Source organism: Camponotus vicinus, unplaced genomic scaffold (assembly GCF_025532165.1).
Source record: "Camponotus vicinus isolate PSW18456_S1 unplaced genomic scaffold, iyCamVici1.0 SCAF_10, whole genome shotgun sequence".
Lineage (NCBI taxonomy): Eukaryota > Metazoa > Arthropoda > Insecta > Hymenoptera > Formicidae > Camponotus > Camponotus vicinus.
The window spans coordinates 14,714,179-14,786,267 of record NW_028141946.1 but is presented as its reverse complement, the minus strand read 5'-3'; the positions used below and the strand labels follow the sequence as shown (position 1 = coordinate 14,786,267).

Sequence of the window (72,089 nt, the reverse complement as noted above, 5' to 3'; positions counted from 1 at the left end):
TTCAGTAAGAAATATAATATAATAAAATCAGCGAATGAAATTTCAGTAAGAAATATAATATAATAAAATCAGCGAATACATTGGCAAGGTGGAGAATCTACTAAATGATAGCAATACATACTCCATTATCAAAAAAAATCCATCCTTAAAGATAGAAAGGGAGTTAAATAACACTCTTAAGAGGTGGTTAAAAAAGGATTACATCTCTAAAAAAGATTACTACTTTTTAAGATCCAGCGATTCTCTCCTCCCTAAAGCGTATGGCCTTCCGAAAATTCATACCGTGACATTGCCCTTGTCAGCCCTTGTGAAAAGGATATTTGGATTGTCCTGACAAAACTTAGTTGTGAATTTATGCAATTTAAAAAGTTCATCCTGTGTCCGGTCCATTTTCTTTCTATTATGTAGAAAACGGGAAAATTGAGGGACTATAATGTTGCGCACTGTCATTAAATTCTTAATATTCGACCGTTTCGAGTTACCTTCTAAGTCCTTGATAAATTCGTGAATGGCCAACTTTTTATTATTATTAATAGGAAGGCTAAATTTGCTCCCTAGTTGTAATAAATTAGATACCTTAGTTGGTATCTCAGTGTTAGTTAGATTAATGAACCATTTGTTATTTGTGCAGTTTAACGGATTAGATGGATTTGTCTGAATATGATTGGGAAATATTAAATTGTTAGTGTTAGTGCTATTTAAATCTGTGAAATGTTTGTTATTCGTGGATATCAAGACTTGTGGCATGTTATTGTCCTTAATAGGATGACGAAGCTTAATCGGCTCAATATTATTCATGTAGTCATCTTCCTTTTTTTGAAGTAACCATAAAAATTTGTTTTTATGGGTATAATATAGCTTTTTTTGAAAATTCTTAAAAGAGATAAAATGATGTTTCCAAATTTCTCTCCATATGTAATTAGGAAGGCTACAGGATACGATTCTTGTGTTATCTAAGAGTTTTCTTTGTAAGGAATCAATTAGTCTGTATAAGTCCCCAATTTCAATATTTAAGATTCCATTTCTGAATTTATATAGCAAACCTTCTAGTTTTTTCTCTGATTTGAAATGATGCAAAATAAACTTGGTAGTACAAACACCATAAATGTGATTAGGAAACACGCCATAAAATTTACATTGTTTTAAAAAATTCAACTTAGATCTCGCTCTAACAATTCTGTAATTCGTATCTATCCATTGTTTTAATTGACCTGTTGTTTGATCTCCAAATGAGTGATAAATAAATTTAAAATTAAACCGATGATATTTGAACGGAAGGTTATTGTAACGCATTCTCAGGCCAGTGTATAAACATAAAACGAAAATTAAACAATAATAATATTAATACTGCTCGTGTGTTGCAAAGCAATAATAAAAATTAAAAATTCTAGGGCCAATAATACGAGCTAATTACTAAGGTCTAAATAAAATAAATACATATAATAATAAATTCGTTTAATAAAAACAAAAACGTTTCGACTTTACTTAGTCTTCTTCAGTAAGAAATATAATATAATAAAATCAGCGAATGAAATTTCAGTAAGAAATATAATATAATAAAATCAGCGAATACATTGGCAAGGTGGAGAATCTACTAAATGATAGCAATACATACTCCATTATCAAAAAAAATCCATCCTTAAAGATAGAAAGGGAGTTAAATAACACTCTTAAGAGGTGGTTAAAAAAGGATTACATCTCTAAAAAAGATTACTACTTTTTAAGATCCAGCGATTCTCTCCTCCCTAAAGCGTATGGCCTTCCGAAAATTCATAAAGAAAATATTCCTTTCAGAATCATCGTTTCCTCTGTTAACACCGCATTATATTCCATTGCTACTTATCTACACAAAACTCTATCAATTAGTATTCCTCAAGCCAAAAGTAATGTAAATAATAGTTTTGAATTATATGGCACACTTTCTGGTAAAACAATAGATGCGTCGAATATATTGATATCTTTAGATGTCGTATCGCTATTTACTAACATTCCTGCAAATCTTGCAATTGACAGTATTAATAACAGGTGGAATTTTATTGAAATGCACACGACAATTCCAAAAAGTGAGTTTATCTCGATGGTTACGTTCATATTGTCTTCCACATATTTTACTTTTAATGACAATATTTATAAACAATCTCATGGGACTCCTATGGGCTCGCCATTATCTCCTATTATAGCGAATATTGTAATGCAAGATTTGGAGGAATCGATACTCAACACTTTGGATTTGGGTATTTCAATTTACCACCGCTATGTTGATGACATCATTTTAGTTGCACCCGTTAGTGAAGTCACCAACATTTTGAACAAATTTAACGGTTATCACGAAAGATTACAATTTACAGTGGAGTATGAGGTGGATCGTAGCATTAGTTTTCTAGATTTAAATATTAAGATTATCAACAACACTATTTACATTGACTGGTTCCACAAAAAAACTTTTTCAGGGAGATTATTATCTTTCTTTTCCAACCATCCTAATTGCCATAAAATTGGAACGATTTATAACCTCGTTGATAGAGCAATGCTGCTATCTCACCACATATTCCACAAGAAAAATATAGAGATCTGCATAGACATTCTGTTGAGCAATGGTTACCCTATACATTTAATTTTTAATGAAATCAATCGCAGAATAAAAACGATTTACAACAAAAAATTAACTCAGACAATTAATACCACGGAGAATGAGAACAATAACAATTATTTTGTCATTCCTTACATCAATAACATTTCAGATTTGGTTGCATCTAACATTAAAAGGTCGGATTTTTTAGTAGGGTATCGTTGTCTCAACAGACTTGATAGAATTATTAAAGTCCAAAAAGACAAGAACAATCATTCATCTAAGTCCAATGTCATTTATAGAATCAATTGTAAAAACTGCGAAGCCTCATATGTGGGCCAAACAAAAAGACAATTAGGCACTAGACTGAGGGAGCACGCAAAGAATATTATGTTAGAATCTTCGAGGCATTCGGTGGTCTCAGAACATATTCTCAATACACAACATACCATGGATTGGGAAGATGTTAAAATATTGGACATAGAGTCTAATTACAGAAAGAGACTCATCTCCGAAATGATACATATTAAAGAATAAAAACATGGTATTAATTATAATACAGACACCGAATTACTCGATAGCGCATATGATGATATTTTAAATGAGTTGTCCAACGGATGATTGTTAGTTTGTGTTCATTTTTTGTCACCTACATATTATTGACATTTAACTGTTATCATGACATTTACTAACAGTTATGTTCTTGACTCCGAGATGATAGGAAGCCTTTAAGAATATCTTGAGACTTGTAGAGACATGTGTATTAATTTATGTAAGCAGTTTTAATTTTTTCTTGACCGTTTCAATTAGTTTTTATTTTATCACGAATAATATTTATCATTTTAGTGCTTATTAATTCATTATTGTTTATTAAATTAACTCATTTTCTTTTTTCTGAGTCAATCTCAATTAATTTTCAATAACAATTTTTGGATGGTAATAATAGAATTACAGCATGAAGGTGATGGATTCGGACACAGCTGGTCATGGCCGGTTTCAAATTAGGAGCTTCTCGCTTCCCAACGAAGAAGTTGTTTGAATAGGAGGCCAAATGTCACTCCGGGTTAATTATTTTTTGTGCTGGAGAAACATGCTCTATTACATGGGTTTCTATTGGCTTCTTTTTATTTATTTATAGCGCTCTAACGTTTGTTTCACGGATCATTTCATTCGCTGATTTTATTATATTATATTTCTTACTGAAGAAGACTAAGTAAAGTCGAAACGTTTTTGTTTTTATTAAACGAATTTATTATTATATGTATTTATTTTATTTAGACCTTAGTAATTAGCTCGTATTATTGGCCCTAGAATTTTTAATTTTTATTATAACTATAACTAATAATTATAATAATAAAAGGTTAGAAATTCCTGTATATTTGCACTACACACAAGCGCTGTCGTGCGGCCAAATGCGAAAACATGTTGCAATGATATGAAGTTTGCATGAGAGCCTGGCGTTAAAGGAATCAGGCCAACCTTACATTTTAGTGATCGGTCCTGATGAGGATATGTACGATCGTGGCCTCATTGAACTTTTATTTTACATATTCACATTAAAGCATTCCTGAGAGGGTCCTTATCAAATCCCGACCAAAATGACCTCATTACTAAATAATAAAAAAAGTTTATTCGATCCCGATCATATCCGAATCAGGCCAACCCTACTGGGATAGACCCGAAGAAAACCTTATCAGGGCCTTATGGTACATCGGGTATACTTCTACTCGGGTTTCTTTGACACTGCATAAAGTAATTCATGCTACCGTCGACAGAATTGTGCGAGTGGTCGGTTTCCACTTCGAAGCATTCTCTTCATTTTTCCTAATAGATTCTCAAATGGAAAAGCTGTATAATTGCTTAAGGAACATTTCATGTTTTTGACATCATCGGCTAGGTGACTAAGACTATGAATATTTAAGACTAAACTTTGTGTATTATAATATTGTTTTGTAAGCATAACAAAATTGTTCAAATAAACTTTTGCTTGAAAATTATATTTCAGACATAAGTTATTTGAGTTCAGGATTCTACATGCAACATGAAGAAGGAGAAAATGATTATAATATCTCTTTTCCAATATTTGCTGTAAAACAATAGGACCAATATAAAGCAAAAACAATCTGTACTCCGTTGCTTTCCATCTGGAAATATCTGTTATTGATCTTGTTGTTCGCTGGAAAGTCTCTACTGGTATTTGTGATTGTAATTCAGTTAAACTTTGTGACAACAGACGTTTTTTACTTGGACTCATTGTAAGTATCTCTACAATATATGTCTCATTAATTGATAAGATTTCAGAAACTTCATTCCGTGATAATTTAAATTTAGTAATTATAAAAATTTGTGATTATATAATTTTTTGTCCTAACTGCGTATTGCGCAATCTGAAACGTGTTGTTGTGTACGATATTTTCTTTTACTCATTACATCGAGATAACCTATACAATACAATAAAGAAAAATTATCAAAATTACAACAATTGCGTGCCTACGATTCATCGAATTTTTTTTGATACATTTGATATTTTTTTGTATATCCCATACAGCACAGAACATTGCAACAATATTGCGAGAATATTGCAGGAGTGATTGTAAATATTCTATATGATGTGTTATGTTGCAGTTTATTTACAGTTTTAATCTTAAATTTTGTTTGAACTTTGGTAGATTTCCATCAATTATTTATTAGTTTTGTTTTTCTTTATTATATATTACTATAATGTGTACATATGACACAAAAATAAAACTCATTATATTATAGGCGCATATATGGAAATTGAGATTTTGTTTTATTCTTAGATGAAAAATCAATACTGAACCAACACGTACTGCCTATAAATCTCGTCGCAACGTTCATCTTCACGAACATCTTCTGTAGGTGTGTCTGGATACAAGTTTATTTTACTGTTTCCGACAGTTTTAATGGAATTTTAAAAAGTTTTGTTTTTATTTACAAATAGATCGAAGTAAATTTTTTTTCAAAATGGATCGGGAAAAAAAACTATACAAATTAGTTTGCTTCGTCTCTGATACTGAAAAGAAAAGTATTGATGTGGTCCCATCCTCGATGAGACGAAAATAAAGAAGGTCTGTTGGCTCGTTTTATGCCTGGCCCATTTACGAAAAAAAATAGAGATGTTAAACAACATGATCAAACAACTTCTGCCTTTTAATGAATCATGGATTGAGTATCCTATCGAATTGCATGGTAGAGCTGGTGAGCCATCCATATAATCCATTTAAAAAACATTTTGTGTATTTTATGATAATGCATTATACTTTCACTCTATTTTGCAGACACGTATGAAGAGGCTCTAGCGCGGTTGAAAATTCTTGAGAAAAAAATCTATGCTTGCACGACAGACAATGAAAGTTCTGTAGAAAAGATTATAAGAAAAGAGATTGGAAAACTCAAAGTAAATATGAAAACTAATAATCATCAATCTATTAAAGAAATATTGCAGAACTGTTTTTGTGATTGAACTGATGATGTGACTATGTCGAATACAGAAGAGGATAGTAAGCATTTTATTTTCTGATGTCTTTTTTGTTTTATTATTTAAGCATGAGATTTCTATTTTGTTATATCATTACACACAATATTACTTGCATTAATAAACTGTTTTTGTTTATATATTTTAGTGCTTCTTAAAACACCTGTTAATACTTCGACGGAAGACGAAAAAGAAAGTTCGACTGAGGAAAGTTCGCAAAAAAGATATAAACATATTAGTAAACGAAGAGAAAATTATGCCCTTCTATCTGATGAGGATTTAGAGAATCCTTCACCGACTAAATCAGTAGAAGACTTGATAAAAGTACAGAAATTCCATCGCAGTCCCAAAAGAAAAAACAAAGTACGCACAGTTTCTACAGATAGGCTCGACATGACAGCAAACACAAGTTTAGGAAATATGCTAAGAAAAAATAAAGCAAATCTGCGTATGTCATCAAATCGTTCAGAATTTTGCGAAAATATCGTTTTGAAAAAAATTGTGCGATCGAATGAAGTGCCTCCTCGAGAAAGCGAATCATCTGTTACAGAAACTGATAAAGCTCAATATCTGCTAGAAAAACATAGTATATCAATTTTAATTCATTTTTATGCAAATTATTTAATAGAATTGAATTATTTAAAACAATTATTCAATACATTGATTTTTCTCTTTTCAGCTTCTCCATCATCTTTTGCATTGGCTTCTCATCGAAGTTTGTCAAAACAAAGCTGATCTTCGTGGAGAAGTGATTTTGATCCAACAAATGATAGGAAACTTATTGAAGCGAGGAAATAATCTAACCGAGGACGAATTGGATCTAGAGGAAGACAATAACATTCAGCTACCAGTACAATCATACGAGGAATTTCTTGAATTTGATCTAAAATTAAAAAATGATGAAAAGTACAGAGCTCAATTTGTAAGTTTATTTTGCTCTTTTTGTATTACTCATGATCTTATTGAAAATCGATAATTTTTCTTATTTATTTAAATTTTACGTAATAGAAGAGAAAAGTGAAGCGTTGCATCAATATTGATAACTTTTCATCAAAGAATTTAGGAGAAATTGTCCGAAGATATCTTGTGCGAGATGTAGCGATGCATTTTACAACAACAACAAAAAAATAAAGAAGTTTTGAGCAACATTACTTTCTATAAGTTTCTAGAAGGTACGTGTAAAATTCCTAAAATTATTTTTTCGTTCATAAATATTGACAGTTCGCTCTTTTTTATACATATAATTATATAAATTATTTTCTTTATTATTTCCAGAATCATTTTTCAAAGTTTTTGGAGATCAAATTAATCCAAAAAAATTTCAACATATTGTTCAAAATATGATGAACAATGCCAAAGATTGGGAAGAACAACGTTTGACCCGTGAGAAAGACACTTGCTGTCTGATTGCAACAATTAATTTAAAAAATAAAACAAATAGAAATTTTCTATAAACAAGAAGTTTATTATTTTGTATTGATTTTTTTTTATTATTGAATTAATTTTTGTTTTCAAAGTTTATTCTTCAATTTGTTGTTGGAAAAAAAATGTGTTTTTTTATTTATTTTTTTCTTTTCGTAAGAAAAAAGTTTGTCGGGAAGAAATTCTTATGTTTATAATCGAATTATCTTATGTTTATAATATTATCTTCTGTTTATAATCGAATATATATTATCTTATGTTTATAATATTATCTTATGCTTATATTATATTATCTTATGTTTATAATCGAATATATAAAAAATAAATATTTTTTGTCAATTTTTATACATTGTCTTGATTATATTATGTATTATCCTTATACTTGTACTAATTAAAAATTATAAAGAAACTATAAGGATCACATAAGATATTCCTCACTCGGTCCGTATTAGGTAACCTTCTCAGGACCTTGTACGTTTAAGATTCTCAGGTCCTGATCATGCACTGCGTTACGTTCGGATCAGGTCCATATTAAGATTGCCTGACTCGGACTTAACAAAAAATTCAGGCATTCTTATTTGAACCTGATCATTGCCTTGTCAAAATTTCTACTCGGGTTTCCTTCTCTTATGACAAGAGGTCCAGCGTAATCGACTCCGCAATTAAAAAAAGGTCGAGAAGGTGTTACTCGAGGTGCCGGTAATACCCCCATTTTTGCCTCTGACATAACCGGTTTGCATTTAAAACAGACGAGGCATTGTCTAATAATCTTTCGCGTGGTTGATCGAAGCGAAAGTGGCCAAAAGTTTTTTCGCACCACGGCCATAGTGCCTTGCACTCCCGCATGCAAACTGCGCGAGTGTTCCCATTCTATTATGAGTTGAGTAAGCCGATAGTTTTTTGGAAGCAAAATAGGATGACGAGCATTGTATGATAACTGCGAATTCTCAAGCCTCCCTCCGACGCGAGTCAAACCTCAATCATCTAAAAAAGGCGACAAGATATCAAAGCGCTAGCGGACGTAAGAGGATTTTTTCTCCTCAGTTGCTCGATTTCACTCGAAAAAATATTCTCCTGTACCAATTTGCAAAGATTATTCAGTGCGGCTGAAATTTCCTCATTCGCGAAACGCGAGTATCCAACCTCTCACCTGATTGTCGACGTAATATGAGAAATCGTCTGCAATAGGCAACGATTCGGCATAGCTTATCTAATTTCGAACATTTGATGATGAGTTCTGCGAAAGGGTTTGCTATTGCCGTGCGAGTCGCAACTGTCCGTCGCGTCTCAGACATCTCTGACTTCGGAATACATACATCGCCGCTTGGCCACGAGTCTTCGCTGTTCCTCAGGAACGCGGGATCACGCCACCATAACGCGGACCTTCCGATGTCATGCGGGGAAATGCCCCGAGACAGCAAATCTGCGGGATTTTCGGTTGTCGGAACGTGCCGTCAATCCGAACCAGAAGTTAACCGCTGTATCTCGCCGACGTGATTTGCTATAAAAATCGACCACTTTCTGGAGCACGAGGAAATCCACTGTAACGTTATTATGGAATCGGACCATAAAAAATGTCGCACGTTACTTCCCGACTAGAAATTGACCCGATATGTTATAAGGACCTGGCCGGGTATTTTTAAGGCATGCCTTACTAAGGTTCATCTGATTAGGTCCTTATTATTACCTTATTATTACAATCGAATAACCATGGCACGGCCGAAAGCAAAGTTTAATCAAATAATTTGATCAAGTCATGATGAGGATTCTGTATACATGCCTTGTCGGAAAATAGTAATTACAAACGCAGAATTTAATAGGGTTACATAAGCAGGTCCTGATCAGGACATATAGTCTTATTCTATCAGAAATTTGGTAAGGTTATATAATTAGACCCTGATGAGGATAAAAATGTATGAAAATGAAAAATGTGCAACATTTCCCGATTTGAAATTAAAGTAGGGTCCAAATAAGGGCCCTATCCAGAAAAAGATAGGGATGTATGTAGGAGGAGGTCGGACGTGTCTTTACGCCCATTTGATCAACGAGTGACAGAATCCATCCGTGGCAACGGCATTGACGCATATTTTGTTGAGAGACATTCACACATTTTTCAGCCTAACGAATAATTGCTAGAAAACAATATTCGCAGACTAGAAAAATATGTGAGGCGCAAGTGGCTGGATCGGGAATCAAACCCAAGTCTTTCGCTTTCCGGGCAACTGCTCTAGACCACTGAGCTATCCAGACCTCACACCTAATGCTGTTTTTTAACACAGTGATATGCGACTCCAGAGCGATGTTGGTATCTCACTCGATGAATGCAATGCCGATTGCCATTGAGGATCCCTGAAAGGTATAATAATAAATATAACGTTTGCCTGATTTGATTGTCTGAATTTGATATTATTACTGTATCGGGACCCGAGTAAGCATATAACTATACTGTTTTTCTTTATAAAGCTTCTATGGGGATATTATATAATCAGGTTTTTATAAAAATATACATTAGATCCCAATAAGAAAAATATAGGGTTATGAATAGGTAATTTAACGAGAACCTAATAACGAAATTTTTTAATGGAATAATATTTTTTATTGGATATTCTTACAGCTTACTTAAAGAGCTTTTCAAAACATTATAATGAAATATTTTTTCATTAAGTACTTTCCGAGACTTGAAATGATTTCTTAATTTTACATGAACTATAATATGAAATATCTCGTAAAATATTTACTTCTTGATGACCTCCCCCTTATCTCAATACTTTTATGCACAAAATAATAAAAGAAATAAATTGGTGTAAAGAAAACATATAGTTGTTAAAAAATATATGTAGCTGCTAGTAGCAAATTATATTTTTTTAAAACATTTAAGTGTTTTTTTATATCAATTGATATCTCTTATTATTTTATGTATAAAAGTATTGATGTAAGGTCATTGAAAAATAAATATTTTACAAGATAGTTTATAGTTTATGTAAAGTTATGCAAGAAATTAATTCAAGTTTCATAATTCGGAAAGTACTTGATGAAAAAATACTTTATTATAGTGTTTTAGATAATAATGCTTGTTGGCTTTCAGCAATCTGCATCAGTTTTAATTTTTCTAAATCATTTTTTGATTTAGAGGAATTTCGATTTAGCATCCAGCTCATTCTCATCTAGTCTGTTATTAATGTATATTTTATTACATAATGCCGAACTTCACACAGCGTGCTAATTTGTTCAAAGAATTTTGACAGTTAAGGTTACATTTATGGTGGTGTATTTATAAATATTTATAATTATTTATCTCTAAGATTTTCAAATTTGTATTTATTATTTTTCAACTAAAATAGTTATTATTGTTTTAAATGTTAATATTGAGTTAATACTGTTAAAAGTTAATACTGTCAAATTGTGTTAAATACTGTTAAATTTATAACATGGATCTATTTGATAGAAGATTGGCAAGAAAACGTACATCAACACGTTTAAGAGTGCAAAAATATCGCGTACTTCGAAAAAGAAATCGGAACAAAAATTCTGTAGAAAATAATAATGTAACAGTGTCATCGAATTATATGTCACCTGAAGAATTGAAATTGTCTGAAATTGATAATTTTTTCAAGAACAAAATTATTTTAATAATGACATACAGTCGACTGATAGAAAACAATTTTTACTTGGAAAACGAAACAGATACATTAAATAATGATAGTATAGGAGATGATCCTTTGGGTGTGTCAGAAGATGAACCTGCAAGTATTTCCTCAATTTCACTAAATTCATCAGTGGATACAAGACGTGAAGAAATATCAAGTAATATTGTAAATGATCTTCGAGAATGGGCATTTCAATTTCCGCCACTTCCTCATTCTCGTTTAGATAGTTTATTAAATATATTACGACCCATTTTACCTCAATTGCCAAAGAGTTCAAAAACATTTTTACAAACTACATGTGAGAATTATAAAATTGAGAAACTTGATGAACATGATAATGGTCTATTTGTATATTTTGGTTTAAGTTCACATCTTATAAAGTATCTTAATCCCGACTTACATTTAAATACTATACAGTTGATTATAAATATAGATGGTTTACCACTATTCAAGTCGAGTTCAACGAGTTTTTAGCCAATTTTATGCAAAATTTTTCATCAACCTGATGTTTATAAACCATTTCCAGTTGCAATATATTGTGAAAATCAAAAACCAGGAAATGTTGAGAAATATTTTGAAAAGTTTATTAAGGAAATAAACCTGCTCCAAACTGAGGGATTAAATAATGTAAATAATAAGTTATTTCAAGTTTCTGTTAAAGCTTTTATTTGTGATAGGCCAGCTCGTTCATTTATAAAATGTATAAAAAATCATAATGGATTTTGGGCATGTGAGCGTTGTTTAATACGTGGTGAACGCTATAAAAATCGAACCATTTACCAAGATGGTAATTATGAATTAAGAACAGATCGTTCCTTTAGAGAGCAAACAAATCGCGAACATCATAGAGGAATATCTCCTTTAATTCATATCAATCCACCAATTGATATGATTAATAATTTTCCACTTGATGCAATGCATCTCCTATATTTAGGAGTAATGAAGAAATTGTTAGAGTGCTGGCTCGAAGGTACGGAAAACAAACGATATATTAAAAAATTATCATATAATTCAAAAGCACAATTATCATTTTTGTTGATAAAAATTCAGCAGTACATCCCTGAAGAATTCCAAAGAACAACACGATCTCTTTCTGAATTTAAGAAATTTAAAGCTACTGAATATCAGTTTCTCCTCTTGTATATTGGACCAATTATTTTCAAAAAAGTTTTGCCGGAAGATATTTACAAACATTTTATGCTTCTTCATATAGCTATTCGAATTTTGTCGGAAAAAGACAGCGTTAAAATACTGTACGTATGCACGAAATTTATTTAAAAAATTTGTACAGCTCGTATCAAACTTTTATGGAAATGAATTTTTAATCGGCAACATTCATAATCTGCTACACATTGCTGATGATGTATCATTTATGCAATGTTCTCTATCAGACGTTACATCATTTCCGTTCGAAAATGCATTAGGAAAAATAAAGAACCCAGGTAGCACACGGTCGTTTTATATACGTTTCCTAAACGTATCCAATATTTTTTAACCACAAAGCATTAATAAGAAACGTTCCTATAGAAACGCTTTTAAAACCATAGTTAAGGAAATGTATTTTTCACGTTTCTATAGACAAAATAAAAACTAATTTTTATTAATTTCAAATTAATTTTAAACTATATATACATATGTACATACATATACATATACATACATACATACATACATACATACATATATATATATATATATATATATATAATTATTATGAAAACTATATTAATTTCTTACAAATATATGAATAAGATCACTAAGAATCAGTATTTCATTGATCTATAATAGAAACGCTTCTTTTTTGTTACTTTATCTTATATCTCATTAATTATAGTCAGTGGAAGTAAAATTTCATCGCAAAATCAGTAATCGCTAGTTCGTTTGTTTACCGCTACGGTGCGCTATTTTTCTCGTACTTAAGTTTTAGTCATGAGGATTATATAAAGCTTACAAAAGACGACAGATAAAATTAAAAGTATCACCACAGTATATCCAGTAGCGCAACTCCTTGTCGGCACCTTTGATGTTAGTGTTGAACAAAATGGAGTGCGCATGCGCGAAATAAGTATATACCCAGATAGCAAAGTCTGTAGAAAGCATATCATGCCAAGTGTCTGCTATCAACTAATGTTAGCAAAACGGCTACAAATTTGGTACTGAAGCTGTTATTACCAATTAAGTTGACAAATTGATGTCAAAACTCGAACAGAGTCTGCTCACAGAATCTGACGCAGATTGGTGGCAGAAACCAAGCAGAATCTGCTAACATGACTTGATATCAGATTGTCGGCAAAAATCAAGCAGAATCTGCGTGCGCGCAATTTGACTGCAGATTGACAGCAGAAGTGGAACAGGGTTTGCATGCGTGATCTGATGGCAAATTGGCAACAATCTGCATTTGATTCGATAGTTCCTTCGCTTACCGCTATGTGATGTATTTTCTCGCAATCAAATTTCTGTCAGAAATATATATAAAGTCGCTATTATTAATAAAAGATCAAAAATATAGTAACTATTTCTATCACTTTAATTTCTGATATGTGATACAAGCAGATAAGATTCAAAATATTAAACTGATTGGAATCAATAGGATAAATGGATAATTATTCATTTACTACCTATTTGAAGCATAAAGGAAGAATTTAATTCTAAATCAATTATATCTCAAGTTTTATAAGTTAAATTTAATTATTTTCATCATTTACTTTATTATTAATTTAATTAAATTGAGTCCTTTACTATGTGAGATATAACTACGATATAACATATTACATATTATATGTTGTATTAGAAGAAAATTGTAATTAACCGATAACTCGCCGATAATAGTCTTATTTAACATCTGTAGTAATTAATTTTATTGTATTTATGTTACTTATTTATATGAATGACTAGAAGCTGCAGATTCTGCTCGGGATCTGCTGCCAATCTGCCGTCAGATTACGCGCGCGCAGATCCTGCTCGGTTTCTGCCGACAATTTGACATCAAGTGATGTTAGCAGATCCTGCTCGGTTTTTGCTAATAATCTGCTGTCAGATTCTGTGAGCAGGTTTTGCTAGCAAATCGTGAGCCTATTGCGGACATAACGGATGCCAATCTGCTAGCAACTTTTGTGGAAATCTGTCGCCAATCTGCTGGCAAATTGTGCGCATTTTGCTTACCGGGTATTAAAGATATAAAATAAATCATCATCTATTTAACATTCATGTTCTAATATGCATGTAAATATAAATAAAATTTTTAATTTTATACGAAGTAGATAAATTAATATTACTAATTAAAACAATCAATATTACTAATTCTTTTAGTGAAATATTATTGATTTACAGTGCTATAATAACTTATAACTGCATATCAACTGTATATCAGTAACTCAGTTTACTGTTTTCAATGATAATATACTGATTCATTTTTAGGGAGTGTGTATGAATGCATTCTTTATTAATTCCATAAAAACCAAACGTTTAACGAATAAAAGAAAAAAATGTATTTTAAACGTATTTTAAACATTTTTTAAACGTTTTTTTTATTAGAAAAGGAACGTATCTCTTAACGTTCTTCAAGTGGACATTTTAACCAATCAGAAACGTTTTCAAGAGTCGGTTATAAAACGTTTCGAAAAAACATTTGTGAAACGTTTTTGAAACGAATATGTGCTACCTGGGAAATTATCGCGTAATGGTAATAAACCATTATCACAAATATGCCGTCGTTTTAATGAAATATCTTGTATTTATGAAGCACAACCAAAGACATCATCTCGAATAGAAATTCTAAAAAAATCAAACTGCGAACATTCAGGAAAAATAAATATAAAAAGATTACAGTTTAAAAATGTCCTAATAACAAAAAAATCACCTAATAATACAGTTTTATTTTCTAATGATAAAATAATACAAATTAATAATATTTATCTTCCTGAGAATCGAACTCAATTAAAACATATAGAAATTTGTGGTTTTAAAGAAAAAGAAATCTATGTATAATTATCCATGCGATTCAAAATATTTGTCAGCGTGGACTGTAACGAAAAGAAATAGAAAAATGATCAAATGTAAAGTGAATGAGATTCAGAAAAAAATTATAAATATAAATCTTAGTGAATTTGAAAAAGAAAAAATATATGTATTAGGATTATTACATATGTAATAAAATAATATTAACGATGCTTCATATGGGCTGTGTACATCAATGAACGCTCGGCATATATTTCGTCTGCTTAGCAACTAAATTTGTTTGTAAAAATTACAGTCACGTTTATCACTGTGATGTGAATAGTTTTAATTGTGAAAGAATATAATATTATTATAATTCTTGCATCCTTTCAAGGTAAGTATTGACTAAAATTTAAAAAAAAATGTTTATATTATTTATCTTCAATAAACATTTATAAGTTATAAAAATATTTTTTGATAATTGCAGATGAGTGATGATTATAAATATAGATTAGTGGAATTTAAAAGCGAAAAAAACAATGTCAAAAGTGTTAACATAGTGCCAAAGGAGTAGATAACGTGGGACACAAAAAAAAATTCTTATGCTATTTTATGCCACCACCTTATAATAAAGGAAAATTAAACGAACTGCGAAATCTCGTTAAAAATTGTCAACGACCAGATCGTTCATGGCCAAAATATACTATGCAATTACGTGAAAAAGCAAGTAAGTTTTATTTTATGACTCTTTGCTTTATGTTTATTAATGCGTCTCTGTCCATAATTTTTTGAAAAAAAAACCTACACAGTAATGATTTTCTAAAATATTATATTTAAAACCGTTTGAAAGTAGAAGTTTGCGTTGTAAAATAATTTTATCTTAATTTCTTTATGTAATAAATATTTGCAATAATTATTTTTTAATAATATTTGTAAATAAATATTCCTAATGTTATTAACAATTTAGGAACGTATTCTGATCTCTTTAGGAACAAAAATTTTAAAAATTAAACGTCCAACAATACGTATTTACAACGGACAATGAGTTGGATGCTGCAACTAAATCAAAAAATAATTTAGAGGAATTAAGAATGCAGAGTGAGGAAAGTCAAAAAATATCATCGAAAGAAATATTTGACTCTGCTAAAATAAATTTAAGAGAAAATATTCATGATAAATCCTTTCGTAAGTATTAATTACAATTACTTTGACGTATATGTACACACACACACGCGCGCGCGCACTTCTTTTTCATTAAACTTTAGTATTAATATATAAATATAATATTAATATATAAATCTAATATACAGGGTGTCGCAGACCACCCGTATCAGCCGAATATCTCAAAAACTGAGCGCGGCAGACAAAAATATTTCAGACAAAAGTTGTAAGGTTTCAAGTAACGCATTACATGGCGATATCAGTATGACCTTGAAGAGTGTTGTCGAGGTCACGTGGAGATCACGTTACCGTCAATTTCTTAAATGGAACCCCTATTTTTTATTGCATATTCTTGTAGTTTATCTCAAAGACTTTCCAAAACACTATAATAAAATATTTTTCCCTCAAGTACTTTTTGAGTTATGAGGCTTGAAATAATTTCTCAATTTTACATAAACCATAAAATATCTAGTAAAATATTCTTTTTTCGATTATCTTACCTTAATACTTTTATGTACAAAATAATGAAAGGAATCAATTGGTGTAAAGAAAACACATAATTGTTTCGGAGAAAAAATATGTAATTTGCAATTTTGTCATTAGAAAAAGTTGTTGTAAGTAGGTATACAAGGCGGGTTCTAACTCAGGTCCTCTCAGGGGGGGTGAGGCGCGAGGGGATCTCAGCGGCGCGGGGGAATGACGTCACGCGGGACGGAGGGGATTTCGTAGGCGCGGGGGCTGCGGGGCAGGGCGGGGGACGCTTGTGTTGGATGTTTTATGACAAGTATAAACAATCATAAACCGATGTTCGGCTGCTTTGTACCCTTGCCGCGCGTGTGAGAGAGAACGATAATATCGCGTGCGAAAAAAATGCGTACGAGAGAGAACGATAGCGAGACTTATAATTAGCGCAAAGAATGGGAAAAGGGTAGTGCAAGGGAGAGGTGCGTAAATAATTATACATTTTTCTTCTTGAAATATAATTTCGGTGGCGCGGGGAATGACGTCACGCGCGAGGAAGGGAGTCTGCGAGGAGAAGGGGGATCCGCGGAAAGAAGACGGTGGTGTGAGAAGGATAGCGCTACGTGTGGGAAAAGGACAGCGCTACATGTGGGAAAAGGATAGCGCTAAGTGTGTGAAGAGGACAGTGCGACAAGGATGACATCAACGTGCGACAAGGATGGTGCAATGTAAGATGGCGTGAGAAGGACGACGCAAAGGTAAGTGAGCGACGAGCATATGAAAGAGAGAAAACGACAATAGCGCGAGAACAACGCGTGCGAGAGAGAACGATATTGCAAGAATAACGCGAGTGAGAGAGAGAGAACGATAGCGCGTACGAAAGAGAGAACGATAATAGCGCGAGAACAACGCGTGCGAGAGAGAACGATATCGCTATACTTACAACTAGCGCAAGAGAGACGCAAGGGATGGGAGCGCAAGGAGAGGCGCGTAAATAATTGCAATTTTTTTTTTCGTTACAATTAAAAATATGTAGAATTTATTTAAATGTGTGTATGAGTATTACAAATTGTGTGTGTGTGTGTGTGTGTGTGTACTTAATATTAAAATTTAAAAATTAATAAAATATAGGGAAAGAAAATAAAATGATGAATATAAAATAATGCGGACGGTGCGCCGGGCTGTAAGGGGGAGGCAGCTCCTGAAACAGGAAAAACGCTACATTAATTTTATCTTAATTAAAATAAAAAAAATAAAAAAAAAAACTAATTTAAAAATTTTAAAAAGAAATATGTACCTTAGCCCCCTGGAACTGCAGAGCCGTACCAGTATTCCAGTAACCGTCTTCTTCTTTCCTCTCCCAGTCTTCTTTGTATTTCCCGTATTCTCTCCTCTTCGATTATTCTGTTCTCTTCGTATCTTATAACCGATAATTCGCAGATTTCGTCAAATAGGGACTCCATCCCGAAGAGCAGCCGCAGATTAAAAATGTCGAGATATCTCCACGATCCATTTACATCATTATCCTGGCGACTCTCCGGGGTGTCGCCCCATTCCTCCGCGAGATCGTGTCGCGCGTTCCAGCGCTCCGCCCGCACGTTGCGTCGATGCTGTATGTTGATGAACCCGGGAATTTTGACATCATCGGAGTACTATAAAATAATATATATTAAAAATCCACATACACATACGCACAATTGTTTTCACAAAAACACTACCTACCTTCCAGACAAATACCACTTTTAGTATCACAGAAAATAAGAGCTCTACAAAACTCCTCTTCCAAAATGAAAAATGAAAAATAGAATCCATCTTATTTGCAGCGTAAGAAATAATCACACACGGAAAAAGAAATACCACGGTTAAACTCGCTGACGCTCTCCTTTCGGACAATACACGACTGAGATTGAAATCGAATGTTACTCTCCGCTGTAGGAATTATAAAGGTCTCAAAACTGGAAGGGTTACACTAGTGTACGAATATTTTTTACACCCACTGTATATATTAACCATTCATGATCCTTTCATGGTCTTTTTCTACGCTCGGTATAAACAATATGAACAGTATTCCTATGAAGAGAAATGGATCTTGGAACCTTCCTTCTTTTTATGTTTTCTGTTTATGATACCAATATTCGACTGCTTTACACCCTTGCCGCGCGTGTGAGAGAGAACGCGTACAAGAGAGAACGATAGCGAGACTTATAATTAATGCGAGAGCACGCAAAGGATTGGAGCGCAAGGGAAAGGCGTGTAAATAATTGCAATTTTTTTTGTTACAATTAAAAATATATAATTTATTTAAATGTGTGAGTTTAATAAAAAAAAGTATACAATATAAAAGAAAAAATAATATATAAAATAGGCCGTCGGGCTATGTGGGGAAGCCGTTTCTGAAAACAGAAGAAAACATATGCATTTCATTAGTTTAAATTATTTAATAATTTATTTTAAGATACTTTTGATATATCATATAATAAATTAAAAGATACTTACAATGTTATCCATGACTCATCTATTTTAATTTGTGCAAATAGGGCACATGTTGCAGGGCAATATTTGATTCAAACATTTTTGCACCCTTTGCATGACATATTATCCATATTGCTACAACCTATGGTTCTATGTTCCCGAACAGAACTAGTTTCTTCAAACTGATACGGGTCTTCTAGAAAGCATTCGGTACAATATTTCGATCCATTTTCCATATAGTAATAAGAAATGCAACATATCTTTGTTGCTTCGTTTAATGTTATTATTTCAGGTATGCTTAAATTTCGCTGTTTCTTTTGTAACTTTTCATCAAGAATATCGTCACTATTGTCACTATCGTAATCACTGTCCTTCGCCAAGGGTTCTATTTCTATATTATTGAACTTGTAAATTTCTATTTCCCTTTTTAATAATAAATTGCAGATTATAATTTAAACATTAATTGCATACATGTGCTATGATAATTACGTTCAGATTATTTTCTAATGCAAAGTATATAAAATGTTTTATCAAATATACTACAATGATCAAATTGTGTATGTGTAGGTGACAGAACAAGAATTAATAGACTTAGTGGCAAATAACATGATGATGATCAATACAAACTTCATGCTGAAGTGATATTTCTGAATGCTTTTCCACGTACAAAATTCAGGAAAGAATTAAAAGTTATGGCTAAGAAATTAATTTCAGAGCAAAAGGATAAATTATATTTTTTATAATTATTATAATATTGAATTATAATTTAATATTTTCCATATAACTGTGGGCATATATAAAACTTAAACATATATTGTTAGAAATTTCTTTCAAGTTATTAATAAATCATACACATTTAAAGACAATGGAAAATGGAATGTATATGTATATATAAATATATACACATATAAATAAAATTAATAAAATCTACATATGCACGTCTATTTTCAAATCTTTTTCCTTTATGTATTTTTTTTTTATAATATAAATGTATATCTCTTCTATACGAAATGATAATTATAATGATCAGTTTTATTATCGAGAAATATATGTTATGCCATTGATTCTTATTTTCATTTAAATTTAAAATAAAAGCGTTCTTATAATTCAAATGTAACTTCATTTTAATATTTCAGAGTAATAATGTTGATCATGTTTCATACGAATCGTTATGGTATAAGAAGTATTTTTACAGAAAGACTTAATATATGTTGCATTGCGATGTTAGCAGCTTATATCCGTAACTGTACCATGCATACTACCGATTCTTTCAATTAATTACTATGCTTCTGTAAGTTATACTGGGATACCTGAGATAATTTTGGCGATATACATAATTTAACATATTTCTAACCATTTCTCTTTGCAACAAAAACACAATGCAAAAATTCCTAGTAAATAATAGTTGCTGTTTTCGAATTATAAATATTATTATTTGTATATTTTAAAACAAATAAATTTCTGTTTGCAGAAATATTTGTTACTTAAATTAAACTATAAAATTGAAAATCATTTATGTATTGGGAAAAATAATTAGTTAATTAATCTATATATGTTCAAAAACTATATAAAAATCCTAATTTAACTATAATAAATTTTGTCGAAATATATTTGTTGAATATGTATAAATCTTTGTTTCATTAAATTGCAATTCTCTCTATATCTACAATTAATATATCTTAAATTTATATTTGATCAAAATAAATGCACATAGGCGAAAGTAAAATAAGTAACATAAAATTAAAACATATAAGTAGATAAAAATAATATAATATATAATATAAGAACGACCAGAAATGTAAAACTTACTGCTCGCATATGTGTTAAATTAAAATTAAAATTTGAATGGTGTAGACTTCATTGCCGGAGCGTTTAAAATTAAATAAAATGAATCCATTATATATAAACTCAAGCTACAAATTTTATTTATCTGTTTTGATAATTCCTCATATATTTTGCGAATCTTTATTAATTCTTTTGTAATATTGCATAAATAAATAATAAAAAAAATAAGATAAGATAGCAAAAATGAAAAGAAGAAGTAGAGATATAGTAGATAGAAAGGCAAAAAATTAAGAAAGGAATTCTGCGGATCTATTAAGAATTTTTAATAACTAAATGTGTATTCTTTTACACTGCATTTAAGTACAGTGTATTAAATAAAAAATTGATAGCATTCGATCGATTTGCATTTCGTTGAAAAATTAGTTTCCATTTTTTTTTATATGTTCCGCTTTATTATATGATGGGCATTAACCATAAGTTTTATAAGCAAAAAAAGAGAATATGAAAATCAATAATCTATCTCTTTAGCACATACATGTATAAATTTTGTCTAATTGAAATAAAAAAGTTCCATATTTATATCAGTCACGTAATATTTTTAAGGAAATCACAAAAATTAATGAAATATAATCAAGCAATTATTGAATATGTCATATTGAAGTGTATACTAATATCATATTCAAAAAATACACATAATTATAAAAAATATATAATAATGAATAATAAATCTTTTATTAAAAATAATTTATAGGCAAAGAAATTTAATTAAAATCATAAAATGCCGGAAAAATTATTACGCTATCCGAATCGTTATGTGGAATATGTAGTTTAGGCAAATACGCTTATTGTTTGACAGAATAGAATGTTGGAATGCGCAGCAATTTCTTTCTAATTAGTTTTTATCTTCTTGCGTTTTACAAAAAAGTATCGTATATATTACTTCAATTTTCTCTCTCTTTTGTTTGATATATTTATTCAAATCTTATCTTCTTAACAATACAAAACAATCACATCTTCTCTCTTAAGCATATAATAAAAGTAGAGGTAATATATTTCTACTGTATGGTACAGTAACTTTATGGAATAATATCTTCCAGTACGTTGATAATAGGACATCGTCAGTATTCACTATAGTGGTTACTACATAATATTGTACCAGTGAGTATAATTTTTAGCATATTAAGTGTATTCATTCGTTACAAAAACTTTTTACAAGCAGTATACAACTAAAAAAAGAAAAGCAAGTCAACATTGTTGTCGACGTGTAAATAGGAACGAGTGATATTTGGTTTTCTCAAGATGCCTCGATTACTAAGGAATTATTCAAAACTTTTTGTTTTGGAGAAACTGAAATAAGGAATGAAATAAGGAATCGTGTTAAGAATGAAATATACAGCTCAGACTTGATAAACGGTTTTTTATTTTTAATTTAGACGCACGCTTCTATTTAAAAACCTATGCAATTTAAATATAATATATTTTTGAATGTTATTAAAGATCGTAAACCTACATTGTATATTTAATATCTTAACAATAAAATATGCATTTTTTAAATTTGTATGATTATATAAAACTATTTTAAAAAATTATGAATTTTAATTTGTTAGTTTTATAATTTTATTAAAAAATTATTATCATAATATGAAATATGTGATAGTGTCTAAACACTATACTTTCTATGCACTAATTTTAAAATCGTAAAAATGCTTCAAATTATGCTTTTTACCAATTATATCCCAATCACTCTTGATTTAATTTTAAGCTATGCAATACTCATTTAAAAGAAGATTCATTTTATTTTAATGAAAATGTATATATTATATCCACTTCACTAATTTAATTTTCGTTTAATTAATTGAGACGACCAAAATAAAATTTATTTAGTGCAATTATTTAGGGTACAGTGCTATTAATCGCTAAATCGATTTTTAATTGAATTCAATGTTTCATACCTAGGATCTAAAATTCAAATATTTCCGGCAAAATGGATGATTCAAAGATAAATGCAAAAACAAATATAATCTTATATAATATTTAAATAGCAAACTATACTGTCAATATGAAGTGAGATATGCACAGAGCATTAACGATATGAGATGCAAATGTACTAGGTTTATAAAAATTTTATAATTAATTAAAAAAATAAACATCTATTATTTTTAGAATTTTACTGTGGAAAATAATGTTTATGGCTGTCGAACGGCTATCGAACGGGTCAGAAACGACTGTGAACGAGGCTACGGACTACCAACAGGGCCAAGGACGGCAACAAACGGGTCAAGAACGTCTATCGAACTCCAACGAACGGGCCAGGAACATCTATCGAACGTCTATCGAACGCCAACGAACGGGCCAGGAACGTCTATCGAACGGCTATCGAACGGGTCAGAAACGACTGTGAACGAGGCTACGGACTACTTAGAAGCGACTACCAACAGGGTCAATTACGGCAACAAACGGCTGCGAACAGCTATCGAACGGGGCAGGAACAGCTAACGAACGGCTATCGAACGGGTCAGAAACGGCTGTCGAACGGGGCAGGAACGGCAACTAACAGCTATCGAACGGGTCAGAAACGGCTATCGAACGGCAACTAACAGCTATCGAACGGGTCAGAAACGGCTATCGAACGGCAACTAACAGCTATCGAACGGGTCAGAAACGGCTATCGAACGGAGCAGGAACGGCAACTAACAGCTATCGAACGGCTGTCGAACGGCTACGAACAGTAGCGGACGATACAGAACGGCTATTGAAAAAAAACGACAAACGGTAGTGAACGGCTCAGAAACGAAGAGCTAAAGAGTGGCAACGAATGATAAAACGCACGGTGATACTCGGGGCACATATCGTTTGATCGACGAATCGAAACAACGATGGATCGACGATCGGGAATAACCGAGGAAGCGAAGAAACAACATAGTTTAGAGAAATGGCAGTACACACACACACACACACACACACACACACACACACACACACACACACACACACACACACACACACACACACACACACACACACAACACACATACACACACACACACACACACACACATACACACACACACACACACACAATTTCCGTTCGATAACCGTTCAACGGTCGTTCATTTCCATTCGACAGTCGTTCAATATCATTCCATAACCGTTCATTTTTCAATAGCCACGGCTATTGAACGTTTGTCGAATGGAAATGAACGACCGTTGAACGGTTATCGAACGGAAATAGTGTGTGTGTGTGTGTGTGTGTGTGTGTGTGTGTACTGCCATTTCTCTAAACTATGTTGTTTCTTCGCTTCCTCGGTTATTCCCGATCGTCGATCCATCGTTGTTTCGATTCGTCGATCAAACGATATGTGCCCCGAGTATCACCGTGCGTTTTATCATTCGTTGCCACTCTTTAGCTCTTCGTTTCTGAGCCGTTCACTACCGTTTGTCGTTTTTTTTCAATAGCCGTTCTGTATCGTCCGCTACCGTTCGTAGCCGTTCGACAGCCGTTCGATAGCTGTTAGTTGCCGTTCCTGCTCCGTTCGATAGCCGTTTCTGACCCGTTCGATAGCTGTTAGTTGCCGTTCGATAGCCGTTTCTGACCCGTTCGATAGCTGTTAGTTGCCGTTCGATAGCCGTTTCTGACCCGTTCGATAGCTGTTAGTTGCCGTTCCTGCCCCGTTCGACAGCCGTTTCTGACCCGTTCGATAGCCGTTCGTTAGCTGTTCCTGCCCCGTTCGATAGCTGTTCGCAGCCGTTTGTTGCCGTAATTGACCCTGTTGGTAGTCGCTTCTAAGTAGTCCGTAGCCTCGTTCACAGTCGTTTCTGACCCGTTCGATAGCCGTTCGATAGACGTTCCTGGCCCGTTCGTTGGCGTTCGATAGACGTTCGATAGATGTTCCTGGCCCGTTCGTTGGAGTTCGATAGACGTTCTTGACCCGTTTGTTGCCGTCCTTGGCCCTGTTGGTAGTCCGTAGCCTCGTTCACAGTCGTTTCTGACCCGTTCGATAGCCGTTCGACAGCCATAAACATTATTTTCCACAGTAAAATTCTAAAAATAATAGATGTTTATTTTTTTAATTAATTATAAAATTTTTATAAACCTAGTACATTTGCATCTCATATCTTTAATGCTCTGTGCATATCTCACTTCATATTGACAGTATAGTTTGCTATTTAAATATTATATAAGATTATATTTGTTTTTGCATTTATCTTTGAATCATCCATTTTGCCGGAAATATTTGAATTTTAGATCCTAGGTATGAAACATTGAATTCAATTAAAAATCGATTTAGCGATTAATAGCACTGTACCCTAAATAATTGCACTAAATAAATTTTATTTTGGTCGTCTCAATTAATTAAACGAAAATTAAATTAGTGAAGTGGATATAATATATACATTTTCATTAAAATAAAATGAATCTTCTTTTAAATGAGTATTGCATAGCTTAAAATTAAATCAAGAGTGATTGGGATATAATTGGTAAAAAGCATAATTTGAAGCATTTTTACGATTTTAAAATTAGTGCATAGAAAGTATAGTGTTTAGACACTATCACATATTTCATATTATGATAATAATTTTTTAATAAAATTATAAAACTAACAAATTAAAATTCATAATTTTTTAAAATAGTTTTATATAATCATACAAATTTAAAAAATGCATATTTTATTGTTAAGATATTAAATATACAATGTAGGTTTACGATCTTTAATAACATTCAAAAATATATTATATTTAAATTGCATAGGTTTTTAAATAGAAGCGTGCGTCTAAATTAAAAATAAAAAACCGTTTATCAAGTCTGAGCTGTATATTTCATTCTTAACACGATTCCTTATTTCATTCCTTATTTCAGTTTCTCCAAAACAAAAAGTTTTGAATAATTCCTTAGTAATCGAGGCATCTTGAGAAAACCAAATATCACTCGTTCCTATTTACACGTCGACAACAATGTTGACTTGCTTTTCTTTTTTTAGTTGTATACTGCTTGTAAAAAGTTTTTGTAACGAATGAATACACTTAATATGCTAAAAATTATACTCACTGGTACAATATTATGTAGTAACCACTATAGTGAATACTGACGATGTCCTATTATCAACGTACTGGAAGATATTATTCCATAAAGTTACTGTACCATACAGTAGAAATATATTACCTCTACTTTTATTATATGCTTAAGAGAGAAGATGTGATTGTTTTGTATTGTTAAGAAGATAAGATTTGAATAAATATATCAAACAAAAGAGAGAGAAAATTGAAGTAATATATACGATACTTTTTTGTAAAACGCAAGAAGATAAAAACTAATTAGAAAGAAATTGCTGCGCATTCCAACATTCTATTCTGTCAAACAATAAGCGTATTTGCCTAAACTACATATTCCACATAACGATTCGGATAGCGTAATAATTTTTCCGGCATTTTATGATTTTAATTAAATTTCTTTGCCTATAAATTATTTTTAATAAAAGATTTATTATTCATTATTATATATTTTTTATAATTATGTAATTTTTTGAATATGATATTAGTATACACTTCAATATGACATATTCAATAATTGCTTGATTATATTTCATTAATTTTTGTGATTTCCTTAAAAATATTACGTGACTGATATAAATATGGAACTTTTTTATTTCAATTAGACAAAATTTATACATGTATGTGCTAAAGAGATAGATTATTGATTTTCATATTCTCTTTTTTTGCTTATAAAACTTATGGTTAATGCCCATCATATAATAAAGCGGAACATATAAAAAAAAATGGAAACTAATTTTTCAACGAAATGCAAATCGATCGAATGCTATCAATTTTTTATTTAATACACTGTACTTAAATGCAGTGTAAAAGAATACACATTTAGTTATTAAAAATTCTTAATAGATCCGCAGAATTCCTTTCTTAATTTTTTGCCTTTCTATCTACTATATCTCTACTTCTTCTTTTCATTTTTGCTATCTTATCTTATTTTTTTTATTATTTATTTATGCAATATTACAAAAGAATTAATAAAGATTCGCAAAATATATGAGGAATTATCAAAACAGATAAATAAAATTTGTAGCTTGAGTTTATATATAATGGATTCATTTTATTTAATTTTAAACGCTCCGGCAATGAAGTCTACACCATTCAAATTTTAATTTTAATTTAACACATATGCGAGCAGTAAGTTTTACATTTCTGGTCGTTCTTATATTATATATTATATTATTTTTATCTACTTATATGTTTTAATTTTATGTTACTTATTTTACTTTCGCCTATGTGCATTTATTTTGATCAAATATAAATTTAAGATATATTAATTGTAGATATAGAGAGAATTGCAATTTAATGAAACAAAGATTTATACATATTCAACAAATATATTTCGACAAAATTTATTATAGTTAAATTAGGATTTTTATATAGTTTTTGAACATATATAGATTAATTAACTAATTATTTTTCCCAATACATAAATGATTTTCAATTTTATAGTTTAATTTAAGTAACAAATATTTCTGCAAACAGAAATTTATTTGTTTTAAAATATACAAATAATAATATTTATAATTCGAAAACAGCAACTATTATTTACTAGGAATTTTTGCATTGTGTTTTTGTTGCAAAGAGAAATGGTTAGAAATATGTTAAATTATGTATATCGCCAAAATTATCTCAGGTATCCCAGTATAACTTACAGAAGCATAGTAATTAATTGAAAGAATCGGTAGTATGCATGGTACAGTTACGGATATAAGCTGCTAACATCGTAATGCAACATATATTAAGTCTTTCTGTAAAAATACTTCTTATACCATAACGATTCGTATGAAACATGATCAACATTATTACTCTGAAATATTAAAATGAAGTTACATTTGAATTATAAGAACGCTTTTATTTTAAATTTAAATGAAAATAAGAATCAATGGCATAACATATATTTCTCGATAATAAAACTGATCATTATAATTATCATTTCGTATAGAAGAGATATACATTTATATTATAAAAAAAAAATACATAAAGGGAAAAGATTTGAAAATAGACGTGCATATGTAGATTTTATTAATTTTATTTATATGTGTATATATTTATATATACATATACATTCCATTTTCCATTGTCTTTAAATGTGTATGATTTATTAATAACTTGAAAGAAATTTCTAACAATATATGTTTAAGTTTTATATATGCCCACAGTTATATGGAAAATATTAAATTATAATTCAATATTATAATAATTATAAAAAATATAATTTATCCTTTTGCTCTGAAATTAATTTCTTAGCCATAACTTTTAATTCTTTCCTGAATTTTGTACGTGGAAAAGCATTCAGAAATATCACTTCAGCATGAAGTTTGTATTGATCATCATCATGTTATTTGCCACTAAGTCTATTAATTCTTGTTCTGTCACCTACACATACACAATTTGATCATTGTAGTATATTTGATAAAACATTTTATATACTTTGCATTAGAAAATAATCTGAACGTAATTATCATAGCACATGTATGCAATTAATGTTTAAATTATAATCTGCAATTTATTATTAAAAAGGGAAATAGAAATTTACAAGTTCAATAATATAGAAATAGAACTCTTGGCGAAGGACAGTGATTACGATAGTGACAATAGTGACGATATTCTTGATGAAAAGTTACAAAAGAAACAGCGAAATTTAAGCATACCTGAAATAATAACATTAAACGAAGCAACAAAGATATGTTGCATTTCTTATTACTATATGGAAAATGGATCGAAATATTGTACCGAATGCTTTCTAGAAGACCCGTATCAGTTTGAAGAAACTAGTTCTGTTCGGGAATATAGAACCATAGGTTGTAGCAATATGGATAATATGTCATGCAAAGGGTGCAAAAATGTTTGAATCAAATATTGCCCTGCAACATGTGCCCTATTTACACAAATTAAAATAGATGAGTCATGGATAACATTGTAAGTATCTTTTAATTTATTATATGATATATCAAAAGTATCTTAAAATAAATTATTAAATAATTTAAACTAATGAAATGCATATGTTTTCTTCTGTTTTCAGAAACGGCTTCCCCACATAGCCCGACGGCCTATTTTATATATTATTTTTTCTTTTATATTGTATACTTTTTTTTATTAAACTCACACATTTAAATAAATTATATATTTTTAATTGTAACAAAAAAAATTGCAATTATTTACACGCCTTTCCCTTGCGCTCCAATCCTTTGCGTGCTCTCGCATTAATTATAAGTCTCGCTATCGTTCTCTCTTGTACGCGTTCTCTCTCACACGCGCGGCAAGGGTGTAAAGCAGTCGAATATTGGTATCATAAACAGAAAACATAAAAAGAAGGAAGGTTCCAAGATCCATTTCTCTTCATAGGAATACTGTTCATATTGTTTATACCGAGCGTAGAAAAAGACCATGAAAGGATCATGAATGGTTATATATACAGTGGGTGTAAAAAATATTCGTACACTAGTGTAACCCTTCCAGTTTTGAGACCTTTATAATTCCTACAGCGGAGAGTAACATTCGATTTCAATCTCAGTCGTGTATTGTCCGAAAGGAGAGCGTCAGCGAGTTTAACCGTGGTATTTCTTTTTCCGTGTGTGATTATTTCTTACGCTGCAAATAAGATGGATTCTATTTTTCATTTTTCATTTTGGAAGAGGAGTTTTGTAGAGCTCTTATTTTCTGTGATACTAAAAGTGGTATTTGTCTGGAAGGTAGGTAGTGTTTTTGTGAAAACAATTGTGCGTATGTGTATGTGGATTTTTAATATATATTATTTTATAGTACTCCGATGATGTCAAAATTCCCGGGTTCATCAACATACAGCATCGACGCAACGTGCGGGCGGAGCGCTGGAACGCGCGACACGATCTCGCGGAGGAATGGGGCGACACCCCGGAGAGTCGCCAGGATAATGATGTAAATGGATCGTGGAGATATCTCGACATTTTTAATCTGCGGCTGCTCTTCGGGATGGAGTCCCTATTTGACGAAATCTGCGAATTATCGGTTATAAGATACGAAGAGAACAGAATAATCGAAGAGGAGAGAATACGGGAAATACAAAGAAGACTGGGAGAGGAAAGAAGAAGACGGTTACTGGAATACTGGTACGGCTCTGCAGTTCCAGGGGGCTAAGGTACATATTTCTTTTTAAAATTTTTAAATTAGTTTTTTTTTTATTTTTTTTATTTTAATTAAGATAAAATTAATGTAGCGTTTTTCCTGTTTCAGGAGCTGCCTCCCCCTTACAGCCCGGCGCACCGTCCGCATTATTTTATATTCATCATTTTATTTTCTTTCCCTATATTTTATTAATTTTTAAATTTTAATATTAAGTACACACACACACACACACACACACAATTTGTAATACTCATACACACATTTAAATAAATTCTACATATTTTTAATTGTAACGAAAAAAAAAATTGCAATTATTTACGCGCCTCTCCTTGCGCTCCCATCCCTTGCGTCTCTCTTGCGCTAGTTGTAAGTATAGCGATATCGTTCTCTCTCGCACGCGTTGTTCTCGCGCTATTATCGTTCTCTCTTTCGTACGCGCTATCGTTCTCTCTCTCTCACTCGCGTTATTCTTGCAATATCGTTCTCTCTCGCACGCGTTGTTCTCGCGCTATTGTCGTTTTCTCTCTTTCATATGCTCGTCGCTCACTTACCTTTGCGTCGTCCTTCTCACGTCATCTTACATTGCACCATCCTTGTCGCACGTTGATGTCATCCTTGTCGCACTGTCCTCTTCACACACTTAGCGCTATCCTTTTCCCACATGTAGCGCTGTCCTTTTCCCACACGTAGCGCTGTCCTTCTCACACCACCGTCTTCTTTCCGCGGATCCCCCTTCTCCTCGCAGACTCCCTTCCTCGCGCGTGACGTCATTCCCCGCGCCACCGAAATTATATTTCAAGAAGAAAAATGTATAATTATTTACGCACCTCTCCCTTGCACTACCCTTTTCCCATTCTTTGCGCTAATTATAAGTCTCGCTATCGTTCTCTCTCGTACGCATTTTTTTCGCACGCGATATTATCGTTCTCTCTCACACGCGCGGCAAGGGTACAAAGCAGCCGAACATCGGTTTATGATTGTTTATACTTGTCATAAAACATCCAACACAAGCGTCCCCCGCCCTGCCCCGCAGCCCCCGCGCCTACGAAATCCCCTCCGTCCCGCGTGACGTCATTCCCCCGCGCCGCTGAGATCCCCTCGCGCCTCACCCCCCCTGAGAGGACCTGAGTTAGAACCCGCCTTGTATACCTACTGTTGTACTCGTTTAGCGCAATCTAGCACAAGAGAAAAAAAATAAAAAATGTTAAATTTTTTTTACCCCCACTCTTTTTTATTAAATATTTAATCAAGCTTTATAATTATCTATATTTTTTTATCTGTTTATCCTTCCTAATTATGAGGACAATATAACACAATTGATAGAAATTCAATTAATGCTATAAAAAATGATTTATGTACTATTATTGTTTTTAAATTTACGAATTTTTTTAGCTAAATGGAATAAGATAACAAAGTTTGCTTAACAGCACAATACGGCACAAACTTATGCCAATTTAGTAAAAAAAATTGAACTCGATTGGGACAAAGTGCGGGGTTAGTAATTTTTTTTTTTTTTTTATTTTCTCGAATATGGTTCAAGTTATTGAGTTGCGGTTTGCGGCACACATTAGCACAAACGTCGCACAATACAGCACAATTAATAAAAATTCAAAATTCGAAAAGTGCGGGGCTGCCGCAAATTTCGTTTTTTTTTTAATTTTCTAAGAAATGGTTAAAATTATTAAGCTACGGTTTGCGGCACAAATCAGCACAAATGCAGCACAATGCAGCACAATGCAGCACAATTAATAAAAATATAAAATTCAAAAAGTGCGGGGCTAACTTCACACAGATCTTTTTTGTGAGATGCAATATACCTTTTTCGTCTCTCCAATTTTAATTAACGAAGATAATCTTTACATTGAGATTTTTTTAGATCGCCTCTGAGATAAATATTTTTTAATTATGACAGCGCTCATGCAAAACCGCATATGGTATAAAATATTTTTAAAAACCAGCACACGAATAGATCGCCTCTGGGACAAATATGTTTAATTACCATAGCGCTCATGCAAACCGCATCTGGTATAAAATATTTTTAAAAACCAGCACACGAATAGATCGCTTCTGGGACAAATATTTTTTAATTACCACAGCGCTTATGCAAAACCGCATATGGTATAAAATATTTTTAAAAACCAGCACACGGATAGATCGCCTCAGGGACAAATATGTTTTAATTACCATAGCGCTCATGCAAACCGCATCTGGTATAAAATATTTTTAAAAACCAGCACACGAATAGATCGCCTCTGAGACAAATATTTTTTAATTACCACAGCGCTCATGCAAAACCGCATATGGTATAAAATATTTTATATTACACGTGCGTGGAAAGTGGCCCATTACGCGCGTGTCTTCTGTGCGAGAAATAACCAATTCCACACACGAGAAATTTTCCACTCGAAACAGTGCGGTAATATCTCATTCCCGCAGTCTCATTCATTCCCACACTCATTTCCGACACTCTCCTTATTCCCCAATCATTCTGTTTCTCTTTTCCACTAGAGTCCTTTTATTTCTCACATGTTCTTAACGACATCTCGCGGCGCGAAAACTAACTGCGCAGATTACCACAGCGATACTCGGACATAACCTTCCCAAATAACTAAACGTACATAGTGAAGTCAACATACACAGTGAAGTGAAAAAATAAAAAGAATTTGCAACAAGTTATTAAGAAAAAATAAAAAATGAGTGACAAAAACATCATACCAGAAACCGATAGCGACCAACTAACATCTCCAGAGATAGCACAAATTGCAAAAAGCACGATAGAAAATCTCTTACCTTCAAAATCCAAAGAAAATTATACAAATACATATAACAAGTTTATACAGTGGACAATTACTAAAAAAACGAAATCATTCTCGGAAAACACAATATTAACATATCTCGCAGAAATGTCACAAACTCACAAGCCATCCACCTTATGGGCAACTTACTCAATGCTCAAAACGACTCTAAATATTAACAATAATATTAATATTAATAAATATGATAGACTCATTCCGTTCCTGAAAAGACAGTCACAAGGATATACACCAAAAAAATCAAAAGTATTAACATCAGAACAAATTCAAAAATTTCTCAACGAAGCTGATGACCAAAAATATTTACTTATAAAGGTAATGTATCAAATACAAACAAACTTTTACATTAATAAAAAATTTTATACAATGTGTACATATATACTAAATTATTTACAGGTAGCTATGATATTTGGAATTTGTGGTGCATGCAGAAGAGAGGAACTCACCAATATAAAACTTAATGATATCGAAGACAAAGAAACTATCTTCCTGGTTAAAATTCCAACCACAAAAACTTACAAACCAAGATCTTTCATAATCACCGATGAATTCTACACTATATCTAAAAAATATATAAATTTGAGACCAAAAAACATCAATACCTCAAGATTTTTTCTAAATTATCAAAATGGAAAGTGCACCAAACAACCAGTTGGAATTAACAAATTTGGAAAGATTCCAATGATTATCGCATCATATCTACAATTAGCAGATCCTCATTCTTATACTGGCCACACCTTTCGTCGCACTTCTGCCACGCTGCTAGCAGACTCTGGAGCGGACATAACAACATTAAAACGACACGGTGGCTGGAAATCCAATACAGTTGCTGAAGGATACATTGAGGACTCCATCAATAACAAAAAAAAAATATACAACCAAATTACACAATCAATTAATCCCAGCTCTTCAACTTCACATTCATCAACATTCAACAATCCCATGCAAGATAAAGAAAACTCAAAACCTATAAATATTAACACTACAGATACAAATACCGCAATTATACATACAAATAAACAAAATATAGACAGTCTCAATAGAATGTTAACTACATCCGACACAAAAAATAATCCAATCATACTGATAAACTGTTCAAACATAACAATAACCACTGAAAAAAAAAATTAATTTATTTTACTTTCTTTACTTGTTATATATAAACGTAAAATGTTAAAAATCTAAAAATATCAAAATGTTAAAATGTAAAAAAATATATAAACGTAAAATGTTAAAAATCTAAAGATATAAAAATGTTGAAATGTAAAAAAAATGTAAAATGTAAAAATATAAAAAATGTAAAAAATATATCAATCTAATTTCTTTATGCCTTACAAAAAACATACAAAGCTTTCTTTCTTTTGCAGGATATAGTAATCATGACCGATACTAAATATATTTGTCATATATTTGCTCCTCTAATAAACGTTGCTTTTATCATAGGCGGGGGGAGGGGCTCTGCCCATCCCCCCTGCACCCCCCTCCCCGCCTGCGCCCACTTCCGATTCGGGGGGGCGAAGCCCCCCCGAACCCCCCCCAAATCCTTCTTTAAACTTTAGACGCACTTGTAATATAAAATAGTGTGTGTAACACGTGCGGGTTGACAATTGTACACTCGTGCGGGTGATCGCACTCGCCTTCGGCTCGTGCGTCCACTCCGCACTCGTGTCCAATTGTCAACTTCCCGCACTTGTTACACAAATAACTATTTAAAAACCAGTACACGAATACATCGCCTCTGAGACAAATATTTTTAAAAGCAGCTAGCTCACGAATAAATCGTCTCTGGCACTAACTACTATAAATATATATATATATATATAAATGTACATATAAAGTATGTAATCCTTGACCATAAAGAGGCAAGCGTTTGACATTATACTTACACACCATTATATGAACACTATATAATAAAATAAATAAATATGCACTTTATATATTTTACTTTCACTATTATAATCGACACGTTATAACGCGTTGTAACTTGTAACTGTCGTCACGGTCGACTGTTCTTACATTGTTTTTTTGTTCGGTGTACATAAGCACCGGCAGCGCGACAGCAAGTATCTGTCGCGCAACAAATATATAATAAAATAATTTTAAATATTACCCAATTTATGTCCTATTTGGTGTCATTTTAATCACAAAAATCTCATTAATTCATTGCAATTATTTTCAAATCGAAAAAGTGCGAAATAAAAATTTTAATTTTTACGATATTTAAATCTCTAACAGTTATTATAGATAAGGAAAGGTCTCCGATTCGAAGCGAAAGCGAGAAGGAATAAGGAGCAAGCGAGATGACGAGACATGAAAGAGTTCCGAAATCTCGCTCGCCAGGCTCCCTTTTTCTTATCTTCGTATGTATACGTATGAACTTATTGTGGAAAATAAAATTTTTATATTTCGCATTTTTTCGATTTGAAAGTAATTGCAATAGATTAATGAGACTTTTGCGATTAAAATGACATCAAACATGACATAAATTGGATCATTTTTAATCAAATTAATTATTAAATTTTAATTATATATTTAATTAAAAATGATCCGATTTATGTCATGTTTGGTGTCATTTTAATTGCAAAAATCTCATTAATCCATTGCAATTATCTTCAAATCGAAAAAATGTGAAACATAAAAATTTTATTTTCCACAATAAGTTGACATGTATACTTATGAAGATAAGAAAAAGCGATCCTGGCGAGCGAGACTTCGGAACTCTTTTATGACTCGTCATCTCGCTTGCTCCTTACTCCTTCTCGCTCTCGCTTCGAATTGGAGACCTTTCCTTATCTATAACAACTGTTAGGGATTTACATATCGTAAAAATTAAATTTTTTATTTCGCACTTTTTCGATTTGAAAATAATTGCAATGAATTAATGAGATTCTTGCGATTAAAATGACACCAAACACGACATAAATCGGATCATTTTTATTTAAATATATAATTAAAATTTAATAATTAATTTGATTAAAAATGATCCGATTTATGTCATGTTTGATGTCATTTTAATCGCAAAAGTCTCATTAATCTATTGCAATTACTTTCAAATCGAAAAAATGCGAAATATAAAAATTTTATTTTCCACAATAAGTTGATATGTATACATATGAAGATAAGAAAAAGCGAGCCTGGCGAGCGAGACTTCGGAACTCTTTCATGACTCGTCATCTCGCTTGCTCCTTTCTCCTTCTTACTCTCGCTTCGAATCGGAGACTTTTCCTTATCTATAACAACTGTTAGAGATTTCGTAAAATCGTATTGTTTCTTTCCCTCTTGCATGCGTGTGACAATAATTTATATATACGCATTATTATTATTGCATTCGCTCTTATATTTTTTCTTTCGTTTTCTCGATCATATGCTCATTCTGTCTCTTTCTAATTTCTCGCTCATTACATATCGCCTAGCTTCATGCTTCACACATACACGGTTACACATGTGCGTTTCTCTCTCTCTTTCTCTCTCTCTCTCTCTCTCTCGCTCTCTCGCTCTCGCTCTCGCTCTCTCTGTCTCTGTTTATTTGCTCAGTATTATATTCTTTCATTCGCTCATGTCACTTTTACTTTTTTGATTCTCGTTTCTCTATATGAAAATAGTTTTTTATATGTATGCATTTTTATCCTATAATAAATATGAAATATTTTTCTCTCTTTCTCTCTGTTTTGTTATAATAAATACATCTATATAATAGAATTTATATATATTTTTTACATTTACAGTAAGAATAATCTTTATGATAATTGATCACAATTTACATCTGTTTACCAAGAATAAAGTTTAGTAAAATCAATTTACATCAAATATGTATATTAATAAAATCACTACTACGAGTTACCTCGACATATGATATAATAATGAAATTTACAAATTTTATTGTAGGAAAATTTTGTTTTTTTGACAAATATAGACTAGTTCTTATAAATTATAAATACATACTTATCAGCTATAAGAATCATGTGACTATTATTATTGTATTGTATGAAATAAATAATTGAAATAAACTTGTATGTACTTGTTTTATTAAACATGTATAAGCGTATTCAATTTTATGATTCTTGTAGCTGATAAGTATGTTTTTATAATTTATAAGAACTAGTCTATATTTTTCAAGAAAACAAAATTTTCCTACAATAAAATTTGTAAATTTCATTATTATATCATATGTCGAGGTTAATTCGTAGTAGTTATTTTATTAATATACATATTTGATGTAAATTGATCTTACTAAACTTTATTCTTGGTAAATAGTTGTAAATTGTGATCAATTATCATAAAGATTATTCTTATTGTAAATGTAAAAAATATATATAAATTGTATTATATAGGTGTATTTATTATAACAAAACAGAGAGAAAGAGTGACAAATATTTTGTATTTATTATAGAATAAAAATGCATACATATAAAAAACTTATTTTTATATAGAAAAACGAGAACCAAGAAAGTAAAAGTGACATGAGCGAATGAAAGAATATCACATCGTGCAAATAAACAGAGACAGAGAAAGAAAGAGAGAGAGAGAGAGAAACGCAACATGTGTAACCGTGTATGTGTGAAGCATGAAGCTGAGCGATATATAATGAGCGAGAAATTAGAAAGAGACAGAATAAGCATATGATCGAGAAAACGAAAGAAAAAATACGAGAGGGAATGTAATAATAATAATGCGTATATATAAATTATTGTCACACGCATGAAAGAGGGAAAGAGACAATACGATATTTTGTCTGTCCTTTTGATAACAGATTGCAGTTCCATCTATCATACTATCCGTCAATTAATTTTGCTCTGTTTTACTCTTTTGACATCGATTCCGTACGCGCATGCATGTACACTAAATAGTTCGATTACAAATCTTTTTATACAGGCTTCTAAAATCATTTCTATTACTTCTGTATTATTCTTTCATGTTATCCCAAGTGAGAGCGCTGTGTCTTTTACACAGACAAACTGCAAAACTTATATATTAAAGCAATATTGTTACGACGTGATGCAAGAAGTCGGTAACACGACTGTAATTAACACAATTATAAGTAACTTTTCTTGGTTTTTTGCATGAAGATATAGGGCCCGCACTTCGTTATTCTTAGTACTTTAATTGTGGAAAAGGATTTATCGATCTGTGTAGCCAATAAAAAGATTTATGATCGAACTGATTCTTCGCATCTAGTCGGTAAAAAAGTGGACTTTAGGATCCCCTTAAGATCTGGAATAATTGCATTTCTACAAAAAAATCAAAATAACATTGATTTAGTTGAAGTGCAAATAAGCATAGATGGACTACCAATTTCAAATTCTTCTACTAATCAATTGTGGCCTATTTTAGGCTCGATAATATCCAATCTTGACGACATTTTTCTTATTGGCTGTTATTTTGGTTCAAAGAAACCAGACAATTGTAACGAATTTTTGCAAGATTTTGTGGATGAGGCAAAAATTCTTGTTACTGAAGGACTTTACTATAGAGGAAAACATATATCTGTGTATATATATTCATTAATTGCTGATGCACCCGCAGAATCTTTTGTAACTGTCACAAAAGGACATACAGGTTATTTTAGTTGTGTTAAATGTACAACTGAAGGCAATTATATTGACGGTAGAATGTATTTCCCTGATATAAATTGTCATAAACGGACAAATGAAAGTTTCCTTCAACAAAGACAAATAGAGCATCATATTGGATGGAGTATTTTATCAAATTGTAAATCCGTACGTTACTTATAGATGGCGTTAATTTAAAAGCCGGTAACTGCCGCCGCCAACATGTAACGGGTGGCAGTGAAAGCTGGCGGCGCTCATATAACGCGTGAGCGAAGTCGCACGAAGTCTCTCTCGCCTCCGAATAGCGGAATAAGAAAGTCCAATAATCTGTGATCATTAAAAGTATATTTCAAAAGATACAAGAGTCTATTCCATCCGTTCGGTTCTCTCGTCCTCATCCTTCTTCGACGAATTTAAAAAATCTATCCAACGGCAGCCGCGGAATTAAATCAGAGAACATCCAGCTATCTTTCAACATCAGAAGTGGGATCACCGGTTGGTGGAATCCTTGTACGGACGCAGGCCAAGGTCAAAGTCAGGATACCTGTGTAGAGAAAAAACGAGCGTGTTAATACGGAGCACGTGACAGATAAAAATGGATCGAGCAGCATTAGAGAGGCTCACGGTCGAGCAACTGCGACAGGAAGCAGCCAGGTACCGCCTTCCAACGACGGGGAGAAAGATCGATCTGATCGAGACGATCATTTCTCATCTCGAGGACAATGGCCCTGTCGCAGATCTGTTGGGGCCAACTCCGGGTCAAGAGGACACCGGAGACGGAGCAGGCCTTTCGAGACGAGCGGATTCGCCGGAGCAGTCCGATGTCCTCCGCCAGATGGTTAACGCGCTGCAGAACGTTATCCGACGGCAGGACGAGGAACGAGAGGAGCAAAGGCGCTGCTTCCAGGAGCAGCAGCGGCAGTTCGGCTAGCTACTGGAAGTCCTCACGACACAGAGGACCACGGGCGCGCCGGCGATGAACGGCGCTTCAGAACGTGAGAATCCAGTTCCGGGGCCGTCTGGCTTTTCGGAGAGATCGATCTCGAGCCAGGAGGCAGCCCCTGCCAGGGCGTCAGCGTGGTCGACGGGCGGCGCGATTCAGGCGTTGGCCTCCCAGATACCGGAGTTTTCCGGAAAGAAGGACGAAAATGTGCGAGCCTGGGTCCGCAGAATAGAGAAGATCGTCCAGGTGCACGGAGTTGGCGACGGCGTTACGTTGCTAGCAGCCTCCAGCAAGCTATCTAGATCTGCCCGGAGATGGTTCGACATCCAGGGCGGAGCGGCGATCGAGTCGTGGACGGGTCTCCGCGACGAGCTGGTCAAAGTATTTGATCAGAAGGTGCCATTCTTCAAGGTCATGCAGAAGATTGAAGGTAGAAAATGGTTACTAGCCAAGGAGACCTACGATGAGTACGCCATAGACAAATTGGCGCTCATGCATCGGGTGGACTTGACGGAGAAAGATAAAATCCACCTGTTGATTGGCGGCATCGCACAGTCCTCGCTGCGCGGCACGGCGTTATCCTTAAACGCAATGACGGTGGACACCTTCATGGAGCACATAAGGCGAATCACGCAAGGCGTCACGGAGCAAGACAGGAAGCCGACGGCGACGAACTCGATGGCCAAGCCCAAGGATGGAGCCTGCAGGAATTGCGGGAAGAAGGGTCACGGCCATAAAGAATGCAAAGGTGAGATAATTTGTTTTTATTGTAAAGAGAAGGGACATCGACGCTTCGATTGTTCTCAAGAAGAAAGACGGGAAAGACAGAAACAGACGGCAACGTCGGCGGTGGCGGCTAGAGTCTCGGAGGAGTGTTCCTCGGCGGACGTGGTGGCAGTCGTCCAGGAGGGTCCTCGCCGGCTCGTCATCGAAGACCCTGTGATCGACGTCGATAGTCTGTTGGGCAAACGCAGACAATTAACGGCGTTAGTTGATACCGGTAGTCTCGTTTCTTTCATGAAATTTAAGATATTCAGTAATTATGTAAAGCCGGTGCGCGTAAAGTTAAACTCGACAAATAGAGTGTTAAAAAATTTGAGCGATCGAGCGTTAGAAATTTGCGGAACCGTTAAAGTTCATATACATTGCGAGCGATACCAGGAATTGAATTTTTGATATCTTTCTTTGTATTAAAAAACGATTCTTTTAGCGCTGATTTGATTATAGGTCGCGACTTTTTCATAAACGAAAATCTTACTTTGATATTGAAGCCTTCAGCTCAAGGGCAAAAAAACACGGTCGAACTGTTTGCCTACTTGCCTCTTTGTGTTGAGGAGCGAAATAATAGCCTAGAACAAACAATTGATAACCTTACAACAGATTCGGATATGATAGAGACAGACTTCGGATATGATACAGAAAAGCGATTGAAAACATTGATACGCGAAATAGAAAATAAAGAGATCATACCGGTAGAAGATGACTATTGCGTGAAGGTCAGGCTCAAAGACGAGTCCTTGTACGCGTACGCTCCCCGGAGATTCGCGCACACCGAACGTCTTCAGATGCGAAAAATATACCGACGATCTTCTCCAACGGGATATCATCCGGCCAAGCGTATCCTCGTATTGCGCAAGGGTCGTCCCTGTAAGGAAAAAAGACGGTAGCATGAGACTGTGTGTCGATTTACGACCATTAAATAATAAAGTTATAAAACAAAAATATCCATTCCCCGTAATTGAAGAATGTCTCGCGAGACTCGGGGACAATAAAGTATTTTCTTTGTTAGACTTAAAAGATAGATTGACTATATGTTCAGTTTATTTAGATCATTTTTAATAAATTGACATTAAAATAATTTCAATCTCGTAATTTTCATGTTTAATTCTTAGTACTTTTTTCTTTCTATGTTCATATTAGTCATATTATTTATTTAACTTATTTATAACTTATTTATTTTATTTCTTTGACTTTATGTTCAGTTTATATTTAGATCATTTTTAATAAATTAACATTTCAATCTCGTAATTTCATGTTTAATTTAGTACTTTTTCTTTCTTTGTTCATATTAATTACATTATTTATTTAACTTATTTTACTTTTGTCCTTTGTTTTTACGTAGGCATCGTCAAGATAATGAGATACCGAGACATTTATTATCGCTTTAGACAGCACCCTTTGTAACAGACTCCGATATAAAACACTTTGTTATTATATTTTTTCATTATATTATCTTTTATTATATACTTTCGCGCTGAAGATGACCCAAAAATAGGGTCGAAACGTTCGCTATCCTCTCTTTGTATGCTTTAATATCAATATTTATTTGATTGTATTATAAATAAATGTGTTATAACATCGACACTCGACTCGTATTGCCATTATAACTGTTTTGTTTAATTTTATATTTCGAGTCTTATATTTATTAATTTTTGTAATTTAAACGCTGGCTGCAATAATGCGTTCCTACTCGTTCTTCAATAGTATTAAATTTACGTTTGGTGATGAAGCGGTCTTGTCCTTTAAGAAATGGATTAAATATCAGAAATTAATTATTAACTGTAAGGTCAAGATTGAGTTTTTGCGTAATTGTATTATGTATAATGTCACTCCGCCACACATAGATAACTGCTTTAAGACGTTTAAAAATTTCACATATCCTAGATCTGTTAATAAATTTAAACTCTTCAAACATGCGTTTACAAAAAAACTATTGCGTATTGAAATTAATGACTTTTTTTCTTTATCTGGATTCGCGCGCACTCAGATTTACAAAATCTCTAAGGCTATGTATTCTCGCGTTCCTGTGTCCGTTTGCAATTCTTTCTTTTCTAAACAAGCGGGACCATTGTTTTCCTTTTTTTGTAACCAACGAGAGAGACTCAACAAGAAATTTGCCTCTCTACGATCTAGGCGTAATGCCTTTCTCCAAAAGTTAGATTCCATACATTATTTTTGTGGTTTTTCTTTTACGTCTGGGAATTTTGGAAACCTAAATAATATGAAGTTCTCCTTTAAATCTCCGGAACCGGCCCTTCATTCCGATGACATTATTGAGATCAAAGTTGATTCTGGGTCGTTTATCAACAATCACTATTCCCTTTGTGACATTAACAAAAAATGGTTTGTTAATTTATCGTCCATTACCATCCCGAAGAATATACAATCCTTGTTACAGCTGGGCGAGAATTTCAGTCTTCCTACACAGAACAATGACATGCTAACAATGGAGTTCATCAAGAGTTTTGAAAATAACATAAGAAAACTTCCTGCGGTCAGTCAATCAGCTATTCGGAATCGATCGTTGAACACTATCAACAATTTACCTTCTTACTCAGTTAACAGAGACGAACTTGATGAGACCCTGAATAGACTTACATTAGCTACGAAAAAGTTTCTTAACAGCAACAAAAACCTAATTTTGACTCGTGCAGACAAAGGTAATGTCACAGTTGCTTTAGACAAAGACAAATATGTTAGAGAAGTCGAAAATCTTTTGATGGACACTGACACGTACATGGTGGTTGGAAGAAGCCCTGTCAAGAAGTTAACAAATAGTTTACGTGAAATTTTAACGAGATGGAGGAAGTCGAATTTCATCTCAGCTTCCACTTACAAGTCACTTTATTACAGTGATGGTATTTTACCGAGAGCTTACGGTTTACCCAAAATCCACAAACCGAACTGTCCATTTAGAATAATTGTTTCATCCATAAACAGTCCTTTGTACTTTTTAGCCACATATTTACATAAGATCATGATTAAGAGTTTTCCGGTTTCTCACAGCCATGTCTCCAACAGTTGTGATGTGGTTAAAAAACTGTCTAATACATACCTCGACAACAAATTCAGATTAGTTTCGCTGGATGTAATTTCTCTTTTTACCAACGTGCCAACAGATCTGATTATTGACAGCGTTTCTTCCAGATGGAGTAATATCTCGCCAAACTGTGACATACCATGCAATGAATTCCTTTTAGCAGTTAAGTTTGTGTTGGATTCATCCTTTTTCACCTTTAACGACATCACTTACAAGCAATCCTTTGGCACGCCGATGGGCTCCCCCTTGTCTCCTATTGTAGCTGACATAGTGTTGCAGGATTTGGAAAACAAAGCACTTCTTTCCTTAAAATTTACTCCCCCCTTTTATTTAAGGTATGTTGATGATGTTCTGTTAGCCATTCCTCCTTCTTTTTTTAAAGATACTCTGGACACTTTCAATTCTTTCCATCCTCGTCTACAATTCACAATGAAAATTGCTGTAGACAATAAAATTAACTTTTTAGATGTGACTTTAATTTCCGACAATAATTTTATAATTTTTGACTGGTACCGTAAAGATACCTTTTCCGGGAGATACCTACACTTCTTATCTCAACATCCTCTCTGCCAAAAAAGAGGCACAGTAATTGGTTTAATAGACAAGGTTTTCCGCTTGTCTCACCCTGTTTTCCATTGTAAGAATATTAAATTGGCTATCAACATCCTTTTAAGCAATGGATACCCTTTAAATTTTATTTTCCACACATGTGTTGACCGCCTTAAGAAACACCTTTTCAAACCAAATTCCTTAGTGAATAATACCCAGGTCATAAACACAAATGATCACATTACTTATTTCACGATACCATACGTTCCTTCAATCTCCGGGCGTTTTAAACATATCGTTAAGGATTTGGATGTTCGACTCTCATATTACAGTATCAATAAAATGAAAAACTTCATCAGGGCTCATAAGGATCCTCTTCCTACCTCCAATTCTTTGAACGTCATATACAAATTGAACTGCATGGATTGCGATGCGTCCTACGTTGGACAAACTTGCAGACAACTGCATACCAGAATCAACGAACATCGCAGCCACATTAGACATAACACTAATTCTCAATCAGTCATCACGAATCACAGGGTTGGTTTTGATCATACTTTTGATTGGGATGGCGTTCAGGTTTTGGATCGAGAACCATATTTGAGTAAAAGATTGATCTCCGAAATGCTATATATCAAGAGGCAAAAAAATGGTCTCAATTTGCAAACGGATACTGAACGTTTACCAGATATTTATTTAAATACTGTCAACAACTTGCCAAAAATTTAACACAGTTTCTAGCATAACAAATAGGTCTGCGACTTTGCGTATGTGTACATTTATACATTATTTGACTCTCTTTACCGTTTATATATAAGTCACATTTATCCGTTAAAGACGAGTCGATCTTTGTCTTCGGAGATGTTAAGTTGTCTCTATTCATCTCCTCGGCGCGTCATTATCTTCGATGCCTGGAAGTAAGTCTTATTTCCGTAGTTTTAACTTCTTATCTTTTTAACCTTTTAATTTTTATTTCTTGACTATATGTTCAGTTTATTTAGATCATTTTTAATAAATTGACATTAAAATAATTTCAATCTCGTAATTTTCATGTTTAATTCTTAGTACTTTTTTCTTTCTATGTTCATATTAGTCATATTATTTATTTAACTTATTTATAACTTATTTATTTTATTTCTTTGACTTTATGTTCAGTTTATATTTAGATCATTTTTAATAAATTAACATTTCAATCTCGTAATTTCATGTTTAATTTAGTACTTTTTCTTTCTTTGTTCATATTAATTACATTATTTATTTAACTTATTTTACTTTTGTCCTTTGTTTTTACGTAGGCATCGTCAAGATAATGAGATACCGAGACATTTATTATCGCTTTAGACAGCACCCTTTGTAACAGACTCCGATATAAAACACTTTGTTATTATATTTTTTCATTATATTATCTTTTATTATATACTTTCGCGCTGAAGATGACCCAAAAATAGGGTCGAAACGTTCGCTATCCTCTCTTTGTATGCTTTAATATCAATATTTATTTGATTGTATTATAAATAAATGTGTTATAACATCGACACTCGACTCGTATTGCCATTATAACTGTTTTGTTTAATTTTATATTTCGAGTCTTATATTTATTAATTTTTGTAACTAAAAGATAGCTTTCATCAAATAAAAGTACATGAAGACTCGATGAAATATTTTTCGTTCGCGACTCCCGACGGACAATTCGAATATAAAAGACTTCCGTTCGATTATTGTGAAGCACCGGCCGAATTTCAGAAAAGATTGATACAAATTCTAAATTCATTCATCCGGGAGGATAAAGTAATTCTGTATATCGATGATGTATTAATTCCGTCAAAAACCGTTGAAGAAAATTTAAAAACAATAAAAGAAATTATGCTCGTTCTTAAGAAATACGGATTCGCGTTTAACTTACCTAAATGCAAATTTCTTAGAGAAAAGATAGAATTCCTCGGTTATATTATTTCGAAAGACGGACTTACGTTAAGCTCGCGGCACACGGAAGCCGTAAAAAATTACAAACAACCAGAAGATCGGCTTCAATTGCAAAAATTTCTCGGTCTCGTAAATTATTTCCGGAGATTTATTAATAATTACGCGGGGATAGCACAACCGCTTCAAAACCTTTTAAAAAAATGTAAAATTTGAATTTGACAACGCGTGTATCGAATCTTTCAATCAATTAAAAACGAAACTCACCTCGACGCCGGTGTTACGCCTGTATAATCCTGCAGCAGAAACGCAGCTGCACACAGACGCCTGTAGTACGGGCCTCGGTGCGATCTTACTTCAGAGACAGGATGACCAGTCCTGGGCCCCAGTTGCGTATTTCAGCCAGACCACGAACAGCGCTGAAAGAAATTATCATAGCTATGAATTGGAAATGTTAGCCGTTGTGCGAGCTATTGGAAGATTCCATTTATATTTTTATGGTCTAAACTTTACAATAATAACGGATTGTAATGCAATTGTATATGCGGTAAAAAAGGCGAATCTTAATCCGAGAATAGCGAGATGGACTCTCGCGCTACAAAATTATACGTTTAATATAACTCACCGGCCTGGTTCACGCATGTCTCACGTGGATGCACTCAGCCGTAGCGTTGCATACGTAAATGAGCTTTCTCTCGAGCGCGAGTTGGAGTTCCGTCAATTGGCTGACCCTAGAATACACGAAATAGCAAAAGAATTAGAAATGCGAGATAACGATCGATTTAACTTAATAGATGGATTAGTATATCGACGTGAAAACGAACATATGAAATTTGTAGTGCCTGAATCGATGATAATGAGCATTTTGCGGGCTCATCACGATGACATGGCACATTGTGGCGCGGAAAAAACATTATTAGGCATAAAACAAAGTTATTGGTTCCCTTCTATGCGGAAAAAAACGTATGATTATATAGAAAATTGTCTCACCTGTCTTATGGCTAATAATGCGACAAACAGATTCGAGAGAGAGACTGCTCTGTATCCATTGCCCAGCTCTCCGATGCAGATACTGCACGCTGATCATTTTGGACCGCTACAAGATACTCTTGAAAATTTCAAACATATATTAGTTATAGTAGATGCTTTTACCAGATTGACGTGGTTATTTGCAACAAAGTCGACAAGCTCTAAAGAAGTTATATCACATATGGAAAAAATGTTCAATATTTTTGGAAAACCGATAGAATTAATAACAGATAGAGGCACGGCTTACACGTCACATGAATTTGCTGATTTTATCAATAGTAATCATATAAAACACAGAAAAGTAGCAGTAGCGGCACCTTGGGCAAATGGTATAGTGGAGCGAGTCAATAGGTTTATCAAAACTTCTCTCACGAAGCTGTTACACACATCCTCTGATTGGAATCAACATTTAGGAACGTTACAATATATAATAAATAATACTTACCACTCAAGTGTTAAGACGAGTCCAGCAAAACTCCTCTTAGGTTTTGATCAGCGAAGCCACACCGATTCAGTCTTCACTCAATTTACTCAGATTCTTGCTAACGTTGATTCTGATCTAGAAAAAGAAAGAGAAGAATATAGAGATAAAGCCCTTCAGGCAACAGATGCGATAAGGAATTATAACAAAAATTATCAAGACCTGCGTAGCATTAAGCCAACAATGTACAAAGAAGGCGACTATGTATTAATTAGAGATACACGTAATATACCCGGCAAGAACACTAAATTAAAGCCGAATTATAAAGGTCCTTACCTAGTTGCAAAAAGCCTGGGAAATAATCGGTATGTCATTCGTGACATCCCTGGCTTCAATTTGACAGCCAGACCATTGGACACAATCCTTTCCGCGGATCGGATTAAGCCGTGGGTCAGGCTAAAGGACTCTAGAAATGACTAAAATAAGTATAGTAATAAGTTAGTAATAAGGCATAAATCTACAATTATTCTAAGAGATTATTGTTAAATTAGTTTAAATATGACACTATATACGCTTTAAGGCCAAAGAAACGTGCAAATTACCTTTATAAGACACTGAGAGCACTCACCAGTATTATAATAACTGTCACTCTGACTTATTGCGACGTTAACTATTAATGTAAATAACGTTAAAAATATAAAATATGTAGTCGGTAAGGTAGGAACCAACCGACGCACCGAGACGGTGCGTAAGGCCAAGATGGCCGAAGCTGTAAATCCGTACGTTACTTATAGATGGCGTTAATTTAAAAGCCGGTAACTGCCGCCGCCAACATGTAACGGGTGGCAGTGAAAGCTGGCGGCGCTCATATAACGCGTGAGCGAAGTCGCACGGGTCTCTCTCGCCTCCGAATAGCGGAATAAGAAAGTCCAATAATCTGTGATCATTAAAAGTATATTTCAAAAGATACAAGAGTCTATTCCATCCGTCCGGTTCTCTCGTCCTCATCCTTCTTCGACGAATTTAAAAAATCTATCCGACGGCAGCCGCGGAATTAAATCAGAGAACATCCAGCTATCTTTCAAAATATACCGAATTTTGGAATGATAACTCATATCCCGTTGGATTATATGCACTTACAAGTAAACCTACGGAAGTGTCACTCTCCGATTTTTCTGAAATTTGGATATATTATAATACATGAAAAACTAAGGGACACGTATTTTTTTTTAGCGGCGGAAAAACATATTTAGGGGGTGAAACGACCCCCCCAAAATAGGGGGTAAAATGGAAAAATTGCGATATCTTTGAGATCAGTGAAGCGATTTTAATGATTTTTGGTATGAAAGTATCTTTTGATAGAAGACGAAAATCGATATGTTGGAGGGGGAGTGAAAATTAGGGGGTCAACTACCCCTAAAGTGACCAATTTTTTGCTGCAAAAAATCAGTTTTGATCTAATCGAAGCGAAATCTATTAAAACTTCAAAAGGAAAGCTAATTAAGGAACACGTATTTTTTTTTTATATATATATAAATATTTGGGGGGTAAACAACCCCTATATTGCCGCGCTCGTTTGACATTGCGCATGAAACACCTTGTGAAATTATATTTTTGAACTGTTCGATCTTTTTAATATATTGGTTTTTGAAGTCGCTGAATCCGAATCTGAATTCAGATTTTCAAAATTCAATATGGCGGATCCAATATGGCGGACGAAAACTCAAAAAATTACTTGAATAGACAGTAACTCGACATGCGACTTTCAAAATACAATAAAATCAACTTTTGACATTTATTGTTAGTTATGTGAAGTGAATTAAACATGTTAAAAATATTAATTGTTTATAACAAAATTGTGGTTATAGTGCAAAGACATGTATAATGAAACAAAAAAAAATTAAGCAGAACCGTCTTTCGTGGAAAAGCAGGGAAAAGTAAAACGAGACGGTAGCGCGGAGAGAATTCACATCAGACGGACACGCCGTGTTTGCTTGTATAGCCTCCGCGCGGCCGAATGGTGGGGGGCCGAGATCTGTAGCGGCGCGACGTCATTGATGGAAAAGGAAATTCTACGCCGTTCGGTATCACTGTCCGCTATGAATCCAAAAAATATTATACGGCTTTTGCAAGAAGCGTTTGATCAACCGCAGTATAATTTGGAATCTGCTGTAAACGACGATGAGAGGACTTTTAGTTTTCAATTAGAAACTCTAATAAAAGATTCAATGAATGATGCCTTTTTTGTAGAAACACATGAAACCTTAATTTTTGACGATCAAAATGATATTCAAGGTCCTATTTTAATCAAAGATGACGACATTTCTGATTTTGAGGATGAAACATCTTCTGACTTACAGTTAGACTCTTCCAAAGTTGATGAAGTTGATGATGAATATAAACGAAAAGTCATTGAATATTGGAAATCAGGAAAAAAAAGAAAAGTGAAATTTGAAAACGTTCAAAGTAAATTTAAGCGATTAAAATCAAAGCGTCAGTTATATCGTTGGGAAGCTCAACTTGAAAAAGGTGGAACTAGGAATGAGAAATTGAAGAAAATTTCTGAATATGTTATATCCCAATTTCAAGAAGCGGTTGAAAAGTCAATAACGATTCACGATGTTGATATTCGTAGATGGGCTTTAAAAGCTCGAGATAACTTTTCACTTTCCCCTGATTCATTCACAGCATCATCGAAATGGCTTCACACTTTTAAAACAAAGTACAAGATTGTGTCAAGAAAAGTTAATAAGTTTATAACGCAAAAATCTGTAGTTGATCAAGTTAAACTTAAAGAACAAGCTACAGAATTCGTTGATGATATAAGCAGACTTATTTCAGAAGTAGGAGAATGTAATATATTTAATACTGATCAGTTTGGATTTAATTTGGAGATGCATACTGGGCGCACTCTGTCATTTAAAGGAGAACTAAAAATCGAAGCACTGGCGCAATCTTTAAATTCGATGACTCACAGTTACACGATTCAACCTCTTATTTCTGCTAATGGTACTTTATTATCTCCGTTGTTAATTGTACTCCAAGAAAAAGATGGTATATTCGGCCCGAGAATAAAAAAGAATTTATTCATTCCTGAAAATGTCCATGTACTTGCCTCTAAATCAGGTAAATTAACGTCAAACCTAGTCCAAGAATGGTTTACAGAGATTTTCCTGCCATCAACTAACAATGAAAGTATTCTATTGTTAGATTCTTGGAGTGGACAGAATTCACAAATGCTTAATACTTTATCAACGTCTGGAAAATCCGTTGTAATTAAAACCATTCCTGCTGGTACAACGGGGATGATTCTCTTAGATGTCTTTTTCTTTCGACCTTGGAAGAATTTTATTAGGTATTTTTCAGATAATGTCATTTTACACAACTATCAATATGACATAAATTTGCACCATCGAAATAACGTCATTAAACTGCAATCGCTAATACACAATCAGTTTGCTTCTCCTCGATTTCAAAATCTCATTAAATACTCATGGTATAAAAGTGGGTATATAAAAGAAAAACCGTTGGAATTTGATAACCTCGTTGATATGATCCACGCGTTCAACGCTGAAGGTGAATTTGTAAAAGAATGTCTTATCGAAGCTGTAAAATCATTCGGAAATTCACTAACTCTTTCAGAAGCTTCAAGTATTCCACTGAGTAAAAAGACAGCATCGAGAATTACTCATATCGCGTCTTCCCTAGAAGAAAAATTGAAATATTTATTGGCAACGTGCGCATATTTCTCGTTATGTCTCGATGAAAGCACCGATAATCGACACGTGAGTCAATTGAGTATTTTTGCTCGAATCGTACAAAACGATTTCTCATGTGTCGAGGAGCTCTTAGATTTCGTACCATTGCACGATACAACAACGGGTATAGATATTTTCAAAGCTGTAGAACAAACATTAAAAAAATTTAACATCGATTTTTCCAAATGTTCCGCTATCGTAACTGACGGCGCAAAGGCGATGACAGGTTCGAAAATTGGATTCTTCAGCCAAATAAAGCAGCGAGATTTAAAGTTTCCTATTATTCATTGTATCATACATCAAGAAGCATTATGTGGAAAAGCAATTAAACTGTGTACCGCAATGCAAACTATCTCTAAAATTATTAATGTAATTAAAGGCGGTAATAAATCCCTCACTCATAGAAAATTTCAATCTTTTCTAGAAGAACATAATGCTATTTATAAAGATATACCTTTATATTGTGAGGTTCGGTGGCTTAGTGCCGGAAGATGTTTAGAAAAATTTTTTGAGCTAAGAAAAGAAATCTTCATTTTCTTGCAAGAAATGTCTCTAGCAAAATGTAACGATTTTATACCCTTTTTGAAGATTTAGATTTTCTTTCTGAACTTGCCTTTATCACCGACTTAACTTCCCATTTAAATAATTTAAATCTAAAGCTGCAAAAGGCAAATCAAACAATTTCTCAATTAGTAAGTCATATTGACTCATTCCGTAGGAAATTAGTATTATTCAAAAATCATATAGAAAGCGATATCTTTCATTTTTATCCCTCTTGCCAAATTCTTTTTACAGAACATGGCAAAGATTGTGACTTTAAGAAACATCTCCATTTAGTCGAGTCATTAATAGCTCAGTTTGATACGCGTTTCCGTGATTTCGAAACACTTAGAAAAGATCTAATTCTTTTTGAAAATCCTTTTACGGTTAAAATTGAGGAACAAAATTTAGAGTTTCAAGAAGAACTTTGCGATTTGCAAAATAATTTAATTCTCAAAACGCGGTCAGAAAAAGGGATAGACTTTTTTAAAATTTTAGACAGATCAAATTATCCAAGACTTATTAATTTTAGCCTCCGAATTTTTTCAATGTTTGGATCCACATATTCATGTGAATGCTCCTTTTCAAAATTAAAATATATAAAAACTGACAAACGTTCGTGCTTGAGTGATTCATCTTTATCTTCGCTAATGCGAACCAGTTCTTCTAATATTCCCATCGATATTTCGTCTCTTGTAAATTCTTATAAACGGCCTAGAAAATCAAATTAATATTTCTACAAATATTCTATGTTTTTATATTACTATCTTTTGCATTACTTATTAACTTCGTATTAACGTCTATAAAATTTTCCTTCCCACATGTATTATTATTTGTTGTTGTCCTCTCTAGTGGAATAGGCCTACTGGGGAAACCACTTTAAAAAAAACGCATCAACGATAGTACCTCATGGGTGATGTGGAAATCTATTGTCCCCTTATTATATTATTATATATAATTTTTAATATTAAAATTAAAATTAAAATTTTTTCATATATAATTATACATATAATAGACGTGCCTTCTTTTAATCGAAATATATTTAAATATATTTATTTATACTTATATGCATATTTTAATATATGTTGTAAAAATAAATAATATTTACACGTAAATTGATATGTTCTTAACAGCGCGTTAAAAGTTTTGAATAAAACACAAATATTTTAAATTGTTACTATTTGTTAATATTTTAAATTTTGTTAATATGTATTTTAATTATTGATATTTTGAATTGTTTTAAATTGTTAGAATATGTGCGTAATTAATAATGGAATAATTATTTTTATTATTAATAAACAATAAAAAGAATTTAGACAGATAGATTGCCACATGGCCTATGTCACATTACATTCGTGACGCGTACGCTCCTGAGCGCTCCTTAGTTATGAACGTTCGGTGGCGCGGTCGCTAAGGCGCGAGCGGTAAGGGGGGAGCAGTAGGCGTGAGTCAAGAAATCCGGCCGAAAGTTGCAACTAAATCCCAGCACTGTTATACGTTATACGTTATAAGATTCTGTAAATGAATACAAAACTTGTAAAGCTTTGTAAGACTGGAAGTCCATCCAAAGCCGTAAGACACGGATTAAGAACAATAAATAAATAATAATAAATATGTAATAAAAACGATATTATATAATTTAATTTGCAATTAAATTTTATTATTAAAAGTTGTAACCATAACTATGATTTTGTATAAAAATACTGCTTCTATTTATTCTTTTGAATACTTACTGTAACTTAATCATTATTTATTATTTCAGATGTATAACATCGTATTTTGGGATCAATTTTGTCAAGTCGTTCCTCACTGTTGGGTAAACTTCAAGGAAAAAACATTTACATGTCCTGCATCGAAATGTAATGTAACTAATGGAATAAAGAAAAAAATCAATCCTGGAAATGATTGGAAAGTATATAATTATCATAAAATTTTGGGACCTTATGATTCATCTTACAAGCCTCGAGAAGCAGAGAAGTCATGTATTGATATTTCTACCTCAGATGACATTTAGCTGCTTTAAATGAAGTCCAAACATTGCCTACCAAACGTCTCATAACGCCAAAAACATTTTATGGCGATTCTGATAATGACACGCATAGCAACGGTAAGTTTTGAATACTATTACATAAATTAAATAAAGTAATAGAAAATATATGAAAATATATTAAAAAAATAATATAATGTAAAATAATAAATAAATTTATATATTAAATAAGGCATAAATTTATTTATACAAAATATAATTTTATATTATATTATGTAGCAAGTAGTTCCAAAAAATTTAAAATAATTCAACATCCTCCGTCAACTTATAAAGTACTTGAAAATCGAGCTATAAATGTTGAAATTCAAAAGAAACGAATTCTGAATCAGTACCGAATACAGAATCTAACATAAAGCATGTGAGTACTTTAAAAATGTGGAAAAAATGCTTAAAGATATTTTATTTAAATGTAATATGCATACACACACACATAATAATATTAAGAATCATTTTTCAAAACCGATGAAACATTTTTAAATTTGCCAAAGATGTGCATATTGATACTTATTTACTTTTAAAAATATTTTTACGAAATGTATCAATTTAGAACATCTGTTTATATATAGGGTTTCTTCCTAAATAATTCTCTTAATCTGTGTGTGTGTGTGTGTGTGTGTGTGTATAACTGTGTATGTATATATAAGTGACTTTTAAGTAATTTCTAAACAAAAAAGTTTAAGAAAATATGGCTTGGTTTATTGTTAAGAAGAAAAAAATAGTCCTAAAAACAGATATATAATAATATACATATATATGTATATATTATGTATATGTATATATTATATGTATTTATTTATTTATTTGTATTCTGTATTTATATATATAAATAGATGTTTATTTTTAATCTTCCAGAAGAAGAAAACCTTATACCTCGGCAAAAATAAGTCATTTAGTAATATTCCTCCATCTTTAAAGCGTCATCCATTTTTGATAAAAATTTTTCATGAAAATAGTGAAGATGAAGAAATAGAAATGAATAGTAATGCTCTTGACTATAATCCAGAAAGTGATAATGAAAAGGAAAATGGAGGATTGGATTATGACAACAATGAAGGAATCAATAACAACGAAAATGAAGGATTCGACTTCGACAATGAAAAAATTGACAATGAGGAAAATGAAGACTTAAATAGAGGTATATTTCACGAAATACATCATAGTTTATAAAGAAACTTCAATTAAGAATTAGATAATCTTCGAATCTATTTTTATTTGATATAAAAGCAGAGGTAAACGGTTTCCCAATTATAGAAATGAATATTGAAGATGTGCATACAACTTTGCATAAGTGATATTTTTCTTTAAATTTTAATAAGTAGTATTTGTAATATTGTGGTGTAATCTTTTGTATATATACTTATTCTTCTATAAAATACTCATATAATTTAGTATTTATACAGCTCTTTGTAATTATTTTTAACATTAAAAATATATAAAGTTCTACTAGTAGGGGAGACCGGGGACAAAAGTAACAACGTCATGAAAGTAACAAGCATCGTAATAAACTACACAATATGTTGAATAATTTGTACTATATACCCAGTAAGCAAAATGTTAGCAGGTTGGCAGCAGATTGACAGCAAATTCGATCAGATTTCCATATCAGAACCGTAGCCATCTGTGTCCGCATTAAGCTTTTGTTTTGGCGACAGAGTCTGTAAAACCTAACCTGACAACATATTGTCAGCAGAATCTGTAAAACATGATCTGACAACAGGTTGTCGGCAGAACCCGAGCAGAATCTGTGCACGCAATCTGATGGCAAATTTACAACAGAAGCCGAGCAGGATCTGCGCGATGCAATTTGATGTTAGATTGCCAGCAGAAACCGAGCAGAATCTGCGCATGCAACCTGATGGCAAATTGACAGCAGAAACTGCACAAGATTTGCGCTTACTTTTATTAATATTATATAAATGCAACAAAATTGATTATTACAAGTGCTAAATAAGAATATTATCGGCAAGTTAATTACAATTTTCTTCTAAAATGACATATATGTCATATGTTATATCGTAATATATGTTAATGTAATATATGTTATATCGTAGTTATATCTCATATAGCGAAGGACTAATTTAATTTAATTTAATTTAATTAATAATAAAGTAAATGATAAAAGTAAATGTAACTTGTAAAACTGGAGATGTAATTTATTTAGAATTAAATTCTTGCTTTATGCCTCAAATAGGCAGTACATGAATAATTTTCCATTTATCATATTGATTCCAATCAGTTTAATATTCTCATCTGCTTGTATCAGATATCAGAAATTAAAGTGATAGAAATTAAAATGATAATTACTATATTTTTAATCTTTTCTTCATATTCGGGACTTTATATATATTTCTGACAGAAATTAGATTACGAGAAAGTACAGCTCACGTAGCGGTAAGTGAAGGAACTATCGAATCATGCAAACTCTGTTCCGTTTCTGCCGTCAATCTGCTATCAGAGATTGTGTGCGCAGATCCTGCTCGATTTTTGTTATCAATTTGCTATCAAATTGCGCCTCACAGATCCTGTTAAATTTCTGCTATCAATTTGCCATCAGTTATATCTGCAGGCTTTACTCGATTTCTGCCGATAATTTGACATCAAATTTCATTGCACAGATCCTGCTCGGTTTCTGCCGACAATCTGTTGTCAAATTGCGTCGCACAGATCGTGTTCAATTTCTGCCACCAATGTGCCGTCAGTTACATCAGCAGACTCTACCCGATTTCTGCCGACAATTTGATATAAAATTTTATTGCGCAGATCCTGCTCGGTTTTTGTTATCAATCTGCTGTCAAAATTGCGCCGCACAGATCCTGCTCGGTTTCTGTCACCAATGTGCCGTCAGTTACATCAGCAGACTCTACCCGATTTCTGCCGACAATTTGATATAAAATTTTATTGCGCAGATCCTGCTCGGTTTTTGTTATCAATCTGCTGTCAAAATTGCGCCGCACAGATCCTGCTCGGTTTCTGCCATCAATGTGCCGTCAGTTACATCAGCAGGCTCTACCCGATTTCTGCCGACAATTTAATATCAAATTTCATTGCGCAGATCCTGCTCGGTTTTTGTTACCAATCTGCTGTCAAAATTGCGCCGCACAGATCCTGCTCGGTTTCTGCCATCAATGTGCCGTCAATTATATCAACAAGTTCTGCTCGGTTTCTATTGACAATCTGTTGTCCAGTTATGTGAACAGATTTTGTTGTATGTCTGCTGACATGCTGGCAACATGGCCGAATATATCAATTCCTCCATGCAAACTGTAGTCTTTCTGCCTTTATAATTTGTAATGGGTGTTTGACGAAAATCTGTTCTAACAGATTTGGCTATCTGGGTAGTTAAACGCGTACGCTCCGATTCTCTTCCTTTTCAGCTAATTGTTGTAAAACGATCGCACCGGTTGCACATATAGGAGTGAAATTAGTGTATTCGTATTATTCACCTAAGTATTTCTTGTTTTAGTTTTTTTGTATCTATGCCTAATTAAAGTGTATGTATTAACGTAATTATTTGCCGGTGTATTCTTCTAAAATGTATTCATAAGTTTTTATAGTTGATTTGGCTAAGTCTTGCATCATATTTAGGCTATAATGCTTTTATTCTAAAAAATGTGTTTGAGGACAAAAGTAACACGACACTCTGTGGACGAAAGTAACATGTTTCAATGCTTAAAGTATAAGGGTTGTGTAGAATACTCAATTAGTCAATAGAACTCAGAATTTGTTATTTATTTATATTTTCCTTAATTATATTCCAGCCTATAATTATATTCCACACACGCTTCGCCCGGTACCCGCGAGTGAGTGAGTCCCGCGCGTCTAGATGGCGTGCATGCATACACTACATCCTTTTTTTTTTTTAATGAGATCATACATTATATAATAAATCCTTTTAAATACTCTCTTATATCAGTATGCGCTTATGAAAGAAAACTAAATAAAATGTTTGCAAAGAAAACAATATCTTTCTGACCATAACAAAGATAAATAGCTTTTATTGTTTTAACTCTAAAATTAAACTAATCAGTTCTTCTGCGGATTGATTTTGAATGGTATCCTTTTCATCCATAATCTTCCATGACCCGTCGACCTTCTTTAAATGAACAACATTTCTTCTATACTCTTTACCAGTTAAGTCATTCTTTACTTTTACATCCCCGCCCTTCACCTCTGTTACTGTATGAGTAGTAGGGCTGAAGTTTGGGGTCAGTTTATTTTCCTTGTTCGTGTTCTTTAAGTACACTTTTTCTCCTACTTCTAAATCCCCATATGATGCTCGTCTTTTCTGATCTCCGTATTCCTTTCCTTTTTCCTTTTTTTCTGTATCCTTGTCTCTTACTTCTTGATCGGTTACTTTGTTCTCGATATCAATCACAGCTGGAATCTTGTCACGGAATTGTCTTTGATAGAATAACTCTGAGGGAGAATTCCCTGTTGTGAAGTGTGGTGTGCTATTGTACATCATCAGGTACAAAAGTATTTCTTCATTCCAATCTCTTTTCTCTAGCTGGCTAATTTTTAATCTTTTCAGTATGTCTCTATTCTGTCTCTCTACCTCTCTATTCATTTGAGGCCAATAAGGTATTGTATTATACATTTTAATTCCACATTCGAGGCAGTATTTTTTGAATGCCTCACTTATAAATTGATTTCCATTATCACAAGTCAATGACACAGGGAATCCTAACCGTGAAAAGATTTCTTTTAAAATTTTGATAACGTCCGCAGCCGTAATATTTTTCATGACCTTTATCTCTTTGTATCTGCTAAAATATTATAATCTATGATGATCAATAACTAATCATTACTAGGCAAAGGGCCTAAAAAATCCATTGCTACATCCACCCAGGGCATGCTCGGATGTTCTCTTCTCTTCATAGGGTTAGGCGGGTTTGGGGTTGAGACCAGCGTACATCCCTTGCACGATTTGACCATGTTCTCCGCGTACATCCCTTGCACGATTTGACCATGTTCTCCGCGTTTTTGTCTATCTTCGGCCACCATACTTTCGTCCTAAGTCGGTTCTTCATTGCTACTATTCCCGGGTGTCCTTCATGGGCAGCTTCCAGCACTCTCTGACGTAATGATCGCGGGACGACAATTTTATTAAGAGAATACCTTCGTGGAAACATAGTTCTGTTTGAAAAATCTTATAACTGTTTACTGCCTCGTCCCAGTTATTGTTATACATGCCTTTCCTTACTTTTGAAATTTCATCGTCGACAGCGGAAGCGGCTTCGATTTCTCTTAATGGCACTGCAATTGGCCTGCTATATTCAACGATTTGATTTATATAGTTTTCGTTATCGAATGGTTTTGGTGCGTTTGTTTTGCATAGTCTTGACAATGGGTCAACAATGTTGGATTTACCGGGATGGTAAACGATCCTGTATCTAAAAGCCTGCAACCTCAGAACCCATCTCTCTATTCTGGCACATGGTTTTGATCTTTGTCCAAATATGGTTTCAAGAGGCTTGTGATCACTTACGAGCTCAAATTCTTTACCAAAAGGATATATCTTAAAATGCTCCACCGCCCAAACAAGGGCCAATGCCTCCTTTTCTGTTTGACAGTACCTCTTCTCGCAATCAGTAAGGCTTTTATTTCCATATGCTATTACTCTGGGACCATTGGAGTTAGTTTGAATAAGTACAGCTCCTAAACCCACTGCGGAAGCATCTGCTATAACGAGTTTTATCGTTGGGGCTGTAATAACCAAGCGTGTTTATTTTTGATAAGCTTCCTTTTAGATTTTTAAATGCTATGTCTTGTTCTGCTGTCCAATACTTTTGAATGTTGGTTGTTTTGCTTAATTTTAAGCGTAGTAACTTTCTGAACGGCTCAGTTAAAGTAGCTAAGTTTGATATCCATTTGCCCACGAAATTCACCAGACCCAGGAAACTTTGAATTTCTTCTATGATCGTAAGACGCCGGCTAGTTTGTATTACTTTTATATATTTCCCAAGAGGTTTTATTCCTTCCTCCGATCATGTCCAAGGAATTCTACTTTTCTAGTTCGATAAATGCATTTTCCTTCATTCAAAAAAACGTCGTTCTCCTTCAGAACATTTAATACTTTGTGAAGTCTCTCATCGTGGGTAGGTTTATCTTGTCCGTACACAATTATGTCATCTATGAAATTTGCTGTGCCTTCGCACCCTAGAAGTATTTTCTCAAGAACCTTCGGAAATATTTCTGGAGTGCAAAATATCCCGAACATGAGTCTTTTATACCGGAAGAGCTCTTTACTGGTACCGAAGGTTGTTATGTAGCGAGAGTCAGGATCTATTTCCAATTGATGAAATACGTTTTTGATATCTAAACGAGAGAAGTATTTTGTTTGTCTGAAATTTGGCAGCATCTCGTTCATTGTTGGCAATGGATGATTCTCTCTTATTATTGCTTCATTAGCACGCCGCATATCTATACAGATACGCACTTCGCCATTTTCTTTTAAGATTGGCACCATTGGAGATACCCAAGGTGAAAGTCCATAAACTTCTTTGATGATATCGGATTCTTTCAATTCTGCAAGTTTTGCGTTAACTTTATTTTCTAGAGGAATTGGTATTCTCCTGTATGGTTGAATTACCGGTTCGGTTGTTTTATCGATCGGTATTACAATCTTAACGTCTTTGAATTTTAGAAAAGATTGTATAGCATTTACTTGAAGACCAATTTGCAATACATCTAGTTTAATCGCAGTATTTTTGCCTAATAAATTCCGTGTACCGTTGCGAATAACATAAAATACCGCTCCTCGCACAGTGTTGTTGACATGGGCAGCAATATCTGCTTCAAAGGAACCTATAACATTTAAAGGTTCTTTACTTCCGTACGGTAAAAGTACTTTATCTGGTTTTTTTATTTGATTGGAAGCTTTCACCGCGTTTTCTTTTAAGTACTGCCAGGCTTTATCTGTGATTACGTTGCACTTGCTTCCTGAGTCAATTAACATCTCTATTTTAATTCCTCCAATCCAACAATCTATAATCGAGTCTTCGTCTAAATTGAAGATATAGGCCGGTATTCATAGTCCGATCTTATATTTAAGATCGTCTTAAGTCTGGTCCGAGGTTGACTTAAGACCTCATTCAACCAATCAAATGGCTGCGTAGCATTTCAAGCTCGAACTTAAGACAATCTCAAATATAAGATCGGACTATGAATACCGGCCATAATCTACTTCTTCTGTTTTAATGATATTTTGCTTATATTTCTTAGGTTTGGTTCCTGTTCTATTATCAAACATCCTTTTTTGTTTCGTTCTGCAGTGTTCTCGAAAGTGGCCAATAAGATTGCACTTGAGACATCTTTTATCCCTTGCTGGACATCTTCTATCGTTCTGTACGTGTTTATGACTGCCACATCTTGAGCAAACCTCATCATTACTTTTACTTTTGGTAAATATGTCGATGAAGGGAGCCGGCCTCGATTACCTTGACCTTGACATATGTTGTCAAGGTCACTGCCCTGAGTAACATCCAAAAGGTTTTAGCCGTCGCTCGTTGTTTATTAAAAAGTTATTAACAAAAGAATTTTACAATTTTAATGCTTTTCTCTTTAATGCTATCTTCGAAAATATTGATTTGAGAAAAAAAATTTTAAGCAGAAAATAAAGCCGCTAAAAAACTCTACAAAAAAAGTTATATGCATTTTTTTCATAAACCTACTATTTTAGCTGTTATATGAAAAAAATTTTAAATACATTTAATACAATTTAAATTTATATAGAATTTAATACAATTAAAAAATATCACAAATGTATGTGTACACACACACACACGCGGGGGGTGCAAGGGGGGCCTTCGGCCGCCCCTCTCGCAACCACCCCGCCGGTAGGCAAGGTGGACCTCGCTTTACAACTTACAGCATATATCCATTGTGATTGAACTCTTCGCAATGCGTCCCCTACCGCCCGGGTATAATCTTTTTTGTAGTTTTTCGGCGGCTTTATTTTTTGCTTAAAATTTTTTTTCTCAAATCAATATTTTTAGAGATAAAAAGCATTAAAATTGTGAAATTCTTTTACTAATAACTTTTTAACGAACAACGAGCGACGGCTAAAACTTTTTGGATGTTACTCAGGGCAGTGACCTTGACAACATATGTCAAGGTCAAGGTAATCAAGGCGGACTCCCTTCATCGACATATTTACCCTTGAATCGAATCTTTTTTATTAAAACCTTCTAATTGTCTACCGACTGCTTCTAACGCGTTTGCTTCACTAATAATTTGATCGAGTGTAATAGTATCTTCTACTGACAGTATTTTTTTCCGTAGCTCCGTAGAACTACATTTCTCCACTATTTGGTCTATCAAATGTTCATCACTATTCGTGAACTTACACTTACCAGCTTGATTCCGTAATCTGAGTAAGAACTTTTCAAATTTTTCTCCATCCTCTTGCTTTATTAGTCTGAATAAGTGTCTTTCATAGATTTTGCTTTGTTTTGGCGAAAAATACTCATCTAATTTATCAAGAACAGCTTTGTAGACATCTACGCCTTCCGCTTCATCGACATGTGCCTCTGGTATATTGTAATAAATATCTTGCAAAGAGAGTCCTCCAGTATGTAAAAGCGTTGCCCTCTTTTTACTTGGATTATCTATGTTTAATGCTAGCAGATATATCTCTAGCGCTCTCTTTCATTTTTCCCAGCGTATACCCACAGAGGTTGGGTCGCCTTCACAATCCAAACCATCAAGACTCGTAAGCATTGATGCTGGCTGAGTCATTTCGACCTGGAATTGAACTCTATTTTTATTGAATAGCCCTTTAGCATTTGCTAACAGATTTATCTGCATGGCTCTTAAAATATTATCATCTACTTACATATGCAAGTGATATGTAAGTGATGTAATATTAGGATTAAAGAACATTTGTTCTTATTGCGCGTGGCCCTTTAGTATTTACTAACAGATTTTCTGCATGGCCCTTGTTCGTAATAGACGATGTACGTAGTACATGACAGGGATCATGTATTTGTAGTAATTTGAGTAATTAAATTTTGTGGAAAATGTACAGGCAAAAATAATTGCTAGATAATAATTTATATGAAATAATGCTGATCCTGTCATGCAATGTAACCTGTATAACGAACGTGATTTTGATGCATGGCCCTTTGCTTAATAGCAATTCATTCTGATAATGCGTGGCCCTTCTAGGAATGAGTAATTCTTTCCGGCATTGTTATTTGTATAATTGACTACATAGTTGTATATTTGCACGTTACGAAATGAAATGTTCGTTCATCTGAGACAATGTAACTTTAACTAATAGCGTAAATAATATAAATTCTCTTGCGATATTTCTCAATACTCGCTTGTGAAATTCTCAATTTTAATTTTTACCTAATTTCATTAGATACTGTTTTCCTTCCAACCTGCTCTAATATTTATCATCTTATAATTACTATGATTTAGTATGACGAAGCATTTACTGGTGCCAAACAATAATGCACGGAGGTTAGTTTACTCTCCCTTTTCATCTTTTCCTTCACATAATCAATTTGTCCCTTTTAGTACTCGCCTTTTATCCTCGTCGCCAGTTTGTAGAATACTCAATTAGTCAATAGAACTCAGAATTTGTTATTAATTTATATTTTCCTTCATTATATTCCAGCCTATAATTATACAGGATGTCATGAAAGTGATCATTATTTTAAAAAATTAAGGTAGATTGGCTCAAAGTTAGAAGAAAAGTCTTGTACAGTTATACAATATTCGCAATAATTAACGAGAAATAAATTAAAGAAAATCGGCCAATGCGCGTGGCTAGAAGTGCGTGGCGGTGAAGGCGGTCTCACTGTAACATAATGGCGGCGCGCGGCGAAGCAGTTTTGGAGAGGGGAAGAGCCTTCGCCGCGCACCTACACACTCATCGCTCCTCCCCTCCCCAATCACCGTTTCGCCGCGCACCGCCATTATGTTACAGTGAGATCGCCTTCACCGCCACGCACTTCTAGCCACGCCATTGGCTGATTTTCTTTAATTTATTTCTCGTTAATTATTGCGAATATTGCATAACTGCACAAGACTCTTCTTCTAACTTTGAGCCAATCTACCTTAATTTTTTAAAATAATGATCACTTTCATGACACCCTGTATTCCACACACGCTTCGCCCGGTACCCGCGAGTGAGTGAGTCCCGCGCGCCTAGATGGCGTGCATGCATACACTACAGAGGTTGGTCTCATAATAACTGTACCAAAGGCGATTCTTATTATGTATGCCATAATTGTTATTCGGAATAGATACCAATCTCTTTTGTATAAGTAGTTATCATATAATTTTTATGTTATTATTTAGAATTAAACTATTATTTAGACTTAAAAAAGTACAAAACTGGTGTGATATTAAGTATAATTATTTTATGATATTACTTATAATTATGCCTCTATATGTCTCGTCCGGATGGAGACTATGTAGTCGTGCTTCCGCACGCCCTCTCGACAACATATTTTAAAGTACCGCCAAAAAGAAAAGCTCGCGCCTCTGCGAGCGCGAGTTGCCGCGCGCGCCGGCGCAGCGCGCGCCACGCCACCTCATTGTGTTTTGTTCGCTCGTGTCGACAACGTGTACCGTAGTTATTATTTTCATTTTTTAGTCTCTTTTCAGGCTCTACCCATTAGAATAATGCCTAAGCACAAAAGCGCAAATAAGGGATCCTTCTCGAGGCATTCTAGGGACAGAAGAGCGTCCCGTAAACATTCCTCAAGGGAAAAATCGCGCGAACGTGCTCGAGGAGAGAGACATAGGAGAGAAAGATCTAGGGATGCTCATTCATCGGACAGCATCTCATCGAGGGATTCTTCGGTACGGCGTTCCCGATCCAGGGAAAGTTATAGCGAAATTCTCAGAGATTTTCGAGATTTTCTTGTGCGCCGCAACAGCTCACATAACTTAGACTTATGTCAGGTTAGATCGCCTATAGAGGTTATCCCGCCACAGGATGAGGGCCCAGCATCGCCCTTAGCAGCAATTAGACCAGGCGCCGTGGAGCAGAATACAATAGAACACACGGTCGCACAAGCTGACCGAGGCGTTGTACCAGGTATGTCCTCCTGTTGACCCAGCCCCCCTCTGCAACTGGCAAAGGGAGGACATAACCGATGTGATTTCTATTCTGTCTCCTTCTTTCCATACATAGATTCGCCGACGATTCCTAGCGTCAATGAGGTGAGTGCCACGCCAACTGGCAGCGTATCCTTTGCCTCCCCTCTTGCCACAGACATTCCGGAATCCCAGGTTCCGGAAGTTGTTCCCGTGGCGTATACCTTGGTTGAGGATTTGTTCGGGAGAACTCAGACACCCCCTACGTCATCCTCCTGGAATCCTACGGTTCTGAATGCAATCCAGACGGAGTCGCGAGGCGGTCTCAATAACGAGGTGCGTTCTAACCTGCTGTCTAAATATGAACCTAAGGGGGAGCTATCATCGCTGGCTCCACCAAAGCTGAATAAGGAGCTAATCGCAGCGCTGACCCCGTCGGTCATTAAACGGGACGAATATCAGTCATCTTCACAGGCACAGGTGGCTGCTTCCCTCAACGCCCTCGGCTCGGGCATGTCGCTCTTGCTGAAGCCGGAGATCTTGCAAGATCTCAAGAATGAGGCAAGGTCGGCTCTGACAAATTTCTCAGAAGGCATTCATCTGCTAGCGGACCACCACTACCGTCTCTCACTGGCGAGAAGAGCTTTCACCAAGCCTTCTCTCAATATCGTTGGCAAAAATGCTGCAGAATCAGCTCCGATCGACGAGTTCTTATTCGGGCAAAATTTTGCCGAAACGCTCAAGGCGGCTCAGGTCTGTGAAAAAACTGCCCGTGATGTCTCCAAATCAGCTCCCCCGATAGGAAAAAAGACGTTACAACCGGTCCGCCAGTCAACACAATATCGATCTCACCAACAGGCGTCTAGGATTTCGGGAAACCGGAAGGCCCCTGCCCGTCCTTCGTCGGCTCGCCGAACAGGGGCTCATTATCACCAGAGCCAACGCCACCGCTCCCGGTCTCAGACCAGATCTCGTCGCCGTCACTAGACAACGTAAGTTCGGCCGGTCGCTTACATAAATTCTACGAATCTTGGTCGAGTATCACCTCTGACCCTGTTGTATTGAGTGCCATAAGAGGCTACCGCATTCCTTTCACTATTTCGCCTCCATCAAGGGCTCATCTTTCTGAGCCCAACTTGTCGTTATCTGCTGCGCTAGCCTGTGACTTGGAAATAGATCGTCTACAGCGAAAAGAAGCCATCGCACAGGTTGAACCTAGCAAAGACCAGTTCCTCTCATCTTTCTTTCTGATAGATAAGTCATCAGGAGGGAAACGCTTTATTTTGAATCTGCGAGACCTCAACGTATACATCGAGCCTCCACACTTCAAATTAGAGGATTGGCGTACTGTGGTTCGCCTCATGCTTCCTGGAACGCATATGGCAACCCTCGATCTGGAAGATGCTTACCTGTTAGTTCCAATTTTTGAGGGCCATAGAAAGTTCCTTCGTTTCCAATGGCGCAATAAGACCTTTGAATTCACGGCTCTGCCTTTTGGCTTGTCCACAGCTCCCTACATATTCACAAAGATTCTTAGACCTGTATTTACCTATCTCCGTAAAAAAGGCTATCAATCAATAACTTACCTGGACGATTTTCTCCTCTTAGGTTCGTCCAACGAAGAATGTCGGGCTAACGTCAACGCTTCAGTTAACCTTCTTCACTCTTTGGGGTTTGTGGTAAATTACGCTAAATCGCATTTGGAGCCATCAAATAAAAGCAAGTATTTAGGTTTCATCTTCGATTCAAATGAGCAATCAATTACGATCCCTCCTTCACGTAGAGCAAAGTTACTAAGTTTAACAACATCGTTGGCCCTCAGAACAAGATGTTCCATTCGAGAATTTGCCAGCCTTATCGGTTCTCTCGTCTCAGTCTGCCCTGCAGTTCAGTACGGACTTCTTCATACGAAGAGATTTGAAAGAGAAAAGTTCTTAGCTCTTGTCAATAACAATGAGGATTACTCAGCAGAAATGGACATTTCTTCACACTTCCAAGAAGACTTCAGATGGTGGATCGACATCTTTTCCAATCCCAAACAGACGAACAAAATCCGCTCAGACAGATTTGTGCAAGAAATATTTACGGATGCATCTTTGAACGGCTGGGGGGCTTCTTGCCGCGACAGGCGCACTCATGGCTGGTGGTCTGAGTGTGAGAGGACGCTTCACATAAACTCATTAGAGCTTAAAGCGGCCTTTAACGGCCTGCTTTGTTTTGCAGCAGATCTTCACGACTGCAACATCTTACTCCGCATTGACAATACTACTGCTATAGCCTACATCAATAAGTTTGGCTCTATTCAATTTCCTCATCTCTCTGAAATTTCTAGACAAATCTGGCGTTGGTGCGAGGATCGCAACATATTCGTTTTTGCCTCTTATATTTCATCTATAGAAAACTCTATCGCGGATGCCGAATCTAGAACTTCGGATCCTGATACGGAATGGTCTTTATCGGTTACAGCATTTCGTCGAGTGGCAAGGGTCTTTGGTCCCTTTGATATAGATTTGTTCGCGTCTTCAATAAATAACAAATGTGATTTGTACGCTTCCTGGTATCCTGACCCGGGATCAATCTCTGTAGACGCGTTCACTTTTTCGTGGGAAAATCTAAACTTCTATGCTTTCCCACCTTTCATTTTACTACCACGTGTTCTCAGAAAGATAATTGACGACGAAGCAACGGGAACACTGGTAGTGCCTTGGTGGCCCTCACAGCCCTGGTTCCCGTTGTTTGGTCGTCTTGTGATTTCCGAACCATTAATCTTACCTCCTAATTATTCACTCTTATCGTCACCTTTCAGGACCTGTCACCCATCATGGAGGTCACTTTCCCTGGGGGTCGCGAAGTTATCAGGGAGGCATTCAAGGCTCGCTCAGTACCAGATACAGCAATACCAGCTTTACTAGCCTCCCTATCGGAATCGACTATCAAACAATATTCCTACCCACTTCGTGCCTGGTGGAAATTTTGCCAGCGTCATAGGTCACCGCTCTACTCACCGTCGGCTGCTCAGACCTTGCAATTTTTAGCCCAGGAGCTACCCAAAATCTCTTCCTATTCATGTCTGAATACGATGAGATCAGCGATCTCCTTAATTTCGCAGAACGAAATCGGCAATCATCCTATGGTTAAACGTTTCTGTAAAGGCGTTTCGGTAATCAAACCGCCCCGTCCGCGATACGATTTTGTTTGGGACCCCGCCCCCGTGATAGCTAAATTGTCCTCTATTTACCCATATGAAGGAGTTTCTTTGAAAGATATCACCAAAAAACTGATACTCCTCTTAGCTCTCGCTACTGGTCATAGAGCGCAAACGCTTAGTTTAATAAGAGTGTCGCAGATCTCTTTGGAAGAGAAATTGATGATTCGCGTTCCAGATCGGATAAAAACTTCAGCACCGAGTCGCTCTCAACCCTTTTTCCTTTTTTCACGCTTTGCAAACCATGAAAATCTTTGTGTTGTTCGCCTCATGGAACATTATATAGAGCTTACCAGGGAGTTACGCCCTTCTACATGCGATTTTTTGTTTATCTCTTTTTCTAAACCCCATAGGGCGGTTTCGTCGCAAACTATTGGTCGCTGGATTCGTCTGGCTTTGGAGGAATGTGGCATAAATACTTCCCTCTTCTCTGCACACAGTACGCGACACGCTTCAACGTCTCAAGCAGCCGCTAAGAGAGTCTCTATCGAGATTATTAAACGCGCGGCGGGTTGGACCGGCGAGTCCAGGGTCTTTGCAAATTTTTACAATAGGCCTCTTATTAACCCTGAGGATTTTAGCGATGCGATCTTAAAACCCTAATTACTTCTACCATGAGATCGCTACGTAAGACCATGTTGTCATTAGTCTTAGAAGTTTATTTTAATTTTAAGTTTATATGGCTCTTAGAACATGCAATTTTAATTTTTCTATAAGACCACAGCGTACTTTTTGTATACTTAGATCTATAAGACACTTTATACTTACACATCTATCTATTATTCTTAGATAATATATAGTACTCGCTCACAGTCTCTCATAATAATATTTATATTACTCCCACTGGCAAATCCCTAGTCTATAAACAGCTACATAGTCTCCATCCGGACGAGACATATAGAGGCATAATTGTTAGATTGAACGAACTTACCTGAAGTGAAGTTCGATCATAATTATGCCCTTTGTCTCGTCCGGATGGACACCCACCCATCAATTATTTCCCACTCCCAGGAAGGGTGATTTGCCGAAATGATTGGAACTTATGAGGTGGCGTGGCGCGCGCTGCGCCGGCGCGCGCGGCAACTCGCGCTCACAGAGGCGCGAGCTTTTCTTTTTGGCGGTACTTTAAAATATGTTGTCGAGAGGGCGTGCGGAAGCACGACTACATAGTCTCCATCCGGACGAGACAAAGGGCATAATTATGATCGAACTTCACTTCAGGTAAGTTCGTTCAATCTAACAATTATTTTGCTTAACGAAGGTTATTTTTTTTAAGTTTTTCAAAAATGATAAAAATAAATATTTATTTTATTTTTTATATTAATATAATATAATACACAAATTTATAATAAAAGTTATCTTGCTTAATAAAAAATTATAATAAAAGTTGCCTTAAATTGAAAAAAGTCATATTTATTTTATTTTCCCGAAAATAAGAACTGGTACTTTTATTCCCAGACTAGGGCCGGTATTCATAGTCCGTTCTTATATTTAAGATCGTCTTAAGTTCATCTTTAGATATTGTATGTATCATTTTATTGGCTATGGATTATTTGAAGATGAACTAAAGGCGATCTTAAATATAAGACCGGACTATGAATACCGGCCTATACTTTCGTCCCAGGCCCCCAGGATAAAAGTAACAATCAACATACTTGCGAAAAGCTGTAGTAGCTTTTTAAATATCTATCGTTTGAGATTGAAACATAGGTATAATAATAGAGCAATGAATGGAGTTTTTTAACATACAGGGTTTACCAAAAGTGTGGAAACCCCTTAATATTTCGAAAAATACGCATTTTTAAAAAAAATGTTTCATACAAAAGTTATAGGGTTTTATGTGGCGCATTACACAGCAACATTATTATGACCTCGAATAGCGTTGTTAAGGTTATGTGAAGGTCAGCTTCAATTTTTTAAATGGAACCCTATATTTTTTATTACATTATCTTGCAGCTTATCTCGAGAGCTTTTCAAAACACTATAATAAAGTATTTCTTCATTGAGTACTTTTCGAGTTATAATTCACATATTTCTATAATTGAAATTAATTGCAGGTATATAAATCGCAAACTTTGTAAAATTATGTGTATTATAATGTGACCCGAGCACGCCAAGTTTTTGTAAGTCGTTTTGGTCTTAATTTTTTTAGTTCCAAATTTACTTGGCAAAGCTTATGATTAATTTTAAAATTAAATATTTCCTAATAATAAAAATGTGTAAATTATAATACGACTCGGGTCAAATTTTTGTATGTAACTTCTTAAATCCTTTAGTTTCAGGTCTACACAGTAAAACTTATGATAAAACAAGTCGATTAGTTTTTCTCTTTAAAATTCAAAATTGGCGATTAATGCAATCGATGTTATTGCAGTAAGTGTTAAATAGTTTTATGCCTTACTATTTATAATCTGCAATATAAAATCCGCGATATATTAATGCTATTTCATATTTTGTACAAATATTTATTTGGATCACACATAATAATGTATTTTTATATATCATACAAAGTATTGAACTTATTTTGAAAATCATTTTCATTTTATCGAGAATCTAATACATAAATGCAAGATTGAATTTGTGACAAATATTTCAAATTACAAATCTCTATCAATTGCTTCAATGTACTTGGCTAATTAATTATTGATTTCATTATTTAGTTTTGATTTTTTTTTATAGGAAAAATATATTTTTTGAGAGAAAATTTTTATTATAAATTATTTTTAGGGATATTTTTTATAAACCTTATGTTGCATACAAGGTGGAATATTTTTTTATGTACTTGGCGTATTTTTTTTTACCTTTATAAGGTTTTTTTGGAGGGATTTCACATCTTTTTTTAAATTTACATATATTTTTTGAAAGATAAATAATTTTTAGGGATATTTTTTTATCTTCTATTTATATTCTTTTTTTATCTTCTATAGTTCTATAGTACATAATTATATATATACATATGTGTGTATGTGTGTGTGTGTATATATACACACGTATACATATATATATATATATATATATATATATATATATATATAATTATCATTATACATGTAGGGAATATTTGTGCGTAACTATATTTGTGTCTACGCAGGCAAATGTAATAAATGTCTATGTAACTATAATTATGGTTGCGCAGTCAAATATGTAAATTTCTACACACACACACACACATAATTATAAATTACATAATATTTATATTCCACAAAATGATAATAACTATCTATTCTCTTTATTAAGATTAATATATAATATGTCAAAATATATTATGTCTAAACAGAAATGAGAAAAATTTCACAATATTTATCTTTTGATTGATTTACAAAATTCACAGTCCACTTGGTTGTCGTTAAGTGTCACTTTGTGTTTTTATATAATACTAAAACACTAATAAATGTACTTGGCGTCGCGACGCTACTGCATCGCTTGATAATAACTTTTAATATGTCACTTCTCTTCCTTGATACATTATTACACACTACTTCTCTTCCTTGTTCTGCACTATACTTTTATTTATTTACTCTTATTTACTTCTTATAATATGTGTTTTTAAACAAGTAACCTGACTGCTTAACGTGTCACTTCTCTTCCTTGTTTTACACTATTCCGCACTATACTCTAATAAATTAATCTCTCACACGTACGTACACATATACGTATACATATCACACGTATGCACGCATATGATTTTGTCTCTTAAAGCATTGTACATATCGAAGCAATAATCGTATACGCACGCTGTGAACGCCGCTTGAGGGACAAACTCGCTTTGCGTGTGTGCGTGCGAGCATATGTACGTAAGTCTGAACCTGAAAAAGGAAGAGAAGAACGAAAAATGTCACAATTCTGATATTCGATCGTCATTTCTCAGGATTGACTGCACCGATTTTATTCAAACAGGTCGCAATCGAAAGCTTGTATTCATATTATATAATAAAAGTGTCGTTAGATTTTTTATTACGGCTTTAGTTTATTAAATATCTTAATCGAAAGTTTACTTAACGTGAAATTCCGGATAAGGTACTTGGTAGCGCCACGTCGAGAACAGTCACTCTCAACTCAATGCTTGGACCTGTTTTTTTATGTACTTGGCGTCGCGACGCTACCGCGTCGCTTGATGAAAACTGTTGAGACGGCAGTCAGGTCAAAAGAAATTATCTAGGTAATTAGACTATATGAATATATTTATTCAATTAATGAGATGCAGACGGATTTAACTTATTACAAGACCAATGTGATTTATCACGTGCGCACTTGATAACGAACGATATAAGAGAGAGAGCGGAAAAAGGAAATAACGGGGGCGCTCGGATATACACCGAGCCGTCATGTGACCGAAAGGC

General features: G+C 34.0%; 4 protein-coding genes and 6 long non-coding RNA genes across 15 annotated transcripts; 6 read left to right on the top strand and 4 right to left on the bottom strand.

The window, feature by feature from the left end:
• The first annotated feature begins 2,152 nt into the window (after positions 1–2,152).
• LOC145960123 (uncharacterized) lies at positions 2,153–3,106 on the top strand. The gene has a single exon (XM_083079392.1). The coding sequence runs from the start codon at positions 2,153–2,155 to the stop codon at positions 3,104–3,106; it is 954 nt and encodes a 317-aa protein (XP_082935518.1).
• A 2,533-nt stretch (positions 3,107–5,639) lies between these two features.
• On the top strand, positions 5,640–6,069 carry LOC145960352 (uncharacterized). Its single transcript, XR_014435341.1, has 2 exons — positions 5,640–5,788; positions 5,869–6,069. It is a non-coding gene; the product is annotated as an uncharacterized LOC145960352 (long non-coding RNA).
• A 501-nt stretch (positions 6,070–6,570) lies between these two features.
• On the top strand, positions 6,571–7,202 carry LOC145960264 (uncharacterized). Its single transcript, XR_014435314.1, has 3 exons — positions 6,571–6,651; positions 6,745–6,987; positions 7,074–7,202. It is a non-coding gene; the product is annotated as an uncharacterized LOC145960264 (long non-coding RNA).
• A 10,025-nt stretch (positions 7,203–17,227) lies between these two features.
• LOC145960424 (uncharacterized) lies at positions 17,228–19,269 on the bottom strand. Its single transcript, XR_014435354.1, has 3 exons — positions 19,190–19,269; positions 17,991–19,086; positions 17,228–17,894 (listed from the first exon to the last, which is right to left on the bottom strand). It is a non-coding gene; the product is annotated as an uncharacterized LOC145960424 (long non-coding RNA).
• Positions 19,270–24,401: 5,132 nt separating this feature from the next.
• On the bottom strand, positions 24,402–30,671 carry LOC145960423 (uncharacterized). Its single transcript, XR_014435353.1, has 2 exons — positions 30,652–30,671; positions 24,402–24,992 (listed from the first exon to the last, which is right to left on the bottom strand). It is a non-coding gene; the product is annotated as an uncharacterized LOC145960423 (long non-coding RNA).
• Positions 30,672–32,502: 1,831 nt separating this feature from the next.
• Positions 32,503–34,150, top strand: LOC145960422 (uncharacterized). The gene is made up of 3 exons (XM_083079880.1): positions 32,503–32,516; positions 33,105–33,228; positions 33,310–34,150. Exon 3 carries the CDS (start codon positions 33,316–33,318, stop codon positions 34,042–34,044), a length of 729 nt encoding a protein of 242 aa, XP_082936006.1. The 5' UTR covers positions 32,503–32,516; positions 33,105–33,228; positions 33,310–33,315; the 3' UTR covers positions 34,045–34,150.
• Positions 34,151–42,508: 8,358 nt separating this feature from the next.
• On the bottom strand, positions 42,509–47,978 carry LOC145960562 (uncharacterized). The gene is made up of 9 exons (XR_014435404.1): positions 47,773–47,978; positions 47,481–47,620; positions 47,169–47,282; positions 46,685–46,802; positions 46,320–46,425; positions 45,962–46,113; positions 43,770–44,401; positions 43,439–43,664; positions 42,509–43,353 (listed from the first exon to the last, which is right to left on the bottom strand). It is a non-coding gene; the product is annotated as an uncharacterized LOC145960562 (long non-coding RNA).
• Positions 43,767–45,309, top strand: LOC145960563 (uncharacterized). The gene is made up of 2 exons (XR_014435405.1): positions 43,767–44,691; positions 45,070–45,309. It is a non-coding gene; the product is annotated as an uncharacterized LOC145960563 (long non-coding RNA).
• A 10,546-nt stretch (positions 47,979–58,524) lies between the features above and the next one.
• LOC145960122 (uncharacterized) lies at positions 58,525–60,447 on the bottom strand. Its single transcript, XM_083079391.1, has 2 exons — positions 59,739–60,447; positions 58,525–59,195 (listed from the first exon to the last, which is right to left on the bottom strand). The coding sequence occupies exons 1-2, from the start codon at positions 60,445–60,447 to the stop codon at positions 58,525–58,527; spliced, it is 1,380 nt and encodes a 459-aa protein (XP_082935517.1).
• Positions 60,448–64,066: 3,619 nt separating this feature from the next.
• LOC145960580 (uncharacterized) lies at positions 64,067–68,793 on the top strand. Of its 6 annotated transcripts, none has more exons than XM_083080157.1 (4): positions 64,067–64,307; positions 64,410–64,545; positions 64,642–65,536; positions 68,103–68,793. In XM_083080157.1, the coding sequence occupies exons 1-3, from the start codon at positions 64,128–64,130 to the stop codon at positions 65,529–65,531; spliced, it is 1,206 nt and encodes a 401-aa protein (XP_082936283.1). In that variant the 5' UTR covers positions 64,067–64,127; the 3' UTR covers positions 65,532–65,536; positions 68,103–68,793. The 6 variants fall into 6 exon arrangements, with proteins under 6 accessions (XP_082936283.1, XP_082936280.1, XP_082936282.1 ...); XM_083080154.1 differs by lacking the exon at positions 68,103–68,793 and adding an exon at positions 67,351–67,410; XM_083080156.1 differs by lacking the exon at positions 68,103–68,793 and adding an exon at positions 66,153–66,263.
• Positions 68,794–72,089: the final 3,296 nt, after the last annotated feature.

Bases quoted from the DNA above. Each gene is read 5' to 3' on its own strand.
- LOC145960123 (XM_083079392.1), top strand. From the start codon at position 2,153: ATGGGCTCGCCATTATCTCCTATTATAGCGAATATTGTAATGCAAGAT.
- LOC145960422 (XM_083079880.1), top strand. From the start codon at position 33,316: ATGATATTTGGAATTTGTGGTGCATGCAGAAGAGAGGAACTCACCAAT.
- LOC145960122 (XM_083079391.1), bottom strand. From the start codon at position 60,447: ATGTTAATTGACTCAGGAAGCAAGTGCAACGTAATCACAGATAAAGCC. The intron at 59,196-59,738 runs GTAAAGAGCTCT...TGGTTATTACAG, and splicing joins CATAACAACCTTCGGTACCA to CCCCAACGATAAAACTCGTT.
- LOC145960580 (XM_083080157.1), top strand. From the start codon at position 64,128: ATGCCTAAGCACAAAAGCGCAAATAAGGGATCCTTCTCGAGGCATTCT. The intron at 64,308-64,409 runs GTACGGCGTTCC...GACTTATGTCAG, and splicing joins TCTCATCGAGGGATTCTTCG to GTTAGATCGCCTATAGAGGT. The intron at 64,546-64,641 runs GTATGTCCTCCT...TTCCATACATAG, and splicing joins TGACCGAGGCGTTGTACCAG to ATTCGCCGACGATTCCTAGC.